Below are 72,089 nucleotides of genomic sequence, written 5' to 3'. Positions count from 1 at the left end.
CAGATCTATGTTCAGTTTTAGTAGATAATGCCCCAGTTTTTCCAGAATGTGCCAGTTTATACTCCTACCTGCAATATATAAATTCCCACTTCTTCACATCTTGACCAACACTTGGTGTGGCCCATCCTTTAAACTGCAGCCATTCTGGTGTGTGTGTGTAATAGTGCTGCACTCTAGTTTAATCTGCATTTCCCCATGACTAATGTGACTGGGCACTTTTTCATATGTTTATTGGCTATTTGGATATTCTCTTTATGGGCTCCATGACTAATTTGTTTGGCTACAAATCCCTTGTTATAGATGTTATAAATAAGTTCTCCCGCTCTGTGGTTTGCCTTTTCACTTTCTAATGTTATTGTTTGAAAACAGAAGTTGTAGATTTTAAGGAAGCCTAAGTCTTGTCACTCATGGTTAAACTTTTAGGGTCCTGTGTAAGAAACCTTTCCCTTCAAAACTCATGAAAATATGCTCCTAAATTATCTTCTAGAAGCTTTATAATTTTACCTTTCATATTTAAACCTGCAGCCCATGTGGGATTAATTATTTTTTGCACGGTATGGAAGTTGGGGCCACATTTTATTTTCCATGTGGGTATTCAATTCACCGAGAGCCAATAATTGGAAAGACTGTACTGTTTCCTACTGTTATATTTTTCATTATATCCCTGCCTGCCCCTCACCCTTTTCTGTATTTTCTAAACATTTTTTTTTCCATGCTTCATTCTGGATATTTTCTTAAGATGTTTCTTTCACTCCACAAGTTCTTGCTTCAGCTGTATCTAATCTGCTAGAAAGCCTATCTTATTTCCTTAAACATATTAGTCAGTTATTTTAAAGTCTGTGTAAGATAATGTTATTATCCAGATCCCCCGTGAGTCCATTTCTATTGTGTATTGTCTCTCTTGGGATTTAATCACATTGTCTTAACTCCCATGTGCATGATTATATTTGACTGAATTATGGAAATTTTATACGAAATGTTGTAGAGAGAATTTAAGGCCACGGAGGATGGCTATATTTCTCCAAAGAGGAATATAAATTTGCTCTCAACAGACATCTAGGGCTATAGCAGTTTCAATTATCTTAATCCAAGCTGGGGTTGAGGTGATTCACAGATGAACTACAGTGTCTGTGAGGAATGGTCTATTTCAGTACATACTGACTCCTTTCCAATCTGAAGTGTTTGAGGTATGCCAGCCTGCTGCCATGATGGACCCCAAACTCAATTTCTGGATCCCCAGTCCTGGGAGTTTGTCAAAAATTTTGCTCAGCTTTTCAATCTCTCAGCTACCACTTCTGGAACAGGCAGAGGTCCCTAAGGAAAAATTGGGCCCAAATGCTCATTTCTCTGTAATTTTCTTTTCCCTGATCTTGGCACTATAATTATTCACTAACTTGTTTGCGCTCCATATATTCAACCAACTAAAAAAATATTTTTTTGTTCTCTGAGGGGGGTTGATCTGAATTGACTAGTCTGCCCTTAACCGAAGCAAATCTCTACCATAAATGTTTTATCACCGCCACATGTTACATACGTATCCATCCATGGTACTATGCTGAGAGTATAGCAGTGTACATAATACATCTCACGTAAATGAAGTGTGCAATTATTTCTAATTTGTTACAGAATATATTTGCAGCATCACTTGTTAGAGAGCATTTCATCACTGTGGGATTTGACAGGATGGTAGGAAGCAGACAGTGTACCTTAATCCCACAGACTTTACAGTATGGAGGGATCATTTGGGTCACCTGGACTTCTTTTTCCCCATAGTACAGAGGTAGTAAATGACCTCAGGCAACGTGAGTAATTTATCCAAGATCATACAACCAGCTAGTGGCCCAAGTAGATTTTTAGATCAGTTATCACACTTCCTAGAGCTCTGAGTTCTTCCTTCCATAACAACCTGGTTTGCTGTTTGAAAGCATCTACTTCTGAGTTGGAATTTCAAGTATGTTGTATTAGGAAGGAAAGGAGGTTAGAGCACTTGACCTGATAGGACATTCCAATCATCAGGTACAACTTGAAAAAAAAAAAAAAAAAAAAGGCTTAAAGGCGGAAATAGGTTGATCAGGTGAAGAAACTGATGGATTGTTTTGATGAGAACAATGAAGAAAGCGGACAGGCTGCCCAGCTCTTAAAAAACATGCAGACGGTGAACGCTGTTAAGGAAGCATCTTAGAATAGAAAAGTGAGGCTCTTGTTTTGCTATCTGCAAAAGGAACTACCCTGTGCTTTAGTTTACAAAGCTTTTTTTTTTTTTTTTTCTGGCCGAGCTGCCGAGCAGCGAGCAACGTGTGTGATCTCAGTATGTGGAATATTAGCTCCCCGACCAGGGATGGAACCCGCACCCCCTGCAGCGGAAGTGCAGAGTCTTAACCACTGGACCGCCAGGGAAGTCCCTATAAAGCAGTTTCATGCAACTGACCATAATAATGGTGAAACTGAGCAGGAATCACCGAAGGGAGGCTGTGGGCCACATCATGTTCATCAATCAGTGCCATGGTGAAAAGCAGGTCAAGACGAAAAGGAATGGCCGGCCAGGAAGGGAGGAGCGCCATCATACAAAACACATTCAAAGAGAAACAAAAGTTTTGTGGAAAATGGAAATTTTTTTCTGGACTCATTGATTTTATAAATGTAGGTTACCATTTAACTGTACGGTACTCAAAGCAGTCACAGAGGAGTTTGCAGTGGTTTTGTATCAGTTGCTGCAAAAGTCCAAAACATTATTGGTTACATTGTGTGTCTCCATAACATCTCTGCTAGTAAAGATACCCGCTAGGGTGCTGGGGACTTTAATGAGAGACTCCTGGGAGGTTATGTTACTAGCATCCCTTTTGAGCCATATTCATTTGTTCATTCACATACTATGTCACTCATTGGAGAAGCAGTTATTAAAATTTATGCTAGGAATGAAGGAAACAGATAAAAGACATGGTTCCTGCTGCCAAGAAGTTGCTTGCCTTACCGATGGAATTTCCCAGTACACCATGTTGCTCTTGGCTATGCAAACATTAGATTCTTAGATTTCTACTCAAGGTTATTCCACTTAGAAAACGAGGCCTCACTACTGTTCACTGAGGTTGTCATTCAGGTATAAGGTGGGGTCACAGGTCTTGTTACAGCACCTGAGTCACAATGGCAGCCTCTGCACGGTGACAAGACTTCACCCCTTTCCATAAAACTGTGTGAAAACAGAGAAACAGTATCTTAACATTGCTTTTAAATCTTCATGGCAAAAAAAAAGAGAGCCAGTACTCTGCCCAGGAAGGAAGAAAATAGCTGTATCACTTCTGTATATTTGCTAGGACGCTAATGTCAAAATGGGCTCAGACGTTAAGGGACACTGAAGCTGGGGTGGCATCGTTGTTTACAAGTCAATGAAAAGCAGATCAGATCAGACACCCAGTTCCTTGGTTACACTAGCCACACTCTAAGTGCTCAGTCCTCACATGGGGCTGGTGGCTGCCATATTGGACAGCTCAGATACATAACACTTCCTTCACCACAGAAAGTTCTATTGGACAATGTTGGAAATGGACTGGGTCTCCTAAAATGGTGGAAAGTTGGGATTGCACATGGTGCCAGTGGGTTTGGCTAGCAAAAAAGGAATTCTAATTAAATATAATGAGAGATCTTCTTTTAAAAGTTCAGCTGGAACTTTCTAGCATGTAATTAAGCCAAAGAATAATGACCGAAACAAGTGTCTCCTGGCTTTGGGTGTTTGGATACCGACTGTTTTGAATCTTGTCTGTAGGACATACAAGATGCCGTGCCCCTGTGTTCGGCCACTAGGTGGGCCCGGGATCACTAATTGTGTAGACACCATCCAGCTACTGGCTGACAGCAAAGGCCTTGCAATGCAAAGCCCTGAAAAAGGCAAGCGAGGAATTCCCTGGTGGTCCAGGGGTTAGGAATCCGCGCTTCCACTGCAGGGGACCCGGGTTCGAGCCCTGTCTGGGGAACTAAGATCCTGCAAGCCATGCAGCACAGCCGAAAAAGAAAGAAAGAAAGAAAAAGGGAAACGCATTCATCCTGCACACTGAACAAATGCTGTCTGCCTGCGACTGTATTCCACAATGGGGGAGAAATGCCTTTAACAAGAGGGTCCTCTTATTCCTGTGATTGGACACCTAAAGGTTTGCCCTTGACCTGATCACATGGGAGGGACAGAATGGAGTCCTTCGGCGGTGGGTTTTGTTAAGTGCAACTCATCTTGCTCACCTTGACATACTATTCTATTGTACACCCCATTTACTTGCTCAAATCCAAGTCAACCTGATACACATGACTCTCAATCTTAAACCATAAGACAGAGGTACACGGGTGCAGCATTTCTTGAGTCATGTGGGTAAACGAGACCTATAACAATGTCAACTAGGTAACCGGGGCTCAATGAGATTGGTCAGCACTAGTTTATGTCTTCTGTCTACCCCCTGGTGGAGGGATTCATTACCAGTTGGAGCCAAAGAAGGAAAGAGAAAGAGAAAAAAGCATGAATTATTTCCTGAATGTCTATGCAGTCCCTCCCTCAATCCTGTGGGGTTTGTTGTTTATACGAGATTGCCAGCTGAACGGGAGGGGAGCTGAAATCCGTTCTTTCCCTTTGAGCCTGTGCTTTCCCGGGAAAAGGAGGAGCAGCACAGCAGCGGGAGGGGGGCTCTGCCAGAGCTCTTCACTCTGGACTGAAGGGCCCATCACTCTGGGTGCAGAAAAAGAAAGAAAAGAATGATGAGCTTTGCTGCCCTGGCAGGTCTGGAACCCTTCCTTTGGCTGTGGATGATATCTAATGATTCAGAGGAAGTACTGTCCATTCTTCAAAGCAGACCTAGCCAATTGTGTAATGTTTATTCTGAGGCACTGGAAGAAGCCAAAAAAGAAGGGAGGTTGGGGAGAAATTCCTTCCTTTGCAATGATCAGCTTACACCCTGCACCACCAGGTCTGATTACCCTTATCTTTTCTTGCGTAACGACAGTGTTATGACTGCACAGAAGTGACCAGACTTCCCCCCCCCCACCCCAAAAAAACCTCCAGCCACAATATTTGACTCTATGCCTCTGGCGGTAAATGCCTTAGACTGGCCACACGCTGCGTGAGAAGCTATTTCCTTTGATTTGTTCATTTACCAGTTCTCACCTCCATCAGGTGTCCCTTGTTCTTACATTAGCGAACGAGGCGAAAAGAAAAGTTTGTTCGACTCACAGACATGTGGTTACCAAGGGGGAGGGATGGATTGGGAGTTTCGGATTAGCAGATGCAAACTAGTATACACAGGATGGATAAACAACCAGGTCCTACTGTATAGCACAGGGAACTACAGTCAGTATCCTGGGATAAACCATAATGGAAAAGAATGTATACGTATGTATAACTGAATCACTTTGCTGTACAGCAGAAATTAATGCAACATTGTAAATCAATTCTACTTCAATAAAATTTTTTAAAAAAGAAAAGTCTGGGGCTTCCCTGGTGGTGCAGTGGTTGGGAGTCCGCCTGCCGGTGCAGGGGACACGGGTTCGTGCCCCGGTCCGGGAGGATCCCACATGCCGCGGAGCGGCTGGGCCCGTGAGCCATGGCCGCTGAGCCTGCGCGTCCGGAGCCTGTGCTCCGCAACGGGAGAGGCCACAGCAGTGAGAGGCCCGCGTACCGCAAAAAAAAAAAAAAAAAAAAAAAAAAAGAAAAGTCTGTTGGTGTTGCATCATCCCTTTCATTTAGGCAGATTTCATCTAATCTAAATATCCTTTCATCTCTTTTTCTCATATTGCATACTGATTTTAAAATTTTGTTCTTTTTAAAAACTAGCTTTTTAGGGGCTTCCCTGGTGGCACAGTGGTTGAGAATCTGCCTGCCAATTCAGGGGACACGGGTTCGAGCCCTGGTCTGGGAAGATCCCACATGCCGCGGAGTAACTAAGCCCATGAGCCACAACTACTGAGCCTGCGCGTCTGGAGCTTGTGCTCCACAACAAGAGAGGCAGCGACAGTGAGAGGCCCATGCACCGTGATGAAGAGTGGCCCCTGCTTGCCACAACTAGAGAAAGCCCTCGCACAGAAACGAAGACCCAACACAGCCAAAATAAATAAATAAATAAATTAATTAAAAAAAACTAGCTTTTTAAAAAACTGAGTAATACCAGGACCCAGTTAAAATTATTCAGGCACCACAATATATAGAAAAAGTAAGTATCCCTCCCACTGCAGACCCTTGTCTCCCCAGGCCTCACCTCTAAGCCAGTCATTATTACCCACTGCTGTGTCAACTCCAGAAACAGCCAAACCCATGTGTGTGTGCATTTCCTCCTTTTAAAATGGATTTTCACGTAACAATGTATTTTGGAGGTCATTCCATTTTATCATCAGTAGTGCTGCTTCATCCTTTTTCACGGCTGCGTCGTATTCTAGTTTGAATACATAATTTATACAACCAGTTTCATACCGATGGATATGTATGTTTCCAGTTGTTTACTCATATGTGAAAAGCTCCAACAAAGACCTTTGTATACATGTCTTCACATACAAGTATGTGCATTTTAAACGCTGATAGATATTTCCAGATTGCCCTCCAAAGAAATTACATCAACTTATACTGTCACGACTGAATATAAGAACCCTTGCTCCCCACTTGCTTGCCAAAAGCATCTAATAATATTCACAATCTTCCATCAAATGACAGCTCTACCTGAAAAACCACACGAGGTATAGGGACCTCCAAATAAACACTGGGTCCTGACACTGAGCCTTCTACCCTATCTCTTTTTTAATAACAATTTATATATTTATATATAAATTTATTTATTTTATTTTTTATTTTGGGGTCTTCGTTGCTGCACACGGGCTTTCTTTAGTTGCAGCAAGCAGGGGCTACTCTTCATTGCAGTGCATGGGCTTCTCATTGTGGTGGCTTCTCTTGTAGAGCACGGGCTCTAGGCACGTGGGCTTCAGTAGTTGTGGCTCCCGGGCTCAGTTACTCTGGGGCATGTGGGATCTTCCTGGACCAGGGCTCAAACCCGTGTCCCCTGCCTTGGCAGGCGGATTCTTAACCACTGTGCCACCAAGGAAGCCCTACCTTGTCTCTTGTGAAACGAGTGTCCCCTGTATAAGCCCTAATACCTAACAGAGCAAAACAAACAAGATGAAAAAAACAGAATGGGATATATGATCAAACCGACTAGCGCCGCCTAGAGGCTCCTTATTTTCAGTACTGCCAAGTTTGCAAACTACTTTAATTGTGCGTGTGCTTTTTGAGGGTGGGGTAGTGAGAGGAATCCACAGTTTTCATCAGATTCTCAAAGTGGTCTGTGACTGCTGCCAAAAAAGCTAAGAACCACTGACTTAGACAATAAAAAAGAAAGAGAAAATTAAAATGTGTATAAAAATTCAAGTGCCTGATCTTATGGCTTAATGTAGATATCTAAATAACACTGTAAACTTACACTCTTAATACATAAAATAATGAGATCACGCTAGAGCATTGTTCTCAAATTCTGGACTCAAAAAATTTCTAAAACGAAGTTTGTCGACCAATATGGTTTTGCCAAAGTTCTACTACATCACGTAGAGATGTTAACAACAACAAACTACTATGTTCTGTCATCATTTTTTTCTTTTTTTTTTTTTTTTTTTTGCGGTAAGCGGGCCTCTCACTGCTGTGGCCTCTCCCGCTGCGGAGCACAGGCTCCAGATGCGCAGGCCCAGCGGCCACGGCTCACGGGCCCAGCCGCTCCGCGGCATGTGGGATCTTCCCGGACCGGGGCACGAACCCGTGTCCCCTGCATCGGCAGGCGGACTCTCAACCACTGCGCCACCAGGGAAGCCCAGTTAGCATGTTTTTTTTTTTTTTTTTTTGCGGTACGCGGGCCTCTCACTGTTGTGGCCTCTCCCGTTGCGGAGCACAGGCTCCAGACGGCCATGGCTCACGGGCCCAGCCGCTCCGCGGCATGCGGGATCTTCCCGGACCGGGGCACGAACCCGTGTCCCCTGCATCGGCAGGCGGACTCTCAACCACTGCGCCACCAGGGAAGCCCTGTTCTGTCATCATTTTATAAGACTATTTTAACATCCAAAAGTAGGAAAGGTGTAACCTTAGAGTAAAAGGCGGTCCTTTAAATTGAATAAGTTTAACTCTTTAAAACTCCCTACTCTGTCCCACATTTTCTCACTTCACCATCAGCCCTCAAGTCTGAATGACACAGACAGGAAAATGCTGTCATGCATCATCACTGTCTGTGGGCTGGCCCTCAGAAACCACTGCTATCAGGGACCTGTTTTTTTTTTTTTTTTTTTTAACATCTTTATTAGAGTATAATTGCTTTACAATGGTGTGTTAGTTTCTGCTTTATAACAAAGTGAATCAGTTATACATATACGTATGTTCCCATATCTCCTCCCTCTTGCGTCTCCCTCCCACCCTCCCTATCCCACCCTCCCTATCCCACCCCTCTAGGTGGTCACAGAGCACCGAGCTGATCTCCCTGTGCTATGCGGCTGCTTCCCACTAGCTATCTATTTTATGTTTGGTAGTGTATATATGTCCATGCCACTCTCTCACTTTGAGGGACCTGCTCTTATATTCAGGGAAGTCGGGGCTCCTTCACTGTCTTGTTTTTGGTCTGTGCAGCTGAACGATGTAGAGGAAAAAGCACCAGATTTTGAGTCTTGGATTTGCCATTAATTAACTTCAGTTAAGTTACTTAATGTCTCTCTGAACTTCAGTCCTTACGTCAGACGAGAATAGTAACCCCTTTCCTGCCTACGTCCCAGGACTGACCGGTTCAGATAAATAAACATGTGAGCAAGGTTTTTTGTAAACTATAATTTATGATACAACATGCAAAGTTTATTCAGCTAGAGAGGAGTGAGGTCAGGACTCAACCCCATGACTCTCTGGGGATCCCATATTCTTCATCGTTAGGATATACTCTTTCCTAACATGATATAATTATTACTGTTATTCCTACAATTCTTATATATTTTCATTCCAACCACTGGCTGAACATACAATAGTTATTAATTTGCAAGACTTGGGCTCCTTTGATATGTGGGCAATACCTGTGCCTACAGATGCCAGCTTTTAGTCTAATTAACAAAGGATTTGCTCAGGAAACATTCAGTTTGATTTCTTTTTATCTTCAGATATTAACCTTTGTAGATAATCATAAGACCTATTAGGTAGAACCACTCGGCTATACTGCTAAGAAAGAAGTCTGAGCATTATTGTACTCAAACTGAACATATCTTATCTGGTGCAAATGTAAAAAATGGGATGTAAAATTAGAAATGTCAGGTCTTTTGAGCAGTGTAGTCACTTTACTAAATCTTCCGTAAATTATAGGTAGGCATTAAAACAGTATGTGAGGCTTAAAACAAAACAAACAAAACAAAATAGTACGTGAGCTTGCTGAAGGCAAAAAATTATACTCTAAGGGACTCTCTGGCATACTATATTTTTCTCATTCATTCAATTTTGTGATAATCTAGAATAAAACACTGTTGACTTTTTCTTTTAATCGAGACAAAATCATATCTAGTTAAAGCTGACTGAAGCGTTGGTAGGTCAGGGAGGTCAGGTAGGTAAAGAAGGTCAGGGAGGTCAGGTCCACAGCGGGGAAGCCACTGGCAGTGGGATGGGGTCTCCCAGCAGGGAGGGCGGCACTGAGGGCCCCGCACTTGTGCTGCCAGCTGTGCGAGGTGGTGACACCCGGGCCAGCATCCTCCCACGTGGCCCTTCTTCCTGTTCTTTATTCCCCCAGTGTGGGGCCATGTGACCTCACGCCTTCCTTGGTGACGTTACAAGCGGAGTCCCAGAACTGCCCCCCTCGCCACCCGCACTGCTGAGAGCCACACCCTCAGCCCCATCTGCCAGCTCGCTGGCCTACGGGGTCTCTGTGGCCTCCAGCCTCAACCCTCTGCCCAGCTTCTGAGGCCCGACAGAATCAGTGTCCACCCGATTTATCCCATTGCTGTGCCATTACTTCGCCAACCCGACCTTACGTCAGGCATGAAGAGGACTTCACCTTTCTTTAGCAGACACGCTGCTTGTACTTCTCCTCTCTGGAATTTTCTACCTGCTCCCTCTGCAGGGTCATATAATACAGGGTATAGGCTTTGGAGTCAGACAAGAGTAGGTATGAATCTCACTCACATTCTTTCTCTATATATTTTTAAAACATTTATTGAGCAGGTACAGTATGTCAGAAACTGCCAAGTTCTTTGTCTCATTAGTTTTTTCATCACACTAAATCTATGAGGCAGCTGTTGTTATTGTCCCCAGTTTACAGGCGAAAAAATCTGCAGTTCAAAGACATTAAGCATAGCCAGTCGGTAGACCGGATGGGATACAAATTCAAAAATTCCTGGAATTCAGAGCCAATAACCTTAACTGCTACTCATTAGCAACCCTCTAGTTATATGAGCTTAAGCAAGCTATGTAACCTCTCTAATCCTTAATATTCTCATGTATAAACAGGGATATAAATGTCTACTCAGCAGGATTAATGAGATTACGCATACGATGCTACTACCAAAGAGCCTGGCGTCCAAAAGAGGCTCCTAAATGTTTCTCTCTTTTCCTTTCTGTCCAATGACATTCCCCTCATCTTTTACATCCTGCCTCTTCCATGAAGGGTCCTTGACAGATGGAGTGAACTACGTCAGCCCACCGTGGTCTCTTCCTCCTGTGCAACCCAAGAGGTCTAAAATTTAGTTTCAAATTGTTTTCCAACCATTTCATGTAAGTTAGTTTTTGTGTTTTCACCCGAAGTTTTTCATAAGCAGCAGCCACATATTATATTTCATTTACATCCCCTGTTCTTTGCAAAGTAAATTGCAAGAACGAGATACATGTGGACTGGATTAGCGATGCAGCCCCTGGATACAGTCTAAGACAGATTTTGCTTTAGAAAAATTTCATTCTATATTTCAAAGTGCTTATAAAAAAGGCATTATGGTAAATGCAGATTCATAATCTATAGTTTATCCAGCACGGGTAACAATGAATTGAAAATGAGGAACAAACTGGAACTTAACTGATATATCTTACTGAACTGCTGTATTACCAAGGAAATCATGTTGATACTAGAAAACATTAATAGCATCCATCCTTAGATAGATACCGCAGCCATTAGGATTTAAGTGTTCCATCCATGTGTTGATTATTCACAGCTGGTGATTTCCCTCTGCGGTCGTTAGAAAGACGATGAAGGTAACTGGGATTTATAGAATCGGCTAACTATTCTGTTAAGCCAGTCCTGGCAGTGAGCCAAGATAAGAAGCCAGAAATGACTCCACTGATACAAACTAGAGCCAAACAGCCAAGGCAACTGACTTAAGGCTCCAGACACGGTCTATTCTCCGTAAGCTCCTAAACTATGCCTAAGACTACTGAAATCTGGCCCAGCAGACGCCACAGAAGGAAGAGGGTGCCAAGACCTCGCCTGGCCCTTTTCCACCCACAGGGCCTACCTTAAGCACGTCCCAGGACTGCACGTGGCTGCTTCCCGTCCATTACCACGTGAGGGCCCAAGTCCTCCTGTCAGGCTTAGCTTCATCCTGGACCCTTTGCTAGACCTTGAGTTTTACCTGTTACCTTTTTACCAAAACAAATTGACCCATTTCCACCTACAGTTTCTCAATTTGAGTCTCTCGACTTGAACAGAGCTGGTGGGAGTCAAAAGGAGACAAGTCCACAGTGTGGACATGTGGCCTTTAGGAGCCGGATGGAGGCTGCCAACTACACTGTCAAGTAAGGGCCAGGCTAAACGGAAAGACGTCTTAAGGGAAGAAGGTCTCAGGTTAGCTATTTCCACTATTTCTGAAGAACTGGCCAATTTCTGATACAATCAGAAAGAAACAATTTTCAATGCCAATTTCATACTACGTTTTAAAAAGTTATATATTTCCTTAGAGAAATATGTCAAACACTTTGACTTGATGTATCTGAATGGAAAGACACTAAATCAATACCTAAGCTTCCAGGCAGGGGGAAGATTTATGAAACCCAAACAAGCTGGCCTGAAAACATCTACCTTTCTGCGACAAACTTCCAGAGACAGCTTCTCTAACCTCCCTGGGTAATTACAGTGTCTCAAGTTTCTCTTCATCCTGCTCACTGTCCCTCCCAGTGACACTTGCACACAATATATTATACCTTTTATGTAGTAGGGAGGGTATGTCAACACCAAGTCAGATATTCAGATGAAATTCAAAGCAGGCAATCTCCTGGAAGTTTTCAAAGAGTTTTACAACTGGCATCCTACACTGGCATCCAAATGACTGTGCCCAATTTTGTCTCAGGACGTGAAGAAAACCTATGTGTGCATCCCTGATGAAATAATTGGTTGCAAAGTTGCCCTTCACATGAAAATTCCAGAAGGCAGTGTCTAAACCTTCATCTTAATCGTTCCTTTCTGCCATATGCACATCATTAGGCTACATGGGCGATGCCTGGATGGTTAAGGGTCACAGAGAAGAAGGCTCTTATTATGAATATTTACCAACTCATATTTAAGATAAAGGAGCTGCAGGATTTAAAAAGCTCTCACACTACTATAAAACATGTAGCCTCATTCTTGCTAGAAAGTATACATTTCTTGTCCAGAAAGTCTGAAACAGAAGTCTCAAATTCTCTTTAGGAGTAAAGGGAAACAATGTCATAAAATAAGTATAGTTCCGGAAGCTGCAGGTAATCTCTAGGATGGTTCCCATGAATGGACAGAAAGGAACCCATGGCCATCCTCTCACAAGTACAGGGTCCCATAGCAAAGACAGACAACTCACCCAGCCACAGCCCCTCTCAGTAACGCCAAGTGGGTAGTAATTCATTTCTGCTGGTCACTGGGTTCCAGTGAAGGAAACTGAAATGTCATACCTTCATTCACAACACTGTCTCATGGAATTGTTTTTTCCGGATTCCTTGGGAAGTTAAAGTATTTGAGAAGAATATCAGGAACTGTTGTTTCAGCCTGTTTTGTGAGTAGATAATCGCCTTCCAACTCCATTATTGCAGGAAATGATGTGTATGGCATTGTTCCTAGTGGGGGGGGGGCACTGTGCTTTAGCCAGACCCGTACATGCTTATTAAACAAAACAAAAGCGTGCAGCCTAAGTCACTTCGCTGAACTCAGACTTTTTGAATCTGGTCTCTAGATAAGAGACTGGCCCCAGACAACCTACCCACATACCAATAACATTCTTTTGAAAGGGTGTAAGCAAAACTTGTTTTGAGAAATGAGAAATTTCACCAATACTACGAAATGTGGCAAATGAATAACTCCAATAAATTAAGTGCTATCAAAATGGGTTTAGCAGAGACCTATTTGAAAGGCTTGATTTTTCTCTCATGTGGGCCTTGAATCAAAGACCAGCCTGGGAACTAGAAGTAAAACACATTTCATCCTAAGAAGTACCTTTGAGTCCATGGAATATATTAGCTGGTTTTCCTGACATGTGACATCATCATCTGTGGTACCAGCTGTATGGGTGTGCTATCTAAGGGTTTAGAAAACTAGTATTTCTTTGGCTTTAATATGTATTTTAGGATCACAGAAAGCAGTCTGATCTAGCTAAGTGCTCCAAGAAGAGAGAGCTGCTATGGACTTCTCTTTAAGAAGCTTAAGCTACTTATGATCATGACCTATCAGCCTTTTTATGGGTGGATTACAAAGAGTAAATTCCTAAATGGACATCTAGAATAGATGGTGATGATAATACAACTGTTATAAAAGCAAATATTAAACACAGCACTTATACGTCAGGCTCTGTTTAAAATATATGACATATGGGGGCTTCCCTGGTGGTGCAGTGGTTGAGAGTCTGCCTGCTAATGCAGGGGACACAGGTTCGAGCCCTGGTCTGGGAGGATCCCACATGCCACGGAGCAACTAGGCCCGTGAGCCACAACTACTGAGCCTGTGCGTGTGGAGACTGTGCTCCGCAACAAGAGAGGCCGCCATAGTGAGAGGCCCACGCACCGCGATGAAGAGTGGCCCCCGCTTGCCACAACTAGAGAAAGCCCTCGCATAGAAATGAAGATGCAACACAGCCATAAATAAATAAAAAAAATAAATAAAATATATGACATAAGTTAACTAATTTAATTCTCAGAACAAACTAGGTAGGTTTTGGTACTTTTACTACCCATGTTTTACAGATGAGGACAGTGAGGCACAGGGAGGTTAGGTAACTTGCCCATGGTCACCTAGTTAATAAGTAGCAGAGGTGGAATCTGAACTGTAGTGTATACTCTTACCCCTCAACTATCCCACCTCTGGGAACCTCTGGTGGTTCTCAGACACTTCTGTCCGATTCAGTTATGATACAATGATCTTATCTCTTCTTCACAGAGATTATTATTTGGATGGTTTGTTAATGAAATGAGAAGCACCGAACGTTTTCTGGTTAAGAGTCTAAATATTTTTAATAGAAACACCATAGTTCTATTATAATTCAACTTTAGTTTCCAGTAGTTTCTGTAGAGAGATTTTATTTTTCCCTGGAACAGTATGCTGCAGTGCTATATATGATACTTCAATAAAGAGGAAACTCTTTCTATGGAATGTCTAATGCCTAGCATTGTCATTCAAAAGCTTAAGGATCTTTAAATGATTTTTAAAAATCCATTACTAAATGTAGAATTAAGTTTAAGAAATACCTCAGTTCTTTATTATACCTTAAAAAAATCAGGTGTAAAGAAATACAGGTTCAGGGCTTCCCTGGTGGCGCAGTTGTTGAGAGTCCACCTGCCAATGCAGGGGATGCGGGTTCGTGCCCCGGTCTGTGCCCGCTTGTAATATGTTAAATTAATGATTTTGCATAATCTTTAAGTTTTGATTTTTTCATCTTCTAAAAAATAAAACTAATTTGATTATAACTAATGTTTTTTTTATATAACTAATGTCTGAAACATGCATTTTTCTTCTGTACACATTTAATCAAAGTTTTGTTTTTTTGTTTTGTTTTGTGGTCGTTTAAGATACGATGGGGACCTAGACTTGACTCAGCCAGTCCACTGGCCACAGCAACTATGCATATTGCCTCTTACTTTTCACTTGCTGTAGCCTTGAGTTTTCCTTTTCCGAACACTTAAAAAAGAACGTGTCCTTTTCTTTACTAAAATTGAATCTAGGTGGGCAATGGAAACCACACCTCACAGGTGCGTCACCCGCCTCCCCCTTGGGGCTCTCTCCCCTCTCTCTGCTGTCACCACCAAGCATATTTGAGACTGGGGGTCAGCTTCCTTAATTCTCTCCACACAGCGGAGATCATGTTGGAACATTAAAAAAAAAGGGTTCCACTAAAGACTGGGGGTCACAAAATATAACCAGATAATCTGGTTTATAAAGCATCACTCACTCATCTTTGGCCCAGGCCCTCCTACAAAGACTCCATGACTACCTCCATATGAGGCAGAGGTCATCTGTAACCCCTACCTACTAAGGCTGCTATCAAGTGTGCCTAGACTTCCGAAATTCCAGATGAGCAGTGGGGGGAGGGGACAGGAGGGGAGAGGGAGGTTTCCACACCTGCCTGGCCCTAAGAATCACCACTTTTTCGGGTGATTAACATTAGGAATGTCCACACATTTCAGGACTCGAGTGTGGTCTTATGCTGTGTCCCTAGTGAAATACCTCCATGACATAAGAGAATAAACCCAGAATCGATACAAGAGATACACACAAACACGTGTATCCAATACAGACGAGAGGAAGGCGTTTTGTCATCCTCTTCGGCGTGTAGACACCAGTGGGACCCGGCACCTCCAACGGCACCGACTCACTTCATGGTAACCCATGTCTGGGATGGCAGAATCAGTTCCGGCAAGAAAGAAGGGAAGAAAAGAAATGAAAATAAACCCCGGGGGCTGCTCCCCCCTACCCCCCGTCACTTCTCCAGCCCCAGTGGAAGCCTATGGGCAGCAACCTCACAGCCAACTGGTCGGCTCACAGAACATCCCACCTTAAGAGGACCAGGGACAAAAAGTTATGGGAGCTCAATGAATCTGCAAATGGAGGTTCCTTTTACCCGGTGGTGCGTTTAAAGAACTATCACCGTCACCTAAGTATGTTAAAAATGTGTGTGTGTGTGGTGGTGGTGAGGAGGGACGCTTCTCTTCTCATCTACTTCTTATTCTCAGCAAATCATTTAAAAAACTTGAACATCTCTTTAGCACCAGATAAGAAACAGGGATACTTCATTGGGAAGTGGGATGGAGAACTTTTCTGTTTCAAGGCAGTAAGTATAACAACAGCAAGGAAAGCAGACTGCAGGGAGGCTGGAACTGGGGATGAGGGAGGATTCGGCCTCTACCAGAGAAGCCTCCCTTCAGGAATGGATTCTTCCACCCCCGTTCCTACCTGGCAATACTGCTTCCAGAGCTACGGTCTAGCTCCCACAAGTTGAAACTCTAAATACATCTCAAAAAAAAAAAAAAAAAAAAAAGGCCTTCAATATAGTGGCTGATTACTAGCTTACATCACTGGTCCTGCTGCGGGTACTATAATATTTTGAGACACAATAGTCTTTGTGGCTAGAAAAGCCTAATCACTATGTACATCATTGTTTCTATCTGAAGATTCATTCCCAAACAGATATATATTTGGTAATTGGGAGTCACTGTTTTTTCCAAAAGATGTCAACTTTCTACTTTCACAGTATATAGTTTATCTTAAAAGCTTTCCTGGGCTTCCCTGGTGGCGCAGTGGTTGAGAGTCCGCCTGCTGATGCAGGGGACACGGGTTCGTGCCCCGGTCCGGGAAGATCCCACGTGCCGTGGAGCGGCTGGGCCCGTGAGCCATGGCCGTTGAGCCTGTGCGTCCGGAGCCTGTGCTCCACAACGGGAGAGGCCACAATGGTGAGAGGCCCGCGTACCGCAAAAAAAAAAAAAAAAAGCTTTCCTGAGAGAAATAGCAAATATTGTAAGCCAGATGACAGACCAGAAACCTGATGGTGTAGACTAAAAACAACAGAACATGTTCATCTAGTCTTTATCTTCATATTCAGCCACTGTGAAACACAGATGTAACAAAAGTAGCAAGGGTAATTCAAACCTCAATCAAACTCATTACTAGCCTTATACTATGGAGAGAGCTTTTTTTTTTTAAAGAAGATGTTGGGGGTAGGAGTTTATTAATTTATTTATTTTGGCTGTGTTGGGTCTTCGTTTCTGTGCAAGGGCTTTCTCTAGTTGTGGCCAGCGGGGGCCACTCTTCATCGCGGTGCACGGGCCTCTCACTATCGCGGCCTCTCGTTGTGGAGCACAGGCTCCAGACGCGCAGGCTCAGCAGCCGTGGCTCACAGGCCTAGCCGCTCCGTGGCATGTGTGATCCTCCCAGACCAGGGCTCGGACCCGTGTCCCCTGCACCGGCAGGCAGACTCCCAACCACTGCGCCACCAAGGAAGCACCCCCCCCTTTTTTTTTTAACACACAGCACATGTTCTAAGCATGGGATAGAGGAACAGCACAAAACACATTCTTTGTCCTTGAATAACTTAATCTTCTGGGAAAGGAAATGGGAAATCCTTAAATAGGCCTAGCTGCCTAATAAAAGCCCATAGTATTTTCTCACTAATGTATAAAAGCAAAATATTTATCTAAAAGATAAAGATATCTTGTTGATATCTTAACATCTTTTTGATCTTCCTAATAGTGATGCTGTTCTCAAAAGCAAAAAAATTCAGTCACTTGGGCTAACAATTATGATTATATATAAAAAAGCAACAGGGCTGATTATCTAAATTTTGTTGTCATAAGAAATATAAACAGTGCATAGACATACCTATATATGGATGTTAAAAATTCTCACGATCTTAAATTCCAAACTGAGATCTTCATCACTATCCCTGCCCTGTCTAGACTAGGAACTGCTATTTTCAGCCACATTCTCAAAAAACCCACGTGCAGGGTAGCAATTTCCTCTATCAGTCACACATCTGAGTCTATAGAGCAACCTTCCTGTCACACCGTCATTGTGCCACACAGCCTCATTAACCTACAGGATATGCACAAATTAATAAAGTTGGAAGTGATGTGAAAATTGTCTAAGTGATGTTAAGTCTCTGTAAATTTAGCGATGGAAGCATAACTGAAACTTAGGTCTTTTGACTCTCAAACAAGTGCACTTTCCAATTTCCAGTCTTATCTGATATTTTCAACACCAAAGAAGTCTAGTAATTACTGTATGACCTTGCCGGTCTTTTCATTTGCGTTTTTGATAAACAAGGGCAGAAACGGAGCTTTATGCATTTTTTTAAAATCCCTACGATTTATCTAGGAATACAAAGTGGCTGGACCACAGGTGCTTCATAAATGCTTTACTGAACTAAACTGAATCAGATGTTGCCATTCTTCTCACTCTCCAAATCCTACTGAATTCAAGTTTTATCTTTATTACTAACGATTCTCTGATTATAACTTACAAAGATAGTTCCTACTAGGAATTCGTTTATTTTAATCATAAACTGTTTTCTTGGTAGAGCATGGTCTTTGATATGATACTGTGTAATACTATTGTCCTAGTTTTTCTATTTCGTTATTACATGTGCAAAACTGATCATAAATTCCATTAAGATGGAGTGCTATTATTGACTATAGTTCTCTTGGAATACAATCCAGTCACAGCACCATGCTTCAATGAATAAATGTGTATTAAATTCTACTTTGGCTTCCATAGTTGGTGGGAAAAAGATACCCTGACAACTAGCTCTTTAATTCCTACTATTATTTTCCACCAATTACCGTATTTTTGTCTCTAAAAATTAATTTAGAAGTTATAAAACTATAATTTGGAGGAAAGAACCAAGGTTTTTTTTTTCCAAATCCATTTAAAAACATTATGGGGAATGCTCTGTTTCTTGACTTAATTTTGGTTACACAAGATGTAACCTAATCAATTGTGCACTATTCTACACTTCAATATAAAGTCCAAAGCCTCACCAGGGATTTTACTGTACTTTTACTGCTAATAATACCTCCACATCAATAATATAATTTAAAAATCTGTATGTATGAAACATGAAGAAAGTTAGGAAAAAATACAATTCTCAAAAGTACTCCTAACCCTCCAGGGATACTATATATATGCTTTCTTAAATTTTGACATTTTTGCTCAGGATATAACTCAAATTCATTATTTCTTACACATCTTTGTTCACAGATGGTATGCACCCATCTACACAAAACTGCTTAGTGGGGAAAAAAAAAAAAATCTGTTATCACAGTGACACCTGCTGGTTTTTAGCTACAAATTTTAGATCCCGAGTGAAAAACAAATCCTTTAGCGTCAACATTTTTCTTAGTAAAATTAAATATTGTTTCCATCTTAATATTTGATATATAATTTTAAAATAAATTTATTCAATATACAATGGACCACATAAGGTTTGTGTGTGTGATCACAACCTCACTGTAATTTCATGAACTATTTTTCTAAAAAAGATACATCTCCAAAGAAGCTGCTTAAGCATTTCAGAGTACATGAAATTAAAAAAAAAAAAAGATTTAACGTATGGCTTTCTATTCAGATTCTCTACAAATTCTGTTTTAAGGGACTCATTATAGTAGCCTTAAAAATACTTACAAAATTGTTTCTCTGAAGAATTGTAATTTAAAACATATGGACAATTTCATAAAAGTCAAGAATTTGATCTAGAATTCTTTTCTTGTGATGAGAACTTTAAGATCCGCTCTTAGTACTTTTCAAATATACAATATTGTTAACTACAGTCACCATGCTGTACATTACATCCCCAGAACTTATAACTGAAATCTTGTATCCTTTGACCCCCCCAACCCATTTTACTCACCCCCACCCCCTGCCGCTGGCAATCACCAATCTGTTGTTTCTATGAGGTTTTTGTTTGTGTTTGTTTTAGGTTCTAAATAGAAGTGAGATCATTTAGTATTTCTCTTTCGCTGACTGATTTCACTTAGCATAATGCCTTCAAGGTCCATCCATGTTGTTGCAAATGGCAGGGTTTCCTTCTTTCTCATGGCTGAGTAATATTCCATTGTGTGTGTATATATACACACGTCACATCTTCTTTATCCATTCATCCACTGATGGACACTTAGGTTGCTTCCATGTCTTGGCTATGGTAAATAATGCTGCAATGAACATGGGGGTGCAGATGATCTCTTCCAGATAGTGATTGTTTCTTTTGGATATATACTCAGAAGTGAAACTGCTCGATCATATGGCAGTTATAGTTTTAATTTTTTTGAGGAACCTCCACGATGTTTTCCATAGTGGCTACACCAATACAATCCCACCAACAGTGCCAGAGGGTTCCTTTTTCTCTACATCCTCACCAGTACTTGCTATCTCTTTTCTTTTTGATGACAGTCATCCCAACAGGGGTGAGGTGATATCTCATCATGGTTTTGATTTGCATTTCCCTGATGATTAGTGATGTTGAGCGTTTCATGTACCTGTTGGCCATTTGTTAACCTCCCTTGGAAAAGTGTCTATTCAGTTATACAAGTTCTTTATATTTTTGGATATTAACCCCTTATCACATATATAATTTGCAAATATTTTCTTCCACTCTGTAGGTTACCTTTTCATTTTGTTGATGTTTCCTTTGCTGTGCAGAAGCTTTTTATTTGCTGTAGTCCCACTTGTTTATTTTTGCTTTTGTTGCCTTTGCTTTTGGTTTCATATCCAAAAACTCACTGCTAAGACGAATGTCAAGGAGCTCACCCCGCTTTCTTCTACTAGTTTTATGGTGTAAGACGGAGGTGTCGTTTCAACCTTTCCATGTGGCTGTCCACTTTTCCCAACACCATTTATTATAGAAACTGTCCTTTCCCCACTGTATATTCTTGGCTCCTCTGTCATAAATTAACTGACCATATACATATGAGTTTATTTCTGGGCTCTGTTCCATTGGTCTATGTGTTTTTATGTCAATACCATACTGTTTTGATTACTGTAGCTTAGTAATATAGTTTGAAATCAGGAAGCACCTCCAGCTTTGTTCTTCTTTCTCAAGATTGCTTTGGCTATTTGGGCTCTTCTGTGGTTCCAAACTTCAGGACTGTTTATTTCTGTGAAAAATGCCATTGAAATTTTGATAGGGATTTCACTAAATCTGTAGATTGCTTTGGATAGTATGAACATGTTAACAATATTAATCCTTCCAATCCATGAGCATGAAATATCTTCCATTTATTTCTTTAATATGTTTAATCAATATCTTGTAGTTTTTGGTGTACAAATCTTTCACCTCTTTAAATTTATTTCTAGGTATTTTACTCTTTTTGATGCAATTGTAAATGAGATTGTTTTCTTAATTTCTCTTTTCAGTCGTTCATTGTTAGTGAATAGAAACACAGCAGGTCCTTGTATATTGATTTTGAATCCTGCAAGTTTACTGAATTTATTAGTTGTAAGTTTCTTTGGTGGAGTCTATGATAAACAATATCATAGAAGTAAAACTCTATTTGCAGATGACACTGACTTCTCTTATAGTCAAAAGTTTCACTCATAAATAATACCTCTATGGAGACTGGAAGTGTTCAGATTGAAAGCCTATGTGTGACAGAAACAAAAAAGAGAATTCACAATGTATATTGGAGGCATTTGTGATTCCTCCAGATTTTCATGAAACCTTGGGTTTAATACCACAAATCTACTTCTATCTACATACTCATAATAAGGACCTGGGATGTTTTCACAAACTATATACAACAATGTCCTAAAAAGAAAAAAAATAAAAAAGAAATCCAAAATGAAATATTCAGATAAGAGTTATACAGGTTCAAAACGAGACTGCTATACTCTTATTTGCTTTTATTAGCTCACGAATAGTAAAAAGAATCCAATAGAAGTAATGGAAACAATCAAATTAGTTCACATATAAGAAGAAAACACAAAATAGAAAATATTGAATATTAGGCACAATGATTGAAAGAAAAGGTATCATCCTTTATACTAGAATATGGACAAGGTCTTTTGGGAGGGAAATTTGAATATAATAAAATCAACATATACCTAACATACCTTTCTGTACAGAGAAATCTCCACTAGCTACTGAACACCAAAAATGCTAGAAAAAAATTTTAACTGTATTTATTTTTACTTTATTTTTTTTATTGGAGTATAATTGCTTTACAATGTTGTGTTAGTTAACTGTATTTTTTATTCATGGCCAAGTTCATCACAAATTAATGAAAACAACTGAAGGCAGATTGGGAAAAAGTGAAATTCTACAGGATAATTTGGCTCTGGAATTGATAACTGTCCTAGGTCCCCATCCCTGTGGCCTAGAAGAACCCCCGTTTTAAGGACCCGTGCCTGCATGGGGCCAGGAATCACGGCCTGGGACTGTGTTAGTCTGCTTGGGCCACTGTAAGAAAATACCACAGATGGGGTAGCTTACACAAAAGAAATTTATCTTCTCACAGTTCAGGAGGTAAGAAGTCCAAGATCAAGGTGCTGGAAAATTCCATCCTGTTGAGGCCTCTCCTCCTGGTTTGCCGATGGCCACCTTTTCTGCTGCGACCGTGTGATCTTTTCTCTGGTGCACGTGGAGAAAGGGAGCTCTTCTGTCTCTTCCTCTTCTTATAAGGACACCTGTGCTGTCAGATCAGGGCCCCACCCTTCTGACCCCATTCAATCTTAATTCCTCCTCATGGGCCTTGTCTCCAAATACAGTCACATAGGGCGTTAGGACTTTAACATATAAATTTTGGGGGACAAAATTCAGCTCACAACAGGGACTGAGCTGGACTGCAGTACAATTGGTGAATCCCCAAAAGGCACCACTCGCAGTGAGTGAACTAGGAAAACACCGAACGTTTCTCGTCTTTATTCCAAGTAGAGCTGTGAAGGATGAAAAAAATCTCTAGGAATGTCTTATCACAGCCTGACACTGGCATACATTTGAGGAAGAAATGCACACTACCTGTGAGTTAACTGTCTGTGAGCACACACACACTGAGTGACAGGGAGGGAGTGGAGGGAAACTCAAGGTGAAAACTGACTTTGAAGTGGTCCAGGGTTAGAGGGCCATAAGAAACAAAACGGAGGTGCTAGGAAAAAAACCTAAAAACCAAAAACCACAAAACATACCGAAAATTCCCGAAAATAAAGTTCAGAGGAATGTAAACTCACAATAAAAATTCACTGATCACATCAGAAAACAAGTCACCATAAACTTGTTTCAGACAAAACAACAAACTGTAGACTCAGATTCACAAAAAAGGAGAAAAATATAGAAATCATCATATGCAGAATGCAAAATAAGTATACATTTAATATGTTCAAAGAAAAGAAAAAGAGGGAATAATGGAACTATCCCAAATGACCAAGGAAGTTTGAAAAAGAACCAAACAACACTTTGGGAAATGAAAAAAATATACCCATAATTAAAAACTTGATACATTAAATAGGTTAAAGACAGTGAGAAGACAGAATTAGTGGACTGCACAACAGATTTAAACAAATCATCCAGAATTCAACACACAGAGACAATGAGATAGAAAATACAAAACGGAGATAAAGCAATATGCAGAACAGAGTGAGATGGGAACACCTAAGTCTAATTTGATCTCCTAAAGGAGAGAATCCAAAGAATGTAAAGGTACAATATTCAAAGAGGTAAAAGTTGAGAATTTCTCATAATTCATGAAAGGCACTAATTCTCAGATTCAAGAAGCTCAGTGAATCTGAACAGATTAATGAAAAGAAATCCACAGTAGACATGTTGTAGTATAATGACATTTGATTGTAGAATGCCAAAGATAAAGAACTTAAACATAACCTGAAAGAGAAGACAGATTATCTACAAAGGAATACTGCTCAGACTGACAAGTGTCATTTCAGAAGCAACACTGGAAGCAAGATGACAGTGGAACAATATCTTTAAATATGGAGAGAAAATAACTGTCTATCTAGAATTGTATACCCAGATAACTTTCAAGGATAATAAACAAATACTGACTGTAAAAAATAACTGTTTTTGGAGTTAAACTGAGATAAAACTAAAATTCTAGACACTTATTAGTTAAGGGGAAGCAATCACTTTGTTCAGAAGTCTAACGTTCAAATAAGAGTAAAGACATAAACTTTAGATTCTGTTAACTATGCAAACTAAATTTCATGGTAAGCACTAAAAAGATAAAAATTGAGTTTTACCTTTCAAACTAGTAGAGGAAAATTGTAAAACAAAACAAAACAAAACAAAACAAAACTCAGTGTGGAAAAAGAAAAGAAAAAAACCCCAAAGGTAGCGAGGAAACAAAATGATGGGACAAAAAGCACAGTAAGATGGTACAGCAAGTCCCCTACATGTGAACAAGCTCCGTTCTGAGACCGCATTTGTAAGTCCAATTTGTTTGTAAGTCTGAAAAAGTTAGCCTAGGTACCCAATTAACACAATCGGCTATATAGTACTGTACTGTAATAGGTTTACAATACTTTTCACACAAATAATACATAAAAAACAAACACAAAAAATAAAGAAAACATTTTTAATCTCACAGTACAGTACCTTGAAAAGTACAGTAGTACAGTACAACAGCTGGGATACTGGGGCTGGCATCGAGTGAACAGGCAAGAAGAGTTACTGACTGGAGGAGGGAGAGGAGGTAGGAGATGGTAGAGCTGAAGGATCGTCAGCCATAGGGGACGGAGGGCAAGCTGCAATTTCACTCACGCCTGACGCTGATGGCACAGGTTCTGGTTCCTTGCTGGATTCAATTCTACCTACCCTCTTGTAAAAACGATCCAGTGATGTCCGGGTAGGAGCTCTTTTTTTGTTGTTGTCACAGATGACACGGTAGCACTGGATGGCATTCTGAACGGCTGCTGCAACCCTCGTGTACCGTTCTACGTTCGGGTCCTGTGCTCAAAAACTAACAGTGCCTCCTCAGATAAAGACAATCCCCTTGTCATTTCCTGTGTCATGAATCTCTTCTGTTCTTCAGTTACTTCTTCCTCTTTTCCCTCTTCGTCCTTTCTCTGGGCCTCCAATTCTGTCAGGTCTTTAGTAAGCTCCTCATGTTGCGCAGCAAGGTGTTCAATGTATGAAAGACATGTGAACTAGCTTATGCGATTGGACAGGTGAATGCACGCTCGCATCTTTGAAAATTCGCAACTTGAAGGTTCATATGTAGTGGACTTACTGTATAAATAAATCCTAATATATTAGTAATTTCAACAAATGTAAAATGGATTAAAGTCTCCAGTAAAAAGATAATTAGATAGAAAGAAAAAAAAGTGTAGTTACAGTTTTTAAGAGGCACATGAAAACATGATATAAAGGTCCAACAGAAGAATAAAGAAATATATACCCTACAAATTATTAACCAGCTGGTGTGGCCTGTATAAATCTCTCTTTTAGAAACAGATTTTAAAGCAATATAAACTGATACAAAAACATTACTAGAAATAGAGGCTGTGACTACAAATATAAGATTCAATTCTAAACTTGGAAGATAAACAATTCTAAACTTGTATGTACCTAATAACAAAGCTTCAAAATATATGAAATAAAAACTGAAAGAATTACAGGGAGAAATCGGAAAATCCACTAGAGTAGGAAATTTTAACACATATCAGAATCTGGACGATCAAGTAGAAGAAAAAACAACAGTAAAACAGAGACAATTTAACCAACACAATTAACAAGTTTGGTCTAATGAACACCCAACAGTTGGAAAATACGCATACTTTTAAGCACTAACATAACCTTTACAAAAACTTAGCATATTTTAGGTCAGATGGCAAATCTCAACAAATTTTAACATCTCAAGTCTTACATGAATCTATCCTTGGACCACAATCCAATGAAAGCAGAAATCAATAATAAGAACAGAACTTAAAAATCTACATGTTAGGAAATGGAAAAAAAATCCACATATATAAGTCAAAAAAGAAATCATGACGAAAAATAAAAAATACTTAGAATTAAAAAAAAATATTTCTATAGTACTTTAAGTTGACAAACATTATTTCGTTTGATCATTAGAAACCAATCCTGTGAGGCACACAGAATCCATATTCTCTCTGCTTGACAGCACAACAGCAGAAATGCTGTATGTTATGTAACAACTAAAGCTACTTTTTAATATATAAATAAAATACATATCAAAAGTGATTTAAAACTGGGAAATATAAGTGAAAGTGTTCACTACTGAAAATATTAAAGGGAAAGAAAAGCAACCCTCTCTTTTAGAAGCTATACTGAACAGCTAAGAAAGTCACAAAGAAAGAATTTAGTATCAATGTTTAAAGCTCAAAAAGTCCATTAAATCATTTTGGTTTAAGAAGTCTCTTAGATCCTTCTATAGTATATACAAACTCATATGGTAAAGTATTTATTATTCATATGAGATGAACAAACACTGTCAGAAATCTTTGCACAGGTTGAGGAACCATTCCTGCTCACACAAAGTCCTGATCTCCTGGTTCCAGCATTTGTTCAATGGTGCACTGGCAATTAATGGCTCTCCCCAAACTGCCTATGGGACAAAAGGAATTTTCATTTACGGTTCCCCTCCCTTTTCATGTGTGGGATATTTTGGGAAGTATGTTTTCTTTTTCCATCCACTGAAAGAGAATTAAGAAAATTCCAACATGCTTGAATGTCAGCAAGTGCTCTTTTTCGTCCAGGTACCACAGGATGATGGATGAACCTGTCAAGCCTACAGTAGCGGACAGACGGAGTTGGCAGAAGTTCAGTGTTACTGAAAGAAATCTCAGATACTCATTTCATCTCCTCTATTAACTTTAATCACTTTTCAACATGCAGCCAAGAATGAAGCTTTGACAGCAAGCCATAAATTTACACAAGCAAGCATTGTCACTTTTCTGCGGTAGCAACACTGAGATAACACAAGAGTTGAGTATTTTCTTTCTTGTGCCTTTCTTTACTGAAGAGCAATAAAAAAAAAAAAAAAGACCTGAAAGATTTATCCATACCTCAAATTCATTTGCCATAAATCTCTTGAAATTATTGCATTTAATTCAGCTTGGTTTATGGTAAATAAAAAATCAACTTAGTTCCTCAATTAGATTGGTAAATGCAGATTTTTAAAGATCACAGTGATGACAGAACTGGTACGTGTTTCATCTTAATACACCTGCTTATGAGAACAGACGTTAAACACTAAAAAGGATTTACATTTAACATGGGTCATTTGCCATGTGGGCAAATACTTCTGGTTTACTCAGAGCCAGAATCTTTATATGGTTCCAGAGGGACGCCTTGGCAGATTTTGCTGATTACTCATTGAACAACTGAAACATGTATAGACATTATTTATCTTACAAAGCTTACCCACAGCAAAACACATGTAAAAATGAGGTAAATCTATGGGCAAGATTATGGTTCTTGGAAAGGTTAAAAGTCAACTCTATTTTTGGTAAGCTTTTCCTTGTGAGCACATTTTAGAAGCTGAAAATATGAAGTGCTGGAAGGCCACGAACTTAACAAGCATGTCTTGTCATCCAGTGAAACACGGCATTACGCTGCCATGCAAAATCTGCAACTTCTCCCAACAGGCCAATTCAGAGACCAACGTGGCTCTCTTTGAAGAACAGAGACAAAGTTTTGACTCTCCTCAATGTGGCCTCTGCTTCCAGGACAGTTGTTTCTCAGTACATTACTCATGGAATAACACTGTACACACTCCTCCAAGAGCCAGGGAGGCTCTGACAGGCAGCCACCATATCGGCCTTCTGAGCCACAATAATAAAGTAACATTAACCCTGCATAAGGATGAATTAATTTCTTTTCTAAGAAGTCTGTATTTACAGTTCTCGGAGATAATCAATGGAAACTAAGACCAATCCTCATTAACAAAGAGCATGTTTATACCATTTTCCTCCTACTTCTCCCCATTTAGAGATACAGGCAGATACAGGAACTTAAAACCGGGAAGATGTGGCATTCTTCTTCTAGGAAACAGCTAAGACTCCAGTAGCAGTTTCTTTTTTCTGCAGAGGAGTGCCACTGAATACACTGCTAAACTTGAGGCAGAGGCTAAGCGGTTTGGTGGGAGCGGTTTCTGAGGGGAAGGCAATGTTTTCTCATCAGTCTGTCACTGTTATGGTTCAAGTTCTCCAAAGGCTGGAAATTTTGCCAGGCCCTTCTCCATCTCGGCGTATTGTTCTTTAAGCCTCTCCATGGCTTTTCTGTGCTCCTCGTCCACTTCAGCCTGTTCGCTGTGTTGTTCTTTCATGAAATCCTCCCACTGCATTATATGCTGTTTCTCACTAGCTATTAAATGGTCATTATGCATCTGAGAAAAGAAAATTTGAAAGTCATGGGACATTTTTGCAGACAATTATTTTTCTATGCAGAGAGACAAAAATAACTACCTCTTGATATTTGCTCACTACAGTGTAACAACTGGCTTATAAGTCACAGTGACAAAACTGCTTTATAGGTTTTTTTTTGGTTTTTTTTTGCAGTACGCGGGCCTCTCACTGTTGTGGCCTCTCCCGTTGCGGAGCACAGGCTCCGGACACGCAGGCCCGGCGGCCATGGCTCACGGGCCCAGCCGTTCCGCAGCTTGTGGGATCTTCCCGGACTGGGGCACGAACCCATGTCCCCTGCATCGGCAGGCAGACTCTCAACCACTGCGCCACCAGGGAAGCCCTGCTTTATAGTTTTAATGTCCAACAAGAACATGACATGTTAGAAACATCTAAGGCTTCTCTTACTATGCCCAAACATGGGCATTCACATTTCTGAAATTTCAAAAATGTCTAGTATTTTAAATGACAGAATCAAACATAATCCAGGTAAATTTTCATACCTCTATTTCTCCACAAATTCCATTTAATCGCATATAATTTAAAAATTAAGTTTAAAGAATACATGCCAAAAGAATTGTTATTTTAAGAAATTAAAATGCATGTCTCACATAAAATATTTTTTGGACACATTAAAAGAATCATAGATTATTAATCACTGGAACAGAACTCAAGAACTCTCTCTTGGTTCAGTTCCAAAACTTAAAGCAAATAAACGGCAAAAGCATCTGTGTCAAATATCTAAGTTCATCTTGAAATGTCCCTTAATATTTCTATATGAGGACAAATTTTTTCTTTTGAGTAACACAACAATAAAGATGAAACAATATATAAATTAAAAGGCATAAATTTAATATAATTTAAATTATTATCTTTGAATATGTATTGGGCTGGCCAAAAAGTTCGTTCGGATTTTCCCGTAACATCTTATGGAAAAACCTGAACGAAACTTTTGGCCAACCCACAAAGAGCTAAATACAAAAAGAAAGTATAAAAAAAAACCTTTATATCTCTGCCTCAGTATTCTACATATGTGTCTAGAAGTTTTGCCACAGACTAAGTCCTGTTAAGAAAACAAGCACTGTGACAGATGCAAACCACCAAAAACCTACAAAGCACCAAAATGCTTACTAATCCCAGAGCTCTAATGAAAACAGGAGGACACCTGGTTACTCAGAATACTGGTAACTCAGATGCTGAGAGAGCTAGCAGGAAAAAGAAGCCGTGTTTTCCTGCCACCCATAATGCCACCCATTATCTTCTCTCTCAACTGGGCCATGATGAGAAGCAAGGTGGAGAAGCCATGGTGCTCTAAGTATCTATAAAAGGTGTATTTCTGCTAGTTGTTTTGTATATCTTATTTACTTCTGAGGTTACAGGATTCTCATTTTCCAGATGAAGAAATTAAGGCTTAAGAACACTAAATTTACTTCTTCATGGTCACTGAGCTACTACATTGTAGACTCAAACTTAGGACTTGCTGACACCCAAACCTATGGCTTTTCTATCAAGAAGTGCAAATCAGATCTTTCCAGGGAAGTTTTACATAGATGGCTAAAGGTCTTCTGCGAGACACACAAAAAAAACTATTGCAAGAGTTTTTTCTGCCAATCTGATCTAAAGCTCCTCAGCACCAAGGTGAGAGGTTAGAAGTGAATCTGAAGTTTCAGTTATAGTGAAACATTCCCCTAAAATATGTCCCGCAGACCCATGTGATCTGAGCAGGCAGTACAGTGGTGGGGAGAGAGGGTTAGGATGGGATCTGCTGATCCAGTAAGTTTGGGAAACAGGTTAAACAAAATTCAAAACATTTCTTCTTAACCTTTCAGCCTCATGGACAGTCATTCTTCAAAAGATGAATAAAACATGAAGAGTTCATTAAATTCTTTTCATGGAACTTTTACAAAACCATTATATTTTAAGAGAAAAGTCATAGAGAAGAAAAATGCAAATAAATTTCATCAAAATGATGCCTTGCTTTGGCTGAAAATTAATTTCTAATAAGTACAGAGGATACTAACCCTGCATGCTCAGAAGCTGTTTAACAGATTAGTCTTTTCTTTTTAATTGAAGCACTGTCATTAGCTTGGCTGACCCTGTGACCTGGGCCATGAGGCAACAGCCCAGGTTCTACTTCCCACCAGGCAGCAAGTTGCCATACAGCCCAACAGAGAAAAATGAGGATTTGGGAAGTGGATAAACCTGGCTTCAAATTCTGGTTCACCTGTTACCAGTTGCACGACTCTGGCCACGTTAAATTTTCCTTAATTTTAAAATGAGGAAAAGAATATTTACATTCATAAATAAATCTGTATCATGTCAAGTTCCTAGCTCAGTGCCTACAGTGCTTAATAGAAGGTAAGCATTATTATACAGGTATGAGCAATGCATCTAGAAGGCAGATCAAACCACTTTTTAATCCTCTTCAATTTAAGGTTTTAAATCTTTAATTTTAATAATCTGATTTTAGCAATGGATTTTTATAATTCAAACAATACACGGCAACTCAAATCAAAGTAACAGTTCTCCCCTCCCAGTCCCATACTCAATTCAATCTTCCTGGATGATTCCACTATTTACCATTTGGCTGTAGAGAAGACTTTAATTAAGATATTGCCAAAGGGGCCTCCCTGGTGGCGCAGTGGTTGAGAGTCCGCCTGCCGATGCAGGGGATACGGGTTCGTGCCCCGGTCTGGGAGGATCCCATATGCCGCGGAGCGGCTGGGCCCGTGAGCCATGGCCGCTGGGCCTGCGCATCCGGAGCCTGTGCTCCGCAACGGGAGAGGCCACAACAGTGAGAGGCCCGCATACCGCAAAAAAAAAAAAAAAAAAAAAGATATTGCCAAAGACCACTATCTCTCTATTTTGTAGCTTCAGAATATTATTACCAAAGACATATACATCCAAGTAGCTTTTTCACAAGACATATCACTTCTTGGCCTCCTAGTCCAGGTGAAAAGAAGTTGAATACTGACAATTCCCTAACCGAGCTGAAAATCTAGTCTTGCTTTCGTATCAAGAAGTTCTGCAGACTTGTGGTTGCCAAGAGGGGAGGGGGATAGGGGAAGGAATGATTGGGAGCGTGGGATTAGCAGATGCAAACGTGTGTGTGTGTGTGTGTGTGTGTGTGTGTGTGTGTGTGTGTGTGTGTGTGTGTGTGTGTGTGTGTGTGTGTGTGTGTGTGTGTGTGTGTGTGTGTGTGTGTGTGTGTGTGTGTGTGTGTGTGTGTGTGTGTGTGTGTGTGTGTGTGTGTGTTAGTTAAACACCAAGGTCCTGTATAGCACAGGGAACTATATTCAATATGCTGTGAAACCATAGTGGAAAAGAATATGAAAAAGAATATATATATGTATAACTGGATCACTTTGCTTAAGCAGAAATTAAACACAACATTGTAAATCAACTATACCTCAATAAAATTTGAAAAAAAAGGTCTGGAAGCCACTCTACTTTATCTATCCTTTCTTAGTCTCCCACCTTTAGTAACAATAACTGCTTTGCAATCTTGTATTCTCCACAAAAATTAGTAAAGAAAAAAAGGGAGGGGTAGCTTGTATATTCCTGTACTGACAACACTGTCATCTTTACCTATAAACAAAAGTCAGCTACCAGAAAATAACATCTACCTGAAACTTAGTTGAGAACTTTATGGTAAGAACTTTAAGCAGTCAAAAAAAAAAAACAACAAAAAAAAAAACCACGCACGCGCGCGTGCACACACCCACACACCCCCACCAGCCCAAAATAACAACATAATACAAAGTCCTTTTAAAAATACTGCAGTATTCATGAGAAACTCTTCTGATTCTGAATTTATTTGCCCTACCTTACAATTCTAACCAGGTTAGTTAACTGTTTTCCAAAGCTATACCATATTAAAAGTCAAATTAAAGAAAATGCTGATAAATGAGATAGGAAGAAATGATAGGCATCAGCCTTACAAAAAAGAAGACAGATACAGAAACTTAGAAACAGACAGTACCTGAGGGCATTTGAAATAGAGAAACACTTTTTTCTAATTCCCTGAGGACATCACCATTTTCACCATAGCGTAAAATTTTACATTCTCAGTAATTCCTAATTCATAAAGAAAATTAACCTGTAACATTTAATAAACTTTTTATAAAAACCAGAAAAGTGTGGAATATATTTTCAAAGATTTCCATCCAAAATAGTTAAAGTGATAAAAGTACTATGCTTCAAGATGATAAAAATCTCAGCTTTGTGGTTGACCTGGCTATATGGAATGATTCGTGTTCTAAGACTTCTAGACACATGAGGTTTTATTGTATATAACAGCAGAAAAATCCCGAGTTAGCTATATCTCACATATCATCACCCAGGAGCAAGTTAAAAACTATTCTAAGCCAACAGGAGTGAAGGTTACCTCAGGGCATATCTATTCAAAATGTCAGGAAACACAGTCTGGGCAGCAGTAACCTCACCAGAACAGAACAACAGGAGCTGAATGCTCCTTGAGCTGAAGCAGCAAAGGCGCCAACTCCTCAAGAACCGAGCCGGTCCTAAGGGCAGCACGCCTCCAGTTCACGCAGAGCAAGTTATAAACGCCAAAGATTTAGCCTAACATGCCAATGAGTCTGTTTACAACTAAAAAGAACTCTCAGAAATAAGGAACAATCTTTTATAAACAGTGAGCTAACTGCAGACCGTCATCACCTGTGCACAGTAATTCGGCTTCCACGTTCAACATAGAGGGCTCTACATCAGATTTAGTCTGAAAGGAGGATTCCTCTATAGTTGAAATGCGTTTGAAAAATAATGATCATATCTAACTATCTAATGTGCAACAGATTCACACAAGACTAACAGAAGGAACACAACATAGTAATGGAACTACTTACCATTTAAAGCTTTAAATTACCTGTAATAGGTAATTACGGTTAGCAGTTAAATTTCTAGCAGCTACCAAAAGAGTACATACTAAATTATACGTTTAAAACTTGATATTCATGGTGGTGGCAGTAATTAGGGTCTTTGGTGAGCAATTTGCAAAAATCTATCGAAATAGAAAGTATAAATACTTAATTCCTCTTATATTAGCATTTCCCCTTAATTTTTTTTTTTTTTTTTGCGGTACGCGGGCCTCTCACTGTTGTGGCCTCTCCCGTTGCAGAGCACAGGCTCCAGACGCGCAGGCTCAGCGGCCATGGCTCACGGGCCCAGCCGCTCCGCGGCATGTGAGATCTTCCCGGACCGGGGCACGAACCCGTGTCCCCTGAATCGGCAGGCGGGCTCTCAACCACTGCGCCACCAGGGAAGCCCTCCCCTTAATTTTTATTAAAGAAGTATCACAGATCTTAGAAACAAATTCAAATATAAGAATATAAAGGGACAGTGCCCCCCACAACATACACATACAAATCCTTTCCCTTGTTTCCTTTTTCCTAGTATTATTACTAGTTTGATGGGTACACTTATGCTTTTTCCTTTGTTCATACAAACCTATTTACGTAATTACAACAAAATGTAGTCATACGACACATGATAGTCTGCAGCTTTCTTTTTTCAATAACGATACTATATGTACTAATGGCATACCGACAGCACGAGGGTGGGAGAGCTCTGCCCTGGGTGCAAGCAACAAGGGAGTGCACAGTCTGAACAGAATTTAAACCAATGACACACACAACTGAAAGACTGGTTTTTATTATCACCAGGTGTTGGCAATACTGAGTAATGTCAGTGATAAAATACTCTTAACCCCAAAATCCTTCTTTGGTCTGAGTTCTAAACAATTATTGAGGTTACTGTTGAAGTTTAGTAATTACGTAAGTTTCAAATTAACACATTTTAATTGTTTATCCTTTAATAAACCTTGAAGTTAATTTAAAGGACTTCCAGTTACAGAGCCAGTCCTGAACAATGTGAGTCAGCTACACACGTTCATTTCCAAAAGTAAATTCCTAACAGTTCAGAATCATGTCAGCTTCATTTCCAAAACTCCTAACAGTTCAGAATCATGTCAGCTTTCTTTAGATGCTCAGCCCCTCTAATCCCTGAATTACTAAATGTCCTTGCATTTAAAAAATGATCCAGGACTTCCCCAGTGGCACAATGGTTGAGAGTCCGCCTGCCAATGCAGATGACACGGGTTCAATCTCTGGTCTGGGAAGATCCCACATGCCAAGAAGCAACTAAGCCCGCGAGCCACAACTACTGAGCCCATGTGCCGCAACTACTGAAGCCAGCGTGCCTAGAGCTTGGCTCCACAACAAGAGAAGCGACCACAATGAGGAGCCCACGCACTGCAACAAAGAGTAGCCCCTGCTCACCGCAACTAGAGATAGCCCGCGCGCAGCAATGAAGACACAACACAGTCAAAAAATAAATAAAATTTAAAAAAATAAAATAGAATAAAAAATGATCCAGCAGAGCAACTGCAGAAATAAAACCTGAATTAGTTCAAATCTATCATTCTACATTACCTTTTTTTTTTTTTACTTAAATTTGTATGTTTCACTCTGTAGTTAAAATTTTTATACTGTGGACACACTGGGAGCCACGTTTCCAAAGAAATAAAGGTAGTATTACAATTTCTAGAATTCATTGTGAAATATGACTTTTATGAATGTCTTCCAGACTCATCCTTATGTTTAATACTTTCCCAAACGACATATCTGTGTATTTTATCACAATAAAAATAATTCAAATCAAGTTTCAGAGGGTTCTTCCTAAATGAAATCAATTACATACTCAAAGAAGTGGATACATTTGTTTTCCCAAGATAAAAAAGAAAATGCCAACTTTAAAAGAAAATAAAGAGAAAGTTTATTAATGAGCTATAACTGTGTACCAAAAAAAATTAGCTGTAATGGTTTTTGTCTCTTTCTACAACAGAAAGAAACAGTAGTAATAACCCAGCTTACTTATGTCCCATTGGAGATACATTTGAAGAAAAGTCAATCCTGAAGGCAAACTGTGTCTACAGGTTTATAAATGAACTCATGGATACATAATAAAAACACATTTTTGCACGCATTAGTCTAAGTCGGTAATTCTCAGTGGGGGGTGATTTTGAGGCTCCTGTCCCCCAGGTTTTTGGTTATCACAACACAGGTTGGGGGGGGGGTGTGATACTGGCATCTAGTGGGTAGAGGCCAAGGACGCTGCTAAACATCCTACAACATGCAGGAAAGACTCCACAATGAAGATTTATCTGCTCCAAAATGTCAATAGTGCAGAGGTTGAAAAACCCTGGTCTAAGGGAAAACTCTGAATAAAGCAACTAATGTCTAAAAGGTTCTTTGGAACATCTGTCAGCAATACATGTGCCTTTAATTTTACATATGCCTTACACAGATAAATGAAAAAGTATTTACTTCAATAAGAAGTATCAGAATAACAACTGCCAGTAATTATTTAAAATATTTAGAATACTATGTACAGTCATCCCGTGGTATCCATGGGGTTTTGGTTCCAGGACCGCCCCCCCCCCCGCTATGGATACCAAAATCCACAGATGCTCAAGTCCCTTATAAAAATGGTGTAGTATTTGCATATAACCTGTACATCCTCCCATATACTTTAAATCATCTCTAGATTACTTATAATACCTAATACATATAAATGCTATATAAATACAGTGTAAGTGCTATGGAAACAGCTGCCAGCATGTGGCAAATTCAAGTTTTGCTTTTTGGAACTTTCTGGAATTTAAAAAATACACATTTTAAATATTTTGGTTGAATCCATGGATGCAGAACCAGCGGATGCAGAGGGCCGACTGTACTGATGGATTACCCGACATGTTCAAACTCCATCAAGAAAAAATGTATAAACCATGCTATCTCATTGCTCTCATAAAAAAAAATCATACAGAGGGAAAACTAAATTTAATAAATATTTGTGGACAAGATGAATCAAAGGATTCATGTTTACTTTATTATTATCTGTAGTCTGGTTGAACTTCAATAGTTGATGCCTGTGCATGAACCTAAGTTTAAACCAGTGACAGATATTAATCAGCTCATCATCTGCCTTTGACAGCTTATTTAAGTCAGTGAATTTTATAAGCCAATTGTATTTTCATTTCACTACTCTTACTGCTAGTGCCCAATATGCAACTTGTATCAGTTACCAGTTTTTAAGACATATGTCAAATAACTGGGGAATGTGCATTTATTGTTCTTCTGAATGTACTTTTAGATATCAATTGTGGGAAATATGATTTGGATGAATGACGTTTATCATAACTTACTTCCCACAGAATTCCACAAATTGTCTTGACATAAAAGAATGATTAATGGCAATAGTCTATTTTATTGCATTACTACTCCCATCTTTCTTCGTTCTGAGAGCCATTCAAACATACAAAATGTAGCCAATAGAATAACCGAGGCAACAATTAACATTAGATTGTAAAATGCAGCTAGAGGTCAATTTTGCTTTGTACATATTTGCTAGATGAGAAATTAAACTTTACCTCTCTGTCTTATATATATGTAGTCTGAAACGTCTGCCAAACGAAGTTTTGGCAAAATCAGATATGGCACTTAAAAAAAAAAAAGACCTTAAAGATCCATATTTCAAATGTTCTGCTAACTAGATAAGCACTGATAAAAGAAATAAAGACTATATTTCAATATATTCTAAAATACTGATTTTAATGTGTATTCCATAAAAAATAAAGTTCAGTAACATTCTCTGAGATAGTACCTGTAAGAAATATATTTAAGAACAAAATACCCCAAGGGACTTATTATTTCTTGAGGCCATTTTTTTTTAAACCAAGGGACAGTATCTTTCAATTTAGAAAATCGAGTGCTTCACCAACCCTACAGACCACAGCAGGGCTCTTATCCAGAGTGATTGCCTGCATCTTAAACGATCGAGGTGATGGGGGGAACATTTGGACATTTGGAAAGTAAAGCTATTTCACATAAATTATATAACACAATATAAGTAGAACATCAATCTATCTGGTAAGTAAAACAAGTATTTGCTTTGAAGCTCAAAGCCTTGTCCAAGGGCATACAGTTAGCTAATAAAGGCAAGTACCAGAAAGAGAAGACACCAGGTATTTTTTACCCAATCTGGTAATTTTCCTACTTACATACAGTTAATACACCAAACGTGAAAAAAGTTCAAAGTGACAAGAGGAACCATCTATCCCAATTATAATTTAATGTTAGGTTAGTTCTGCTTAAGAATGACAGGGATTGCCATTTTATCAGAATCATAACTGCCCTGAGAATGTCTTAGAAATAAAGACCAATATCATGTGAGTGCGTATTCACGTAAAAAACACCCCCTTTTCATTTTTATTTTGAAAGCCAAGAGAACTGCATAAGTTACAGCCAGTAACAGCCAGTGTTCTATCAGAAAAAGTCTTTCTGATTCTCAAACACAGGAATGTTCCTGGTGCTTCCACAACAAACTGCTTAACATTGAATGCTTGATTCTCTACATTCTTCTTTGGAAACATCCATCTAGACAGTCTACCTACCAGCTCTGTGAGACCACCGACTTCTCCCATCTTTTGCCTTTGCTTCCACTATATCCATTATCCTACAGTATCTTTCTTCCCATCTTCTATCACTCGAATTCCTACTCACTGATCAAGGTTGGGCTCGGATGCCACTATCTTCCTCGTAAATCACACATTTGCCAAGATGGTGCAAAGTTCTTTGTAACTATCACAGCCCTTACTTTATCCTACATTATATTAGCGTTAGTGGTTTGGGACTCCTAGACTTTTAGCTCCTACATGTATGAACTGCCTTAAACTTAAATTAAAATCTTTCACCCCCAGTGGCACCTAGCCAAGTAGAGACTAAAAAAATATCTGCTGTCCAGCTGGGCATGGCGCACTGAAGCCCCCATGGTTGTCCCCACCGTGCTCTCCGGACACTGTGCAAGCACTGCACCCTGACACCAACTTCCTTGCCCACGGCTCTGCCCTGCCATGTTATCAGTGTTCTCCCAACAGCCCTGCTTCCCAACCTGCTGGGAACAGGCCTGCTGGGATCCTGTTCCTCTCGGGCAGCCTTCCCACCTGGCTTAACTGTCTTTTCAGTAAGGCTTGATTCATCAAATTGTTGAATTTTTAAATTTATATCAACATTAAGAGTTGAGCAAAGGGTGGAGAAATTTAAACTCGGGCAAGGTCCGTATTTTTTTTTTTACAGTGCCAGATCGGTACCACTATTATGGATAAACCACACATTCAGGACAAATGGAGACAGTAACACTTGTTGATATAAACACACAAAAAGGCATTATTTTCAGAGTGACTCAACGTTTCTTAACAAGTGTATCCCCACTAGTTTAGAACAATAAAGTTATAAAAATACTTCATGAAAACTGTAAGTTAAAACACCAAATTATTATAGGAACTTAAATTCTTGTGCTGTTTTTCCACATCTGAATTTAGTTAAGATATAATTCAAATAAGCAAAGCACTACCCAGCAAGTGATTCACACACTCTTATGACTATTCATTAAAGAACCCATCCACAGGCATGAATGCCTCCTTTTCTAGAAGAAATATACATAATATACTCAAGGCCTCAGGCCTGAAGATTTATATTTCCAATCTGGTGGGTATTTTTTGTTCCATGTAAAAGTCCTATTCTTTCTCCTCTAAGAGACAAATACCACTTTCAGGGAAAAGTTGAAAAGGAGAGAAAGAGGTCTGCAATTTGAATTATAAAAATACAGATCGTGCAATTATGTGACCATAGCTCCTCAACACATCTTCAATGAATTAGCCATTTTTAATCTTTTAAAATCACTGCATAAGAGAAAACAAATTCAGAGAATTTTTTAAAATCAAAAGCAACTGCTAATAATATGATGATAATAAAAGCCCTGGAGTTACAGCCTCCATTATCCAAATGGTCCACTTTTACCTTTTTTCGCTCCTGTTCCCTCTGTTGGAGTCTACAGACCGAGTCAGTAGCTGCTTGCACTGAAATAAAACAGAGAGTGGGTTTTCAATCAGCAGCCCTTGTTCAAGGAGAAATTTACCTGGATTAAAACAAAAACAAAACCAAAAAACAACACTTGGACTGTTTTAGATCTCAAGAAAGTATGCAAAAAAAGCTGGTATTATTTTGGTCATGGTAGGGTAGCTAAAAGGGGAAAAAAAAGTATTCAGGGTGTCATAATGAGAACTACTACCATTTGTGAGCTTTGAGCTGCAAGCCAAGGGCATATAGTACTAATTCCAATGACAAGTTGTCATCAGTGACCTCAAAATTCTCTAAAAAGGTATAAAACACCTGATAAATGTATCATTCCATTCTGATGGATGAAGACTTTACAGAGTCTCTCTGATTCATTAACTTCCCCTGCCCCTTCCTCACTGGTACCCCTGCTCTCTTGCAGGCAGGACTTGATACCCAGAATGCTTCGACGACTTTCTACTATTCTTCTCACCTCTTCTAATTCATCCTGGCTGCCACTGCCAGGTTCAGGTTTCTCTGGACTGCTTCCTTTTGAGTCATTTCCCTTTTTAATGACTTAAAATTGCTACTAATAATTACTGTAGTTATTTGCTGAGTATTACTATGTGCCAAGAACTGTGCTAAGTACTTTCCATGTATTACTCCTCTTAATTCACTTTCCTACTAGGTGAGGACCACTATCCCATTTTACAGATTTTTGTCATCTGTAAAAAACTGAGGCATAACGCAGTGAAATGTCACTCAAGGAGGTAATATGACTAACAGGCACAGAAAGCAGGACTTAAAATCAGACCCCTGACCCTAAGACTTGGCTCTTACCTTCAGGGCTCTACCTCTCTTATAATTTCAACAATGAAACTGGTTTTAATCCATCAGTTGTTCAAACCTCTTCCTTTACCGGATCCATTTTATTTCTCTACACAAACGTTTTCACTTACTTCACTGGTTGGTGTGCGGGCTAAGAGTCAGCCTTCCTCAGTCAAACCTCGGGTTGAACTTTAATTATGTGTGTGACTGACCTTGGGCTTGTTTGCTTGCTCGTTCATTAAGCCATTTGTCAGGTATTTATTGAGCATTTGTTATATGCCAGGTGCTGTTGCTGCTCCTAATCTCTCAGAACTGTAGCTCCTCATTTGTAAAATGAACATAACAGCTAATAAGAGGACTTCAGAATGGACAGGAGAAAAGGATGAGATAATGCAGTAGATAGTAGGCTTAAAAATAGCTGAAAGATTAATAATAAAAGCCACTCAGAGCAGTTCTTCACACATGGTAAGCAGTCAAGAAATGTTACTGTTGCTATTATTCTATGCACTGTCCTCTCCCTACTGAGAGTGCTTTCCTTATTCCTTTCCTCTAGTTAAAATGCTTACATGTTTCAAAAGCCCAGTTCAAGGTTTAGGACCTTCATAAAGCCCTCCAGTTGAATCCTTTCCCTATAAGGATCTTCTCTGATTTGAAATTCTTTAACCAGGTATGTGTATATCCTACCACTTTATTTTGCATTTGCTTAAACACTTTTACCCAGTTGTTTCACAATTACGCCTTTCTACCCAACTCAACCCAGCCCCCAGTTCAAAGTTCCATACAGGGCAGGGGCTGTGACTTCTCTTTCAGAAAAATGTTAGGCCCCTCCCTGAGAGAGGCAAAGGGGAGGAACCAGCTTTTAAAAAGTAATGTTTTTATCAGTAACCATTCATTTTAGTCACATGAAAGATAATACTTTAGTACTAAAAATTAAGGTTCCCAATCATTGTTTGTTCTAATAGAAAAGTTGAAAACACAACAAAATAAGAGTTGATTAGCTCTGCCTTCTTTCTGTGGTATATTAATATTACATCATCTCTCCCGAGTGGTGGTTCTATCATTTCCTGTATTTTTTTTTTTTTCTTGGCTCTGAACATAACTCTTAAAAAATCCATTTTGTGGTCTTTGGGTGCTTCATCATTTTCAGATCATTCTGGGCTTAATCTAAAAGAAGAGTTACAGGACTATGACATTTATATTTTGTCATTTGTTATATACTTTAAAATTTTAATTAGAACACATCAGACAAAGGCACACTTTAGTTCCTTATCAGGATTATCTTTGTACTTAGAATATCCATTTTTAGAAATTTCAGTCCCTGAAATTTTTCATTCTTTATCCACATGATAAAAAAGGTTTGCTTTCTGAATTTAATGAAATCTGCTCTTCTAAAATCTAAGAAAATCACCTAACTACCGTTTCTTCCCCTTTCTTCACAAGTAGAGACTCCAAGAGGAAAAGGGCCATTTATCTAACCCTTCCTATCACTTCTACACCACATACTGGTCATTCCTGACTCAGTAGGAAGCCACTTCCCCGGCAGTCTCAGTGTCCCAGGAGGCTATACTGACTTTAAGGAGTTAGGAATTCATCAAATTATTTTCTCTGAACCAAACGATTACTTGAGGAGATTAGCACCACACACAGTAATTGTAACATGCGACAGCTAACAGCGTCCCTGTGTCCTCACATAAAAGAGAAACAAATTCATTCTGTCACAGTGTGTATGTGTAAACCGCAAATACACACCTAAGAAGGTAGCTCTGGTTTGGTATTAGGAGCAGATGTTGGTTGAACTCTCATTCATTCATTTCAATGAACAAATAGTGTGTACAGACGGAAAAGATGTCCCAGAACCAAGCCGTAGGGCACCCCAATGTCAAAAGTCAAGGAGAGAAGTGGAAACTAACAAAGCAGACTGAGAAGGAGGAGCCTGTGCTGTAGGAGAAAATCCAGGAGAAAAGGTGGACTTTCCTTATGACCTTTCCCGCAGAAGCGTCATTCTAGAGTTGAAAGAGCTTGAGCTCTGGCAGCAGCAGGACTAAGTCTGCGTGGCGGTTCCTCCAACTATTAGGGAGAACCATGGATGTTAAAACACTTTCAGTTTCCTCAACTATAAATGTTTTGTGAAGAGGGTGATAAATATTTACTTTACACAGTTAAGATGGTCAATGAGGAAAACACAGGTAAAAAAATCTAACTAGTCAAGTGCTATTAAAAATTAGTATTTTAAGTCATAATGAGTTCTTAAAGTTTTCTAGCTACAGAGGCAGAGTGAAGCAAAATCAGACACATCAGACACACTTAGCCCCCTAAGTACCTTATAAAACAAATTAACAGTTTTTTAAAAAGGTAAAAAAAATCCATCATTTACTGAACGAGGAATTATATAATTATATTTAAACTTTGAAAAGTGGTGGTCAAGGACTTCCCTGGTGGTGCAGTGGTTAAGAATCCGCCTGCCAACGCAGGGGACATGAGTTCCAGCCCTGATCTGGGAAGATCCCACATGCCGTGGAGCAACTAAGCTCGTGCGCCACAACTACTGAGCCTGTGCTCTAGAGCCCACGAGCCACAACTACTGAGCCTGCGAGCCACAACTACTGAAGCCCCACATACCTAGAGCCCGTGCTCAACAAGAAGCCACCGCAATGAGAAGCCCGTGCACCACAATGAAGAGTAGCCCCCGCTCACCGCACCTAGAGAAAGCCCGCACGCAGCAACGACGACCCAACACTGCCAAAAATAAATAAATAAATAAATTTATTTTAAAAAAGAAAAAAGTGGTGGCCAAGAATAGGAACACAGGGCTTCCCTGGTGGCGCAGTGGTTGAGAGTCCGCCTGCAGATGCAGGGGACACGGGTTCGTGCCCCGGTTCGGGAAGATCCCACATGCCGCGGAGTGGCTGGGCCCATGAGCCATGGCCGCTGAGCCTGTGCGTCCGGAGCCTGTGCTCTGCAGCGGGAGAGGCCACAACAGTGAGAAGCCCGCGTACCACAAAAAAAAAAAAAAGAATAGGAACACAGAGTCTATAAAGAACTGAGACTCCTCACCTCACCATAACCACTCCAACCCCCCAAAAATGAGAAAAAGAAAATGGACTGGGACTTCCCTGGTGGTCCAGTGGTAAAGAATCCGCCTTCCAGGGCTTCCCTGGTGGCGCAGTGGTTGAGAGTCCGCCTGCCGATGTAGGGGACGCAGGTTCGTGCCCCGGTCCAGGAAGATCCCACACGCCGCGGAGTGGCTGGGCCCGTGAGCCATAGCCACTGAGCCTGCGCGTCCAGAGCCTGTGCTTCGCAACAGGAGAGGCCCCAACAGTGAGAGGCCCGCATACCGCAAAAAAAAAAAAAAAAGAGAGAATCCGCCTTTCAATGCAGGGGATGTGGGTTCAATCCCTGGTCAGGGAACTAAGATCCCACATGCCACAGGGCAACTAAGCCTGCTCACCGCAACTACTGAGCCCGCGCGCTCTGGAGCCCGTGCGTCACAACTAGAGAGCACGTGCACCACAACTACTGAGCCTGCGTGCCGCAACTAAGACCCAATGCAGCCAAATAAATAAAATATCAAAAATTAAAAAAGAAAATGGATTGACAAAATTCTTAGAACTTTAATAGGCTTTAATTTGTAGAGAAACAGATGAGGGGGTTAGGGAGACAGGAGTACAATATGGGAAAGACAGATAAGACAGACAAAGCATCCATTCTGAACGAAAATCTAATAAAATTCTCCACAGGTACTTTGTAACACAAAATAATATGAATTTATTAAAAGAGATCAAACATGAAAAAGGAGACTGCAGAGCTAAGGAGACAAACTATAACCACATCATTACAAATCTAAAAATAAATCAAAATATGGAAAGAAACTGAATAGTCTAAGACCAAATAAACAATTGGCAACATTCTTACTGCAGAGCCCAAAGCAAATACTATAAACCCTCATTTGTAAACAAAGTTAAACTTCACAAAGGAGAGGCTGGGGAGTAGAGGCCAGAGGGAAGGTCAGAAGTCCTGGCCCCCCCACCTCACACTGACTGATTAATGCAGAAACAATAACACGGCTCTAACTTCTGTACCTTATCATTATGTTTCTTTGAATGATCTTTTAGTAACTACTATCTTCTATAATAAATACTTATTTTAAGGTATTTCCTTAAATTTTACTTCAGATTTTGTTCTCGTAAATTCAAATAAAATTTAAAATTGTTACCTTTACTTAAAAATTGTCTGACCCCATTCTTGTCAAAAGTTCTCTCTCCCCCTCATAACTTCCCATCTATTCATTCAGCTACCGCCCCTCCATCCATCCTTCTATTTGGATATATACAAAGATGTCGGGAATTATATTCACCAAAGTTAAAAAGCCATGGTTATCTTTAGGCAATTAAAGTGATTTCTTGCTTCTTTTTCTTTTTTATTTTCTTCTTTATTTCTACTTTCTTATTACTTAGGCATATATCCTTTTGTTTAAATAATAAAAAATAAAGTCACTGCTCTTAAAACTTAGTTAATTTGAATGAGGAATAACCTAAAGGCATTCTGTCCTTCTTAGCCTCTAAAATCAAAGGCTGGGTCCTCAATGCTAAGCAAGATCTTGAGACAACAAACATGGTGAAGTTTACGAGTCTATGAAATAAATAGTAAGCAGAACATACACTAGGATGAGAAAAACGTCCTTCACGGGTTACTCTCATGTACCCTCCTAGAGCTCTCACTTACTTTTTGTGTTTTTTAAGGAACCACAGGTGAGTTTTGGTTCTGAAGCCTCTGCTCATCTAATGCTAAGACACTCAGCTAGGATTCTGTAACCGTCTCCATCCAAACAATCCGAGACGTCCCCCACTTAATGCTCCACAGTTGCTCAGTTTTGTGCACAACGATTGACCAATAGCTTAAGATCCACACCACCGAGTTCTAAGATTCTCAGCCGACCACACTCCCAGCTCAGCCCTCAAAACATGCAGAGAAGAGATAGATGAAACAGATCTACTAACAGGCACAAAACAAAACTCAACTGTCACTAACCTTGTAAAGTATTAGTTAGATCAGAGTATACTGCCTAGATAAATTCACTTATAAGCAAGCCAGCGCCATGGCTCAAAATGTAAAGTTTTTAAACATGAAATCCTGCAGGAACAACAGCTGGGCCCAGGCCAATTTTTAACGCTACATTGGCTCTAAAAGCAGATAATTATCTCCATTATCCCCGTTAGGCTCATGAATAATAGCTACAAGGAAATACTTAGGCTGGAGCCTGCTGAGGAAGCCATTCCTGCTTCTAGCAACAAAATTAACTCCAAAGCCACTGCATGTCTCTAATGCTAACAACAGGCAGTCCTCAGAGGTTAAAACTTTCATTATTACTTCACATTCTGTGTGCTTTAATTCTTTCTTTTAGGAGAATACATTTACAGTCTGGATTCCCTGTTACCTGTAAAACTTTTCTATTTCACTGTGAAGACTATACTTTTAGCATGAGACCTCACGTCAGAAATAGCTTTGGCCCAAGAATGAAACAAGTCAAAACAACCATTCAGTTTTCTTTTTCTTACTAAGTTTTATCCAATATTTTTTTATATACTCAAAGTGTGTACAAGGAAAGTTATAAGTACATCTCAAAAGTAAACATAAGCATTCTTATCAATAATAATTTGAGTTTTACTTTTACTGTAATGACTAGAAAGCTTGTCAAGGTTAAGGAAGTGATGGCATGAACGAACAAGGGTGTGTTTGCAGTTGCCATGCAAAGCCTGAAGTCAATTTTAGACTCTTTGCTCTTCTACTCAAAGAAACCAAATGTGATTGTGGGAGGTCTGTCCTCTCCAAGCTCCTCTGAGCATCAGAGGACCCAGGCTAACCTGGACTTGCACACATACTCTTACGTAACTCAGTCATTAACCAAGCCCCCCTGCTACCTTCCCTCACAGGCCATTACATTACCCTCCAGTTTTGCTCTTTTCTCCCCAGAAAGATACTGTTTCATGTTGCCCTCCACTGTTATCTACCAGCATCGTGTGTCCTTGGACAAACTGAACAGTGTCAATATGGATCCGAGAAGCCCTGAGTTTCTGATACACCTCTAATTTTAAACTCAGTTACTAACAAAACTCCTTTTATTTTATAGTTTATATGTTTAATAAATATCCTTTTAAGCAAACATCTCTCCATGTTAAAATATTCTGCTTAATGAAAAAAGTGATAAAACATAAACGTTTTTGACAGGTTTTTTTTTCTTTTTTTTTCTTTTAGTTAAAAACTCCAGTATCCTGTTTGAAAAAGAAGCTTCATTTCATATCCTAATTACTGGTCATCAAACTTTTTCTTATGAATAAGTTTTTTTTTTAAGGTAAAAAATGTTTTGATTGTCTTACATCCTAGAAGGATTATCTTGTGCACCCATCTTGCTTTGGAGATTAATGCTCTTAGCATCAAGGGCAACACACACTAACTGCTAGATAAGCACTTTATCTGTGACTTCCCTCTCCTGGCTCCTGCTTAAGAATTCTCTCTCCATCTCTCAGCAAATACTCAAGGACATCCATTTTGGCAGAGCATGCATCTGAAATAAAACAATATACAAAAATCTCTGGCTTACGTCTCTGGAGAACTTGGTTTAAGTTGTCTTGCATTGTTTCCCTACACGTGGGAAGAGTATGTTCATTTGTTTCATGGATCATATTCTTCAAATTTTCAAGAACTCGCATTTCTCGAAGACCACGTTTTTCCTATTAAAAGAAAGTAAACAGCTATTACATATTGTGTCTTAAATCTTAGTAATTACTTTCTGGGATTTCCACCCAGGTTTTGGTTATGTTATTACCTACTACTGAAATTTACACAGCCTTCTTCTAATTATTAGACAATAAATGAGGTCACAACCTGGAGGCATTTTTTTAAATTACGAAATGCTTCAAAAGTTGCAATGTAATATTTTTATACCTATGTTTAAAAATGGGCATGAGAAATACTAAAAGAACAAGAAGAGACCTAGACTCCATGTATTTCAACTGTGGCAAAGAAAGAAATGATCTGGTTTTAAATTTTATTTTGTTTTCTTACCATCATAAAGCTTCTATTATTACGCTCTGTATTTTTCATCTGATTCCAGTTTTCTCAACTAAAAATGTGTCGTAAAAGTAATAGTATGTGGGTATTTCCCTGTACAGAAAAGAGTTAACACTGAGTGCCTGAGGCCTCCTCCTTACAAAGGCCTGCCTGCAAGGTTGGCCTTTGGCTGGGGGCTGGGAACTTGACCAGGAAACAGCTCCCATGGAGGTATAAGCCACCTAGTTCCTTCTGGGAGTCTGGAAGTTTGATACGCGCTAGGCAGAGGGTGCCTACTTGTCCAGTGCCCAATAAGAACCATGGACCCCCAGGTTCAGACGAGTTTCCCTGGGAGACCCTATCTCATGCGTGTTGTCATAACTCACTGCTGGGGGCATTCTTGGAAGTTTCTGCCTGGCTTCCAACAGACGTCTCCCCATGCACCTGTTCCCTTTGCTGATTTTGCTCTGCATCCTTTTGCCATAATAGAGTTCAGCCACCAGTACAACCACATGCTGAGTCCTGTGAGTCATCAATGAACCTGGGGTGGTCTTGGGGACCCCCAGCCCATCCCGGCTTCTGAAAGCTGAGCTTAAACCACCCTTCCACTTGGGTGGGCTAGACTTAGTGACTTGCTTCCAAAGAATAGGGCAGGGAATGAGAAAAATACTACCTTTACAGTGGAGTCAATGAAGGTGACCTCATCAGTGATGTCATGGTGACAGCACGCACCCCCCGATGTAATGTGACAAGAAGGGCACTTTCACCTCTCTGGTACTCTTTCCCAAAGCCCATAAACCCAGTCTAGTCTTAGGAAAAACAGCAGACAAACCCAGATTGGGGGACATTCTACAGGATACTGCCCAGGACTCAAGATTGTCAAGATCAAGAAAAACAAGGAAAGACTGAGAAACTGTCACAGACCAAAGAGGACTAGACAGACATGACAATTAAATGCAGTGTGGTGCCCTGGATTACATCCCCGAACGGGAAGAGGACTGCAATGGAAAAACTGGTGAAATCCAAATAAAGTCTGGTGTTTCATTAGCAGTAATGTATCAATGTCAGTTTCTTAGTTTTTCCCAATGTAGCGTGGTAAGTAATGTAAAACATTAACAACGGGAGGGGGCTTCCCTGGTGGCACAGTGGTTAAGAATCCACCTGCCAATGCAGGGGACACGTTCGAGCCCTGGTCCGGGAAGATCCCACATGCCGTGGAGCAACTAAGCCCGTGCGCCACAACTACTGAGCCTGCGCGCCACAACTACTGAAGCCCGTGCACCTAGAGCCCGTGCTCCGCAACAAGAGAAGCCACCGCAATGAGAAGCCCTCACACCACAATGAAGAGTAGCCCCTGCTCACCGCAGCTAGAGAAAGCCCGCTCGCAGCAACAAAGACCCAAAGCAACCTAAATAAACAAACAAAACAAAACAAGGCGGGGTGAGAGGTATAGGAGACCTCTGTACTACCTTAGTAACTTTACTGTAAATCTTAAAATAATACAAGATGAAAAGTTTACTTTAAAAAGGGTGGTAAACTTGATTGTAAGGAAATAATGTTAGTTACTGGGGGTTTTGTTTTGAACCATTCTTACGGAGCAGCTGTGGTCAGATTTTCACTCAAATTTTTCCATAATAAAAAATGTTAAACTTACACAAAAGTTGCGAGAGAATGAAAGAATGAATCCTCATGTACTCATCACCAAGCTTCAACTCGTGGCTGACTTTGTTCCCCCGTAACACTCCGTACAGCCCCCTACCCACAATCCTAGATTCTTTTAAAGCAATATTTCAACATCTACCTTTAAAAAACAAGGATTCCTCTTTAAAAAAAGAAAAAAAAAAGAATGAAACCACAGCGCCCTTCCCCTCCCCCAGCCCCCACCCGCCCACTCACTCTCCCTTTCTCAACAATAATTCTTCAATACTAAATATCAATGAAGTACTCACATTAGCTCAAAAATCCCAATGTTTCCTTCTATACCCCAGTTCGTTTAGACCAAAATCTAAATAAGATTCATACACTGCAACTGGTTAATATGTTTCCTAAATCCTTTTTAATCTATAGATTTCCCTTCCATTTTTTTCCACCTTGAAATCTGAAAAAAGCGAGTCGTGTTCTGCACAGTTTCCCACAAACTGTTTTTTAACTGAATGAATTCTAATGGTGTGATTTAAGATATCCTTTTGTCCCTTCTCTTTCCTGTACATTAGTAGTTAGAACTAGAGGCTTGATCAGATTCACGGTTTGTTTTGTTCTTTGTTTGCAAGCGTATTTCAGAGGTAGAGACTGGTTCACGATGGCAGAGCAGAAGGACGTGTGCTTGCTCCCTCTTGCAAGAGCACTGGAATCACAACTAACAGCTGAACAACCAACAGGAAGACACCGGAACTCACCAAAAAAAGATACCCCACATCCAAAGACAAAGGAGAAGCTGCAATGAGATGGTAGGAGGGGCGCAATCACAATAAAGTCAAGTCCCATGACCACTCGGTGGGTGACTAACAATCTGGAGAACACTTATACCACAGAAGTCCACCCACCGGCGTGAAGGTTCTGAGCCCCACGTCAGGCTTCCCAATCTGGGAGTCCGGCAACAGGAGCAGAAATTCCCAGAGAATCAGACTTTGAAGGCTAGTGGGATTTGACTGCAGTAGTTCGACAGGACTGGGGGAAACAGAGACTCCACTCTTGGAGGACACACACAAAGTAGTGTACGCATCAGGATCCAGGAGTAGTGACCCCACAGGAGACTGAACCAAACCTACCTGCTAGTGTTGAAAGGTCTCCTGCAGAGGCAGGGGGTGGTTGTGGCTCACCATGGGGACAAGGACACTGGCAGCAACAGTTCTCGGAAAGAAGTACTCCCCTTGGCGTGAGCCCTCCGCCATTAGCACCACCAAAGACCCCGGGTAGGCTCCAGTGCTGGGTCGCCTCAGGCCAAACAACCAACAGGGAGGGAACCCAGCCCCACCCATCAGCAGACAAGCGGATTAAAGTTTTACTGAGCTCTGCCCACCAGAGCAACACCCAGCTCTACCCACCACCAGTCCCTCCATGAGGAAGCTTGCACAAACCTCTTAGATAGCCTCATCCACCAGAGGGCAGACAGCAGAAGCAAGAAGAACTACAATTCTGCATCTCGTGGAACAAAAACCACATTCACAGAAAGATAGACAAAATGAAAAGGCAGAGGACTTTGTACCACATGAAGGAACAAGACAAACCCCAGAAAAACAACTAAATGAAGTGGAGATAGGCAACCTTCCAGAAAAATAATTCAGAATAATGATAGTAAAGATGATCCAGGACCTCCAAAAAAGAATGGAGGCAAAGATTGAGAAGATGCAAGAAATGTTTAACAAAGACCTAGAAGAATTAAAGAACAAACAAACAGAGATGAACAATACAATAACTGAAATGAAAAACACACTAGACAGAATCAATAGCAGAATAACTGAGGCAGAAGAACAGACAAGTGACCTGGAAGACAGAACGCTGGAATTCACTGCTGCGGAACAAAATAAAGAGAATGAAAAGAAATGAAGACAGCCTAAGAGACCTCTGGGACAATATTAAATGCACCAACATTCGCATTATATGGGTCCCAGAAGGAGAGGAGAGAGCGAAAGGACCCGAGAAAATATATGAAGAGATAACAGTTGAAACCTTCCCTAACATGAGAAAGGAAATAGCCACCCAAATCCAGGAAATGCAGAGTCCCAAGCAATATAAACCCAAGGAGAAACACGCCAAGACACACAGTAATCAAATAGACAAAAATAAAAGAAAAATTATTAAAAGCAACAAGGGAAAAACAACAAATAACATACAAGGGAACTCCCATATGGTTAACAGATGATTTCTCAGCAAGCCAGAGGGGGTGGCACAATATATTTAAAGTGCTGAAAGGGAAGAACCTACGACCAAGATTACTCTACCCAGCAAGGATCTCATTCAGATTCGACAGAGAAATCTAAAGCTCTGCAGACAAACAAAAGCTAAGAGAATTCAGCACCACGAAACCAGCTCTACAACAAATGCTAAAGGAACTTCTCTAAGTGGGAGACACAAGAGAAGAAAAGGACCTACAAAAACAAACCCAAAACAAATAAGAAAATAGTAATAGGAACATACATATCGATAATTACCTTAAATATGAATGGATTAAATGCTCCAACCAAAAGACACAGGCTTGCTGAGTGGATAGAAAAACAAGACCCACATATATACAGTCTACAATAGACCCACTTCAGACCTAGGGACACATACAGACTGAAAGTGAGGGGATGGAAAAGATATTCCATGCAAATGGAAATCAAAAAAAAGCTGTAGTAGCAATACTCATATCAGATAAAATAGACTTTAAAATAAAGAATGTTACAAGAGACAAGGAAGGACACTACATAATGATCAAGCGATCAATCCAAGAAGAAGATAGAACAATTATAAATATATACGGACCCAACACAGGAGCACCTCAATACATAAGGTAAATGCTAACAGTTATAAAAGAAGAAATCAACAGTAACACAATAATAGGGGGACTTTAACACCTCACTTACACCAATGGACAGATCATCCAGACAGAAAATTAATAAGGAAACCAAGCTTTAAATGACACACTAGACCAGATAGATTTAATTGATATTTATAGGACATTCCATCCAAAAACAACACATCACATGTTCTTCTCAAGTATGCACGGAACATTCCCCAGGATAGATCACATCTTGGGTCACAAATCAAGCCTCAGTAAATTTAGGAGAATTGATATATCAAGCATCTTTTCTAACCACAATGTTATGAGATTAGAAATCAATTACAGGGAAAAAAACGTAAAAAACACAAACACATGGAGGCTAAGCAATACATTACTAAAAAACGAAGAGATCACTGAAGGAATCAAAGAGGAAATAAAAAAATACCTAGAGACAAATGACAATGAAAACACAATGATCCAAAACCTATGGGATGCAGCAAAAGCAGTTCTAAGAGGGAAGTTCACAGCTATACAAGCCTACCTCAAGAAACAAGGAAAACTCAAATAAACAACCTAACCTTACACCTAAAGGAACTAGAGAAAGAAGAACAAACAAAACCCAAACGTAGCAGAAGGGAAGAAATCATAAAGATCAGAGCAGAAATAAATGAAATCGAAACAAAGAAAACAATAGCAAAGGTCAATAAAACTAAAACCTGGTTCTTTGAGAAGATAAACAAAATTGATAAGCCATTAGCCAGACTCATCAAGAAAAAGAGGGAGAGGACTCAAATCAATAAAATTAGAAATGAAAAAGGAGAAGTTACAACAGACACCGCAGAAATACAAAGCATCCTAAGAGACTACTACAAGCAACTATGCCAATAAAATGGACAACCTGGAAGAAATGGACAAACTCTTAGAAAGGTATAACCTTCCAAGACTGAACCAGGAAAAAATAGAAAATATGATCAGACCAATCACAAGTAATGAAATTGAAACTGTGATTAAAAATCTTCCAACAAACAAAAGTCCAGGACCAGATGGCTTCACAGGTGAATTCTACCAAACATTTAGAGAAGAGGTGACACCCATCCTTCTCAAACTCTTCCAAAAAATTGCAGAGGAAGGAACACTCCCAAACTCATTCTATGAAGCCACCATCACCCTGATACCAAAACCAGACAAAGATACTACAAAAAAAAAAAGAAAATTACAGACCAATATCACTGATGACTATAGATACAAAAATCCTCAACAAAACACTAGCAAACAGAATCCAGCAACACATTAAAAGGATCATACACCACGATCAAGTGGGATTTATCCCAGGGATGCAAGGATTCTTCAACATATGCAAATCAATGTGATACACCGTATTAACAAATTGAAGAATAAAAACCATATGATCATCTCAATAGATGCAGAAAAAGCTTTTGACAAAATTCAACATCCATTTATGATAAAAACTCTCCAGAAAGTGGGCATAGAGGGAACCTACATCAACATAATAAAGACCATATATGACAAACCCACAGCAAACATCATTCTCAATGGTGGAAAACTAAAAGCATTTCCTCTAAGATCAGGAACAAGACAAGGATGTCCACTCTTGCCACTATTATTCAACATAGTTTTTAAAGTGCTAGCCACAGCAATCAGAGAAGAAAAAGAAATAAAAGGAATACAAATTGGAAAAGAAGAAGTAAAACTGTCACTGTTTGCAGATGACATGATATTATACATAGAGAATCCTAAACATGCCACCAGAAAACTCCTAGAGCTAATCAATGAATTTGGTAATGATTCAGGATACAAAATTAATGCACAGAAATCTCTTGCATTCCTATACACTAATGATGAAAAATCTGAAAGAGAAATTAAGGAAACACTCCCATTTACCATTGCAACAAAAAGAATAAAATACCTAGGAATAAACCTACCTAGGAAAACAAAAGACCTGTATGCAGAAAACTGTAAGACACTGATGAAAGAAATTAAAGATGATACAAACAGAGGAAGAGATATACCATGTTCTTGGATTGGAAGAATCAATACTGTGAAAATGACTATACTACCCAAAGCAATCTACAGATTCAATGCAATCCCTATCAAATTACTAACGGCATTTTTTACAGAACTAGAACAAAAAATATTAAAATTTGTATAGAGACACAAAAGACCCCAAATAGCCAAAGCAGTCTTGAGGGAAAAAAACAGAGCTGGAGGAATCAGACTCTCTGACTTCAGACTATACTATAAAGCTACAGTAATCAAGAAAATATGGTACTGGCACAAAAACAGAAACATAGATCAATGGAACAAGATACAAAGCGCAGAGATAAACCCATGCACCTATGGTCAACTGATCTATGACAAAGGAGGCAAGGATATACAATGGAGAAAAGACAGTCCCTTCAATAAGTGGTGCTGGGAAAACTGGACAGCTACATGTAAAAGAATGAAATTGAAACACTCCCTAACACCATACACAAAAACTAAACTCAAAATGGATTAGGGACCTAAATGTAAGACTGGACACTATAAAACTCTTAGAGGAAAACATAGGAAGAACACTCTTTGATATAAATCACAGCAAGATCTTTTTTAACCCACTTCCTAGAATAATGGAAATAAAAACAAAAATAAACAAATGGGACATACTGAAGCTTCAAAGCTTTGGCACAGCAAAGGAAACTATAAACAAGACGAAAAGACAACCCTCAGAATGGGAGAAAATATTTGCAAACGAATCAACGGACAAAGGATTAACCTCCAAAATATATCAACAGCTCATGCAGCTGTATACTAAAAAACAAACAACCCAATGCAAAAATGGGCAGAAGACCTAAATAGACATTTCTCCAAAGAAGACATACAGATGGCCATGAAGCACATGAAAAGCTGCTCAACATCACTAATTATTAGAGAAATGCAAATCAAAACTACAATGAGGTATCACCTCATACCAGTTAGAATGGACATCATCAGAAAATCTACAAACAACAAATGGGAAAAGGGAACCCTCTTGCACTGCTGGTGGGAATGTAAATTGGTACAGCCACTATGAAGAACAGTATGGAGGTTTCTTAAAAAACTAAAAATAGAACTACCATACGACCCAGCAATCCCACTACTGGGCATATACCCTGAGAAAACCATAATTCAAAAAGACACATGCACCCCAATGTTCACTGCAGCACTATTTACAATAGCCAGGTCATGGACGCAACCTAAATGCCCAGTGACAGACAAATGGATAAAGAAGATGCGGTACATATACCCAGTGGAATATTATTCAGCCATAAAAAGGAACGAAACTGGGTCACTGTAGAAACCTGGATGGATCTATAGTCTGTCATACACAGTGAAGTAAGTCAGAAAGAGAAAAAACAAATATCGTTTATTAACGCCTATATGTGGAATCTAGAAAAATGGTACAGATGAACTGGTTTGCAAAGGAGAAACTGAGACACAGATGTAGAGAATAAACATATGGACATCAAGGGGGGAAAGTGGGGAGGGTGTGTGTGTGTGGTGGTGTGATGAATTGGGAGATTGCGATTGACATATGTACACTAATATGTATAAAATAGCTAGTAAGAACCTGCTGTATAAGAAAAGTAAAATAAAATTCAAAAAAAAAAAAGGGAATATTTCAGAGGTGGGCTGTGCACTTTCAACAGGATGCTGGTAACATTCTGTCTTCATTTATCAGCAGGAATACTTTCATAAAGAGAAATTTCCCCTCGACAACTATTTGGTTACTCTGAGATATGCTCATATGAAAGGCAGAATAAAACATTTGATTATTTCTCTTTATTCACCAGTTTCAAAAATAATGGTTTGGTTTCCTAAATTTGCTAAAGGTTTTTTTTTTTTGGTATGTTTCCACGCATTCCTATGACTCATAAGAATATTTGAAGTTTTTAATCCATTGCAGTATTTGCCCTCCCTGATGCTGAAATCATCCTATCTATTTCCAGGGAGAGCCTATTTACCTTGGCTCTGGAATGCTTCAGTCCAAACCCCAGTGCTCCTTAGTAGCTTCTTTGCTTTCTAGTTAGACCTGATGCTCCAGGCTCTTCTTGTCCATTTCCTGACCCAGACTAGGAATCAGCAGGTCTCTAAACACCACTGGTATTTAGAGACTGAGCACTAAGGGTCAGTCATCATTTCTAGCCCTTTGAGTGGACAAGGCTAGGAAATAGGTATTTTTGTGAAAAGAAAAGAAACATCTTAAGTTCACATTCATAATCAAACTTAAATTCAGGGGACTTCCTTGGTGGCTCAATGGTTAAGAATCCACCTGCCAATGCAGGGGACGAGTTTGAGCCCTGGTCTGGGAAGATTCCACATGCCACGGAGAACTAAGCCTGTGCACCATAACTACTGAGCCTGCGCTCTAGAGCCCGCAAGCCACAACTACTGAGACTGCGCGCCTAGAGCCCGTGCACCGCAACGAAGAGAAGCCCCCGCTCGCCACAACAAGAAAAAGCCCGCGCACCGCAACAAAGACCCAACACAGCCAAAAATAAATAAATAAATGAATTTATTTTTTTTAAAAAACCTTAAATTCGGGACTACAGGATTTTTAATTACCCTCCTGTCTTTATGTTTCTTTTTCAATTCTCAAAATACCAACAGAGTTACTCATTTGCTTTATCACCAAGTCAATGAAATAACAATACCAGTGCCAGAATTAACAAAATTACTGAAAATAATTTCAGGGATTTTTTTTTTTTAACTTTCTGCTCTGAAGGGTATTCCACTAGAAATGTACACAGTCAAATTACTGCGTTTTAAAGTTACCTGGAAGAATTTCTCTGCGTGGCAATGCCACCATCTAGGAAAATAGGTTTGCTTTTTTACATGTTACTTGATTTTTAGGGATTGCTCCTTAAAATTTAATTTTCTTTTAAATTATGTAACGTATTTACATGGCTCCCAAACTACATCTAAAAATATATATATTCAAAAAAGTCTAGCTTCTACCACTATCTTTTGAATCCTATTCCTGCTATCACTCTCTTTAGAGAATTATTTTTACATTTTTATCCTGCCGTTGTCTTAAGGATATACATCTACACGTATACATAGGTATGTGTATGTATATACACAGACGCATATATAAACATATGTGTGTATATACACATATGTATAAATATATTTCAATTCCTTCTTAAACAGAAACATGATATACAGACTTTTCTTATTTCACTGAGTCACGCTGATTAACACACACACACCCACAACGTATATAATCTTTCTCTATGTGGTCATGCAGTCTATTTGTTCTCTCTTTTGGGTATCTCTTTCAGTATTTTAAAAAGTTGGCGCTTTTGTTCTCATGGTTATGTTTACACTAATACTTCTTACAATACCCTGGTCTCCACTCTGGCTACTGTCTGTTGGTTCCCTACTCTAAGCAAGATTAGTATTAGGTGGTCACCTCTTCTGTCTCTAGCCTTTCCCTCGCCCTCAGAATCTAATCTGCAATAGCATCCTTTCCCTCCCAGTTAATACTGATAAGGCAACAACTGAGGACAGTCTCCTTTTCATATGCCCTCCCCTCTCCTTCCGTTTTCTGATAGGCTGTATCTACATGGGCAGAAGACAGAGCCACCGCATGTGACCTGGTTAGGCTCTCTCCCTTATAGCCATTGTTTAGCCTTAAATTACACGTTATAGTAAGTGAATTTGTACCGTCACCTCTCTAACAGCCCATTAATGACAATAATTTAAACAACAAATAGGCCCATCTGGTATGTGCTTGTTTTTATGCTGATATTTTTGGCTAAGGTATACGGTTGACACCTACTACAAAAGGAAGACTATAGGGCTTCCCTGGTGGCGCAGTGGTTGAGAGTCCGCCTGCCGATGCAGGGGACACGGGTTCGTGCCCCGGTCCGGAAAGATCCCACATGCCGCGGAGCGGCTGGGCCCGTGGGCTGTGGCCGCTGAGCCTGCGCGTCCGGAGCCTGTGCTCCACAACGGGAGAGGCCACAACAGTGAGAGGCCCGTGTACCGCAAAAAAAAAAAAAAAAAAAAGGGAAGACTATAAACCAACATCTGTTTATTTGTTACATGAATATTATTTCTGGGGTGAAAATTCTCAGAGCAAAGCACAGCACCAATGAAGCTTGGTTTCTGATGTATAACACCCCATAAGATTAAATATACAGTTAATTTTTCTCAAGTTGAAATTAATAACAAGCGCTCAGGTAATGTGCTTCAAGACAGTGCCTGGCACTAAATGCTTCCAAATGTTAGCAATTGTTCATAATGTTAGTACAGTCACTGTAATATTTACATTAAAGATGTAACTTGATAGTATTAGAGAGGAAATGAGAGACCGATGTAGTATTTAAAATTTTCTTTCCATCACAAAATGGTCAATCCCACAAGTTTTTTTTTCTCACAAGTTTTAAAACCGTTATCATACATACATGAATCTATTACATGCCACATGGGATCGACTTCTTCCTGATATTTAATACCCCTGACAGCTACTCTTACAACCTAACAAAAATGAGATCAGATGTCAAATGAAATTCTTGTCTGTGCTGCCTTTTAAGGGACTTTATCTTTTTATCAGTACAACTCACATTCAGATGCAGTAATAAGAACCCTCACACGTCCTGTAACTACTGTACTTATTTTAACAAATTTTTTTGCCTCAATTTTAATCAACATTTCCTCCATTTTTTCCCTCTTTCTCTAACATCTATTTTTCTTTCTCAGTTCAAGTATCAGCCCCCTTCTGAAGATTTCCCTCCCAGCTCAGCTGGGAGTTATCTCCTCTTCTGAGATTTCAATCACTTTGTGCTTATTTTATCATAATAATTTCACCATTACAATCTGTTCTCCGCAGACTGTAAATTCCTGAAGGTAGAGACGGTTTCGTATCTATTTTTGCGTACCCAGTGTGACAGACAGCTCTGGATCCATCCCCCTCCTCTCCTCCTCTCAACACCCAAGTACCACGTGCTGGTAAACCTGCGCGTAACAGACACAGCTAGCCGTCGCCCACCTGCCGTCCTTTCTGCTGCATGAAGTGCACGCACCACGGCTGGACTCCCACAGCTACCCTGTGAGCGTGAGCCTGGGGTGAGAGCAGCACGGCAGTGCGGAAGAAGGAGAAGCTGGAGGAAGAGCTGACGTCCTGGGGCTGCCACACCAGCCCCAGGCTCTGGCTGCTGTGAGAGGAAAGTAAGCACTTAGGAAAGCCACTCTCCTCAGGTGTCTGTCACTAGTGACCAAACACCTTCCTTATGATACACCAAGGTATTCAGGAACCAGTCAATAAAGCAGTCAGAGACTGAGGTTTGCTGAAGATGAGTTCGTGCAGGACTGCACAGCCCCTAAGCACTTCATAAACGCTGACCTGCACGGCCTCCCCTGTGTCCCACACGAGAGAGGCCCCGGCGTCTCTGCAGCTGGAAAGATAACAGTGCAGAAGATCACGCCTTTACTCGCTGACACAACCAGACAGGCTCACTGGAGGGGCCCTGCCGGGATCTCTGTTCATAGTATTTACTGGAATCGGGGGGAATAAAAGAGCTGTGTGCAGCTGGGAGCAGGACAGTCAACTGTCCTGAAATACTACCAAACACAAAAAGAGAGCTTAAAATATTATAATAGAACATTGATAATTTAAGTAATGCTGCCACCGTGTGGCACTTACTCCCTTCTTTTAGAAAGAAAATTTTATAAAGAAAAAGATTATCGTTGCCGCGTGCGTTAACTTTTAAAAATATATAAACTATAAACGAGTTTCCTTTTAAATGCTAGCCAGTTTTTCTTCAAGTGAACCACATTTAAGTGACCTAGGGAAGACAAAACTTAAGGACCTACTGTGTGGCACATGGAACCATATACAATATCATGTAATAACCTGTAATGGAAAAGAATCTAACAAAGAATATACATATATATGTATGGGTGTGCGTGTATATATATATATATGTATAACTGAATCACTCTGCTGTACACCTGAAACACTGTAAATCAACTGTACTTCGATTTAAATAAAAAAGATGAAACTTGTAGGAAGCCCTGACAGCCCTGCCTCCCCGCTCCTCCGGTCCAGCCGTGCGACGCTGGGGAAAGACCACTTTTATTAAACAGAGGATGTTTTTATTTGGGCCAAGATAGAAAAGAACGGTAAGTAATGCACATATCTATTCAAATCTAAATCTCTAAAATGCTTTCAGCTTTTCTCTCATAATTTGAGGGGAAAGGTTAGTGTGTAACAGACAGAAAAGGCAGCCGAGCCTGATGTACAGGAAAGCTTCCAGGAGACACTAAAAAAGACGGACCGGGGAGGTGACTGCGTGAAAGGACGGCATCAAGTTCTTTTCAAGAAGAGGAGTCATGTGACCAATTAGCTGGCGAGAGCGCAAACGCAGCAGACGAAATATTTTTGAGCCCTTCAGAGACCATTCTTCAGTGACTACATGAGCCTGCCCTGCTGCATAAAGGCTGGGCCCCTGTCTGTCTTACTCAGGGATACAGCACTGGTTCCTGACAGGAGGTCTCACACAAAATAAGTGCTGAAGACAGTTTGTTTCACTTTCTATAATAAGCTTACATCTGTCATACCCAGTGTGAAAATTTTATTCTTTAGTAAACATTTTCCTGAGATGTCTATGCCATTTGCTTAGCAAATCGCTGTTTTCCCTAAAGATATTAAAAACTGAACCAAAACTCATTCAAAGTATTGCAAATTCTGAATACAATTTTAATTTGATTTTACTTGCTCCCATCTTTCTCTTAATAATAAGTTACCAACACCTGCCTAACATCGACATACCAGGGATTTAAAAAAATGATACATTACTTAATCCTCACAAAAACTCTGCAGTATGCATTATTGTTCCCGTTTTAAAAAAGAGGAAACTAGGCCTTAATAAAGCAAATAATCACAGCTAGGAAGAGGGATACCAGGATGAGCCCAGATACGTCACATGTCCAGCTCCAAGGCCCATGTTCTTTTACGCTTCAGCACAGCCCTGTCTCCAGAGAGACCCTGGAGGGCTGAACAACGTGGAACCCAGTAACTAACTGCTCTCCTCTCAGGCACACGCCCGTCTTCTCTCGGCCCCAGTTAACAGAGGTGTTGGCTTCAAAAGGGAGTGAGTTCTTCAGTATAACATATTCCGCAGCATAAATGAAATAACACTTCTTTCATCATCCATTCAAGACTCAGTCTTGCTTGTACAGCCCTTTCACAGGAACCACCTACATTATCTAATGAGCACTCAGCCACTAATCAGCTGTGTGACCTTCTGCACATTTCTTTCCATCTCTGGGATCAGTGAAGCGGGGGTGGGGGGGTGGGGGGGTGTTGGATTAGAGAAGCCATCTTAATTCCAAAATTCTATGCTTCTTTTAATATAAAGTAGGCCTTTAGATATACATTTACAAACTTTTAAAAAATAAAAGCTATTTAGCATTTCAAATTAACCAGACTGGCAAAAAATAAAGAAAGATGACTTATGAAAGGATGCTGGAAAAGCCAGGTTTTAGGCCAAGCTCTGTTAATTGTGCTTTTGAATCATATTAAGTACCTACCCTACAATGCACAAGACATTCTTTCAGGCACTTTGAACACAACAGAGCATAAGAAAGCTAAGTGTCTGGGCTTCCCTGGTGGTGCAGTGGTTGGGAGTCCGCCTGCCAACGCAGGGGACGTGGGTTCGTGCCCCGGTCCAGGAAGATCCCACATACCATGGAGCGGCTGGGCCCGTGAGCCATAGCCGCTGAGCCTGCGTGTCCGGAGCCTGTGCTCCGCAACGGGAGAGGCCACAACAGTGAGAGGCCCGCGTACCGCAAAAAAAAAAGGTAAGTGTCTATATTCTAGGGAGGACAACGGGCAATAACTAAGCAAAGAGTAAGGAAAATACCGGTAGTAATAAGAGCTCATGGAAGGCAGACTTCAAGATGGTCCCTGAGAGCACCACCCCTAGGATATACACACCTCTCAGTTATTCAGTCAAACCCTACCGAGGTGCTGTTGTATAGCTATTCTGCAGGTTTACTTAAAGCCCCGAATAAGCTGACTTTAAGAAAAGGAGATTATCCCTAGAGGGCCTGACTCCATCAGGTGAGTCCTTAACAGGGAGGGGACTCTTCTTGGTAAGAGGTTTAAAGCATGAAAGGGAGACTTCACTTATGTCTTTGAAGAAGGAAGGGGCCGTGTGGCAGGGAATATGGGTGGCCTCTAGGAGCTGAGAGCGGCCCCGGCCAACAGCAAGCAAGGAAATGGGAACTTCGTCTACCTGGGCAAGGAACTGAGTCCTGCCAAAATCCTGTGAGTCAGAAAGAGGACCCTGAGCACCAATTAAGAATGGAGCCTAGACAGCTCCTTGATTTTAACCTTGTAAGACTGTGAGCAGAGCAGAGTACCCACCATGCTGTGCCCAGACTTTATTCCCACTACTTTATCCTCACTATTGAATTGTTAATAATCTTTACATAGCGTGATGAGGGAACAGTCTACGGTTAATCTTCTGTCTGTGGGATAATTATTCTTACTCTACAACAGCAACAGTAATGATGACAAAGATAACGAATGGTTATTCCTAGGGACCAGAAAATATTCTAAGATACACACACCTTTAATCTTCACACTAACCCCGTGAAGCAGGTATTAGGCAGACTGAGTCTCCTGAACCCAGCAATGGTGTGTAATGCTGCAGCTCTGTTTGTTTTCAGTGCTCTGTGCCACAGGCTTTCTGTACTGTTAAAGGGTTTATGGAAAGGTTCTCTCCTTTTAGCAGGTTTAGCCTGCCTGCTTGGTTGGAGTCTCATTTGAAAATAAAACCCCGGGAATTCTCTGACGGTCCAATGGTTAGGACTTGGTGCTCTCACTGCCAGGGGGTTCAATCACTGGCCGGGGAACTAAGATCCTGCAAGCCGTGAGGCCAAAAAAAAGAAAAAAAAAAGAAAAAAAAGAAATAAAAGAAAACCCTAACTTCCACAAAATCACAAAACTGCTTGTGTAACATCATTTACCATCTACCCAACAGCAGCTTGGGATGTTACTATTCAACGCACAGTGAACCAATTGTACATGTGCAAAAATCACCGTCAAACGAAACAGAACGGCAGGCTAGTGCATCAGGACTGTTGGGACATAGCACACAAGGTGGGGTGGGAGATGGTAAGGCTAGAAAGATAGGAGCCGGGTCACAGAAGGATGCTGGGCTTTGTCCTGTAGACAGAAATGATATCAAAGGTTTTTAAAAAGTTAACGTCAGAGCGCTCTGGCAGCAGGGTGAAGACTGGATTTGACTGGGTTGACAGAGCAGGCACACCAATCAGAAAGGACAGAGATTTGCTAGGTAACATTTGGAAGGCCTGACCACTGAATGTAACCTAAGGGGGAGGGAAGAGCCAAGGGCGATTCTCATGTTTTAACTTGAGTGCTTTGGGTAGATGTTGCTGCCCCAAATGAGAAAAAAGATATAGAAAATGGGTCTGCACAACTGAGCCATTCACCTGTAAAATCACTTTTTTCATTATATCTCATTTTATACATGAAAACCCGAGCTCAACAGACAGTACACACCCGAGAGCAGGCACCGGAACTGGAGCCCAAGGCGCCTGCTGTCTACCCTCGTGCGCCCTCCATTCATGTCAATGCCTCTGAATACTTTGTATATTTTATGAACACATGAACAGAAATCATAGATTTTCTAACTAGGGAATTTCCCTTCCGTATATTAACACGCTAACAATTAGGGCAGTCTTTTTACAAAATAGGTTTCAAATACTCACTTCAAACTCTTTCACAAAATAACGGGTTTCACCTTGGATAACTGGTCTGTGATCTAACAGTCTTGAATGAATTTCTCCGAGATCTGTAAAGACAAAATGAAATTCACGGTCAATCCACGCTAAGTGGCACAATCTCTAGCTTGTTTTACTCTTCCTGTTCCCATAAACGTATGAAGGTTAAAATCCAGTTCGGACTATGGATTATCCAGTCAGTAACTTGGTAAAGTACTTTTGAGGGCAATTTGGCAATATCTAATAAAGTTGAAGACGTATACCTAGCAATTTCATGACCAAGTATGTGCCCTAGAAAAACTCTTAAACAAAGGAAAGAGAAATGCATAATGTTTACTACCGCATGAATATAACGTCAAAAGAGAAAAAAAGGGGAACGACCTAACATACTCATAGGATGGATATTACAAATCAGTGAGTGAAAATGAATACAGTGGGGTTACATTTATTAACAAGGATAAATCCCACAAATAAAATGTTAAGCAAAAAAGCAGCTTTCAGAAGGATAGAGCCATTTATATAAACTTTCAAAATACGCAAAATCACTTCCTGTTGGGACATATACAGAAGCCATAAAGCTATAAAGAAATGCACGAGAACGATAAACACCAAATTCAAGACAGCGGTTACCTTAGAGGAGGGAGGGCCGTGCAATGAGAGCAAAGGGCACGATGGGGCTCTTCACGTGTGTTTATTAATATGGGTGGTGAGTGTTCATTGTAAGTCTTTATAAGTCATAATTAAGGAAAAAAAGTTCTGAATTTTAACTGTTTTTGGTGAGTCATCCCGGGGTATATTCTGCTCTGATACCACTTACCACACTGTCCTGAAATTTCCTCTCTACTCCAGTGAGTATCTCAGAGACCAAATTGTTTGTATCATCCACAGAGGGTTAACATACATTTTTCTACATGACGGAGAAGCCATTACACTGATTTTGGGATATCTGTGTCTGTGGCCTGATGTAATGGGAATTTACTTAGTCTTTGGAGAATTCAATTCTGTTCAGAAGTGGATAATGATCACTTCTGAAACCCTGACTGCGCTCCAAAACTTAAGATGTGAAGATTAGGGGGAAAAAGATTCTGAAACACACAAGACCACAGAAATTAAGCTGGTTTTGTAATAACATTATAACAACAAAACAAACACATTATAATAATTCAGAGTTGCAGGTATCCCAAGGATTACAAACAAATCCTCTCAGTTTAATCATGTGAAGGTAAGCCACATATTTCCACATAAACTCAATCCTAGCCCTGCTACAGGCAAAGCACTCTTTTGTTGTTTGTTAACAAGACAAAAGATATAATCCTTTGTTCTCCAAAGTTCATACTCTAACGTGGGAGTTAGACAATCTCTTCACATAAAAGACAGAAATAAACACTTCAACAGACTATGAGACAAGAAAAGACACAGTAAACTGCAGATCTCTCATTATCTAATAAAGTTCTGGCCCTGGATTTGCAGACCTTTAATGTAGTATGTGGATCTCTTTGCCCATCATAAGGAACAATTTACTGCAGAGTAAATTCTTCTGATAACACCCACATCGCCACCATTGTCACCTCACTGCTTCTCAAATCCATCCCTTCTGTTCCATCCTTGCTTGTCTTGGACTGTTTCAACAGAGTGAGTCACACCCCTCTTCAACCCACTCCATGTACAGTCAATTCTGCTTATCTGCAGGACAGTAGGCCCTTTGTATTCTCTGATTCTGCAGTTACAAATTCACTTTATAAAGTAGGCTAGTTCACAAATGAGCAACCTGCAAGATGAGGATCCACTGTACCTGCCTGAGTCCTCTATTTAAAACACAGATCTAACCACAAGACTCTTGTACTTGTTGTTCCATAACAATATGGAACATTCAACAAGAAGTCCAATCTCCTTAAAAGGCAAGAATTCTTCTTCGGTCTGATTCCCACGTGTAGTTTCCCAGACATGCCATGCTGACTCAGGCCTCCACGCCTTTGCTCATGCTGTTCCAAACTAAGTCCAAAATATCCTTGCCCTCTTTTCTCAACTACTAACCCTTTATTCTTCAAGACTCAGGTCAGACACTCCATGCCCCAGGAAGCTCCCCGTCTCCTAACAGCCAACCACAGCCCAGAAAACCTCAGAGACCTGGGGCCTAAGTATTGAAATCATTTATTTATATATTTCCCTTTCACTAGACCCTGGCAATAAAACTCGACACGTATATTTTCACAATTGATAGTCTTCAAGTAAGATGAACTAAAAACAGATTTTCATAATGAAAATAGTAAATGGTTCCACAAAAAAACCCAAGAAGGTTCTAGACATATTTTCAATTATAACTCAATTTTGAATTAACCTGAAAAACTTCCTTTGAATTACCTTCTTTTAAAGAAAGTACTACATCTGAAACTAATATATTGTAAATCAACTGTACTTCAATTTAAAAAAAAAAGTACTACATCAAAATCACAAACTTCTGTGCATCAAAGGACACAATCAACAGAGTGAAAAGGCAACCCATGGAATGGGAGAAAATATATGCAAATCATGGCTGTGAAGTGGCTAATATCCGGAATAGAAAAAGACCTCCTATAATTCAACAACAACAAAACACACTACCTGATTAAAAAATGGGCAAAACACTTGAACAGACATTTCTCCAAATAAGATTTACAAACGTCTAGTAGGCACATAAAAAGATGTTCAACATCATTAACCTTAGGGAAATGCAAATCAAAACTACAAGATACTGGGACTTCCCTGGTGGTCCAGTGGGTAAGACACCGAGCTCCCAGGGCAGGGGGCCCGGGTTCGATCCCTGGTCAGGGAACCAGATCCCATGTGCCGCAACTAAGACCTGGCGAAGCCAAAATAAATAAATATTAAAAAACCAAAAACGAAACTACAAGATACTACCTCACACCCATTAGAAAGGCCACTACCAAAGAAACAGAAAATAACAAGTATTGTTTAGGTTGTGGAGAACACTTGTGAACTGTTGGTGGAATGTAAAACGGTTCAGCCACTATGGAAAACAGTATAGTAGCTGCTCACAGTTACAAATAGATTTATCATTTGATCCAGCAATTCAGCTGTGGGTATATATCCAAAACAACTGAAAGCAAGAACTTGATATTTGTACATCCATGCTCACAAGGGCCAAAAATGGGAAGCAATCCCAGTGTCCATCCATGGATGAATGTATACCCAAAATGTGGTGTGTGTGTGTGTGTGTGTGTGTGTGTGTATACAATGAAATATCTGAATCATATTCAGCTTTAAAAAGGAAGGAAATTCTGACACATGCACGATTTTACTTATATGAAGTACCTAAGTAGCCACATTCAGAAAGTAAAATGGTGGGTGGCTGGGGCGGGGGAAAGGGGAGACTGGGGAGTCCGTGTTCAATGGGTACACAGCTTCAGTCTGGGAAGATGAAATAATTATGGAGCTGGATGGTGGTGACGGTTTCACAACAACGTGAAACGTACCAATGCCGCTGAATTGTATGCTAAAATATGATTAAGGGAAACTTTATATTCCATGTATTTTACCGTAATTTAAAAAAATTTAATAGTTCACTAAGATTGCACATGTAAACAATTATAATTAACGCCTAACACCCATGCACTACGCCCACTAGATTTGAGACATCTGAATTGTAACTCACTAGATCTGAGACAGCTGAATTCTACACAAACCTGACAGATACGGTTAAAATGCAACAGGCATGAACACGAGGATGCCATTCCCTGGGCAGCGCTGAGGGGCGCTGGAATCCTACAAGGGTTTCAACACTGCAAGACGGTAGGGCTGCCGGCAGAAGCGAGGGGGTTAAGAGGACGGAGATGAGGCGGTGCGGTATTTAACTGGCAAAGATCTTCCTGCAGGAAACAGTTATTGAGAGCTTGGAGAATCAAACCAATTCAGGTTCTGTGAGAATCCGGGCTGTAGCTAGGTTGTGACCTTCTCCCAGCTCAAAGCAGACGGGACGAGTGGACATCGGAACACGTGTTGGGGGCCTTTCGTGTTTTAAGATGCCTTCATGTTCTCTCGTTTCCACCTTGCACGACCCAGGAGCAGACAGGGTCAGAGCGAACGACCTAGGCACACACCTCCTAAGCGGCCTGCCTGGGTGCGCGGGCTCTTCCCGACTCCCAAGTTCAGGGCATCACACGTGGGTCGCGAGCCCGCGTCCACGGCAGCTCCACGCAGGGTCCCGGGCTGGGGGAGGGGAGAGGGCAGCCCGACGGCTCCCGGCTGCGGCTTCTACGAGGAAGCAGGAGGGGCTACGGCGGTTTGCTGTTACTGGGAGGCACCTGGGGCGGGAAAACAGGCGCCAACGCGCACAGACCCCTCCCCCCACCCACCCACCCACCGCCCCACCGCAAACGCCAAGCCGCCCGGGAGCCGGGGGTCGACCTGGGTCCCGCCGCGCTGGGACCACCGGGCCGAGAACCCTAGTACTCCGTACCCTTGATAATGAGGTGGGCTGGCGAGCCCGCGGTCCCCAGCGAGTCCTTCTTCTTGCTGCTGCCGCCGCCGCCGCCGCCGCCGCCGCCCGGGGCGGCCTCACAAACCTCGGGGGTCTCCGTCCCTCCGCCGCTCATCCCGGCCAGCTCCGCCCACCCGCGGCCGCGCTGCGCCTGCGCAAACCTACGCGGCCCGCTTTCCCCGCGCGGGGTTTTGGCGTCATCAAAGGGCATCGGGGAAGCTGAGTCTACCCAGCGGGCGGTTCCCATAAAACCACTATGGTGTGGCCAGGGACATGAGCTTGAAGAAGCCGGTGCCGCCATGCTGGGTTAGGGCAGATGCTGCCGGAATAGGAAGGTGTCTGAAAGTTAGAGCTCAATTTATTCCTCCCTAAACCTGCTGGAATTTATCGTGGTTTAGAGAGGTTGGCGGAGAGGGGATCTAGTCATAGATGAATATGAATAATAGTGGTGTAAATACATTATCTGTGTTGTTACCTGCCACCGATATTTAATGGAGGTTGTTGACGTGCATGCTTTGCCACATTTGCTCATCATGGCAACTGCGGGAAACAGTTTTGTCATTTCTTTCTAACAAAAGAAGAAACAGGATTAGAGATTAAGTAATTTGCCCAAATCACTTCTCAGACTCATTCATGCCCATGTAAAGAGCAAAAACGTCTGTTCTTGGCATTTGTATTTACAAAATCTCAACCAGTTGTTACAGGGGCTAAGATAAAATAAATGCATGTAATTATGGAAGGGACCATAATTTGCTAGGCTGCTTTGATTCGTAGCCTTGAAGAGACAAATCTGGTGCTGACAGATTTGTATCTAGTGCTGCTGTTTGCTAAACTCCTTAGAGTTGGTCTTGTATTCTCAACAAGTTGTCATTCCCTTCCTGGCACAGGCCCTACCCCATAGCCTCTGCTTTAGCTCCTGCCTGAAGTACCTAGATAATAGTAATTGATGCAATTTTCCTGAGGTGTTTCGCAGATGTGAACCCACCCCCACCAAATGGAAGATGTTAACTACTTGATGACTATGAGCATGTAGCCCCAGGCCTCCCGGAGCCTAAGGACTGATAAAGTTAACCCCTGTGACACCACCCTGTTCCTTCATCATCAGCCAATCAGAGTATTGTGCACGATCTGATCGCGTATGCTGCAGACCCCTCCCCCCACCTTGCACTTGGCCTTTAAAAATGCTTTGACGAAACCCTTCAGAGAGCAGGAGGCTTTTTAGGACATGAGCCATCTTATCTCCTTGCATGGCCTTGCAATAAACCTTTCTCTGCTCCAAACGCCGACGTTTCGTCGGGCACATGAACTTGCGTTAATATTTGTGCCTGTTCAAACAACAGACGGTGCAACTTTTCAGTGACTCCTTCATCTCCTGTGTTCACCCAGTGGTTCTAAGAATCATCTCTTAATCTCTCCCTTCTCCCTCCTCTCTTCCTGCACTGTCCTTACCCTCAAGGGTCTCTCAGTCACCAACATTTACAGTGTAGGGCCTTGTATATGATAGGATGGAGTTAAGTGCAGCACATGTGTGGGACACCTGGGGGCAGGAGGTGGCCAGGAACGACTTCTCAGGGGAGGTATATTTTGTCTTCAGACCTGAAATGTTGTGTAAGTCATGTGGGGCGCGGTGAAGATGGAACTTGGGGTTTTCTAGCACAGGAATAACAAAGAGGCATAAAATAGATGAACTCATAAATAGAATGTGAACTTGGTTAATTGCATGTTATTGGGTCCAGCTTCTAACCTTTTATTTCCCTCACTTTGGCATTAACCTCTAGAAAACGTAATTATTTTTAAAGCCCCTCATTATCCTCCCCACTTCTAGGCACTTTTCGTATTCAAGTTTTCTTCTGCATCTGCCAGACTAAATCTTCTCTAAGCTTGGCTTCTTAGTTTCTTTGAACTACTGAAAAACCTGGGAAGACTTAACACTGAGCAGGACACTGTGGGGCTCCTGGGCACAAAATTCTGTGTCCCTCATTTCTCAATTACAGAAAATAGGTTTCATTCAGCCTCCATGACCTTCCCAGAGTCCCAACTAGCAGGTTCAAACAGTTGCTAATTAGGGAAGGGAGGGGATGCGGAGACAACAGAGGAACCCTGAAAAGAAACAGTAGTGTCAGAAGTTCCTTAATGGTCCAGTGGATAGGACTCAGCGCTTTCACTGCAGTGGCCTGGGGTTCAATCCCAGGTTCCCCTGGTCTGGGAACTAAGATTCCGCAAGCCATGCAGTGTGGCCAAAAAAAAAAAATAGTGCAGCCTTGGGGCAGGGATATATAACAATATCTTTGCTGATACTGAAACCCCTACCAGGTGGGAGAAATTAACCGTAATAAGCAGGTTGACTCCAGACCGGTTAGAACCAGAAGGTTGATGATGCTGACTCCCACTTACTTCCCCACCAAGTGGACAATCAGAAGAATGTCCACCAGCTGATCACGCCCTCTTTGAATCATTACTATAAGACTTCTCACTACCCCCTCTAGATTGGGACACATAGTTCTGAGAGCAGGAGTCTGCTGTGGCCTCCTTTGCTTGGCAAAGCAATAAAGCTATTTTCTACTTCACCCAAAACTCTGTCTCCAAGATTTAATTTGGTGTCGGGGTACAGAAGCCAGATTCGGCTTCAGGCTCCCTCTAGTACAGTGAGATTGATACTTCTTCCACATTAACATGGCTGTTAAAATTGCAGATTCTGGGTTCTGCCTCCCCAGATTCTGTTTCAGTAGTTCTGGGGTAGCTGCTACCTCCCCGTACCCAACTGCCAGTTGATTATGATATAAGAATTCCAGGTGCAGTAGTTAAGACTTTGGAATCAGACAGAACTGGGTTCGATTCTGACTGTGCCACTTGCCTGATGTTCCTTTTCTACAGAATAGCAATAAGATATCCATATTATAAAGTTGTGATGATTAAAGAAGTTAATACCTGTAAAGTACTTAGAACAGTGCTTGGCACAGCAAATGCTCAATAAATACTATTTCAATAACCTCTATCTCCTTATAAAGCCCTGTATAATCTGCGCTTTCTCCCAATCCACCTTTATTTGCCATAACTATAATGTCTTGCAAGTGTTTTGCGCTTTACGATTTATAAAATGTCATCACACATAACATACCATCTTCTCATTATTCTAGTTGGGATAAATATTAAAATACCCATTTTCAGGTACAGAAGCTAAGGATCAGAGAATGTGGGAGAGTCTCTAAGATGGCTGCGATGTTTCCTCCCTTCCCGCCCATCAAGAGATGGAGTTTGTTTCCCCTCCCCTGGAGTCTGAACTGACTTTATGACTTGCTTTGATGGGTAGATCATGATGGGCCTTAAGTCACCTGGCAGTTTCTGCTTTTGCTCTTGTCAGGAAGTCTAGGCTGTCCTGCTGGGGAGAGGCCGGCCGTGCTGTGGAGAAGCACGGGAAGATGAGACATCCCCTGCAGAGAGAGGCTTTATAGGTGAGAACAGAGGCCCCCTAGCAGCCAAGTGTGAGGGAGGCCTTCTTGGATCTTTCAGCCCAGCCATCAGCCAAGCTGAATGCAGTCCCATGAACTGCAGTGGAGTGGATACCACCACATGAAGCCAGAAAACTGCCTAATCAACCCACAGTGTTATGGAAACAGGAGGGAAGGGGGCAGGGCACAACCTCTAAAAGAATGACATAGGGCTTCCCTGGTGGCGCAATGGTTGAGAGTCCGCCTGCCAATGCAGGGGACACGGGTTCATGCCCCGGTCTGGGAAGATCCCACATGCCGGGCCTGTGAGCCATGGCCGCTGAGCCTGCGCGTCCGGAGCCTGTGCTCCGCAACGGGAGAGGCCACAACAGTGAGAGGCCCGCGTACCGCGGAAAAAAAAAAAAAAAAAAAAGAATGACATAGCCACTGAGGATATGACAAAAACTGGCTAGAAACCATTAGGTCAAAGATGGTGGAAGATTCGACTTCCAGTGGACCTTGAGCCTCATTATACGCTCATTGTAATACATCAGCTAAATGACACACCCATCAGCACCATGACAGTTCTGAGGCTGACTATAAAAGGCCAAAAAGTGGGCGGTGGCCCAAGTCCTGGAAATCCCCGCCCCTTCCCCAAAATAGTTGGAATTATCCTCCCACTCATTAGCCTATAAAATTACCCAGTCCATAAAAACTAACCACCTGATATTTTGGGGCCTCTTGCCTTCTGAGATGGCCCACACTGTCTGTGAAATGTGTTTCTTCCATGGCCACTCTAGCCTTTTGAGACAGGCCACATTCTGTCTATGGAATGTGTATCTCCCTAAATAAATTCATTTCTTG

The 72,089-nt window shown here is 40.7% G+C and overlaps 1 protein-coding gene across 1 annotated transcript; it reads right to left on the bottom strand.

Moving 5' to 3' along the window:
• Positions 1-25,493: 25,493 nt before the first annotated feature.
• Positions 25,494-67,944, bottom strand: BLOC1S5 (biogenesis of lysosomal organelles complex 1 subunit 5). Its single transcript, XM_082639068.1, has 5 exons — positions 67,777-67,944; positions 63,309-63,391; positions 46,593-46,722; positions 39,131-39,189; positions 25,494-28,243 (listed from the first exon to the last, which is right to left on the bottom strand). The coding sequence occupies exons 1-5, from the start codon at positions 67,910-67,912 to the stop codon at positions 28,049-28,051; spliced, it is 603 nt and encodes a 200-aa protein (XP_082495194.1). The 5' UTR covers positions 67,913-67,944; the 3' UTR covers positions 25,494-28,048.
• Between the last annotated feature and the right edge of the window lie 4,145 nt (positions 67,945-72,089).

The sequence above is a fragment of the Mesoplodon mirus genome, assembly GCF_964341445.2.
Source record: "Mesoplodon mirus genome assembly, chromosome: 12".
Classification (NCBI taxonomy): Eukaryota; Metazoa; Chordata; class Mammalia; order Artiodactyla; family Ziphiidae; genus Mesoplodon; species Mesoplodon mirus.
This window is presented reverse-complemented; position numbering and strand designations above follow the sequence as displayed.

Excerpts from the sequence above, each read along its gene's own strand:
- BLOC1S5 (XM_082639068.1), bottom strand. The coding sequence starts at position 67,912 with ATGAGCGGCGGAGGGACGGAGACCCCCGAGGTTTGTGAGGCCGCCCCG. Across the intron at positions 63,392-67,776 it reads AGCCCACCTCATTATCAAGG|ATCTCGGAGAAATTCATTCA; the intron begins GTACGGAGTACT and ends TTGTCTTTACAG. Across the intron at positions 46,723-63,308 it reads ATTTTGTGAAAGAGTTTGAA|GAAAAACGTGGTCTTCGAGA; the intron begins GTGAGTATTTGA and ends TTCTTTTAATAG.